The 72,089-nt window shown below is 39.2% G+C and overlaps 2 protein-coding genes across 2 annotated transcripts in view; both read right to left on the bottom strand.

The window, feature by feature from the left end:
* LOC129113671 (transmembrane protein 164) overlaps positions 1-9,717 on the bottom strand; it is a 17,620-nt gene extending 7,903 nt beyond the window's left edge. Inside the window, exons 1-2 of the mRNA XM_054626098.1 lie at positions 8,851-9,717; positions 393-442 (exon numbers count right to left, since the gene is read on the bottom strand). Coding sequence (XP_054482073.1) covers positions 393-442; positions 8,851-9,288 — 488 coding nt within the window. The 5' untranslated portion in view covers positions 9,289-9,717. The remainder of the gene's footprint in view (positions 1-392; positions 443-8,850) is intronic.
* Positions 9,718-28,578: 18,861 nt separating this feature from the next.
* gabra3 (gamma-aminobutyric acid type A receptor subunit alpha3) lies at positions 28,579-70,924 on the bottom strand. The gene is made up of 10 exons (XM_054626427.1): positions 70,731-70,924; positions 62,358-62,479; positions 59,133-59,200; positions 45,270-45,490; positions 40,768-40,850; positions 40,134-40,277; positions 37,707-37,859; positions 35,082-35,287; positions 29,043-29,081; positions 28,579-28,899 (listed from the first exon to the last, which is right to left on the bottom strand). The coding sequence occupies exons 1-10, from the start codon at positions 70,922-70,924 to the stop codon at positions 28,579-28,581; spliced, it is 1,551 nt and encodes a 516-aa protein (XP_054482402.1).
* Positions 70,925-72,089: the final 1,165 nt, after the last annotated feature.

Here is a 72,089-nt window from a genome sequence, read left to right as displayed (position 1 = left end):
TGTGACTCCCACGAGCTAATGCGACACAAAGTGACCCTGCTTGTATTTATTTCTGAGCAAATCCAACTTTGTGTTCCCACTGGCAAAAACACAGTCATGCTCCTGAATAATTAACTACCCAGACTGAGCTGTTGTGGAGAACATATCCATTACTATAAAACACCACAAGTCATTACAATCAACGGCCATAAAATCCGGGTGTAATCCGAGTCTGTCTGCCAAATATTTATTTTATATTCAGTAGACAAAGGTTCCTCCTATGTTAGGCTGACATGGAGGGTGGATGACTGAGTCGTGGCCCTTTTATAATGAGAACTGAACAAATCTACACTGTTTGTTTTAACTGAGTATAACATCAGACACAGGCATGAGCTAGGGGTAAATGTACTCACCTAAATACAACCATTGCTGTTTTACATGGCGGGCAGGCCAGCAGGAAGATCTGTAGAGGAAATAACAGAGAGAGAGAGATGAGAAACCAGATTATCACATTAAACTCAGTCATTGTGGAACAGCTTGAATGCTTCAAGCGCTTCAAGCGTTCAGTGCTGTAAGTAAAGAAAGTGAACAAATTGCTTTAACAAGTTTTTATTAATATAATAAGAGCAGAAGCCTTGAACAGAGCAGCCCGCTGGCAACTGCAGAGCGCTTCTTGCTTCCAATGAGAAAAAACAAAAAGCAGCCATTCAGATCGGGACCCAGGAAGCTGGTCAAACAGTTATGGCAGATTTGAAAGCATTAAAATAACTGGCAGGTGTTGGTGAATCCCAACTAAACTTTTAGAACACCAGAGTCAAATAAAACAATAACATAAATTATCGAACCGATCGAGGCAGCTGTAAACCAGCAACTCCCGTGTTCTGAGAGGTGAAAGAACTATTTTTGTCAAATGAGTCTTGTGGCTTTGAAGAGAGAATAGATAACGACTTAAGTTCACCCTGGAAAGGGCTGTCTGACAACAAGGTAAAGCGGTGAGAATATAAGAAATATTTCACACAATTGAACTGATTTCTGCCTTTCTCTTACGTGGATTATATATGTTTTGCTTCTGGTACTTCTGTCTGTTTCTTTGAACTGGGAACATCATTGGAACATCAAGTACCTCATACGCCCACTTCTAACAACGCAAACAATTATTTTAATATATTTGATTGCCTGATTTCAATCAGGGCTGTCGATTGAAACAGTCTACAACTCATTGCTTGTGGAAATGGGAGGAGGAAAATAATCAATTTCTGTTAGAGAAAAGCATGACCATGGACGTGTATAAATCCTGGACTGTTTTCTGTTCTGATGCTGCTGCGGTCCACAGCTTTGAATCCGCCCACTCCACCAAGTTCCTGTTGATAATTATGTCTGATACCCGGAAAGGACTAATGCATTTTGGTCAGGCTTTTATAACTTTATGATTATGACTGTTACAGATTCAAAACCTTGAACTTATGAGTTCGGGTTAAATTTACTGCAGAATCACAAATGATTTAACAGAACGCCAACAAACAGATTCACAGCCCCACCTGAAGGCCTCTGATATTATAAACATCTGAGAACAAAGGAGAAGCCAGTTTAAAATGGGTTTTCTAATTCCTTCATTTCCCCTTTTGAAAGCATTCATATCAACAAGTTGGCTTTCTAATCAAATGAGAATACAGATTTCAATGTGGATTGTCTAACAGTTATAAATCTCATCTATGCTCAGTGACTGTGCTGTTGGGGCCTGGAGGATACTGCAAACATGGATTGCTTTGAAACACCATCTGACACAAAAAAAAAAAAAAAAAAAAAAAAAAAAAAAAAAAGAGTAGGTCTGCCCGGAAGGCAAAGGCTGGAAACAGAATTACAAGAAAGCAATTTAGTTGAGATCTGTTGTACAACTACCCACTGGCCAGGGGATAATACGTCTCAGTGATTGATCTGCAGCACGCCCATCAACTCATATTAACCTGCACTGTGAACAGAACTGAAGTTTGTTTGCGGACACCATCTGCAAAAAAATAGAAGCTCTCAGCACAAGGCAGGATTAATTAAATGAATAGTCCACCACTTAAAAATACATGTAGAAGTTTTCCATTGATAAAGCATTTTTTCCCCTCTATACATCTTAAATCTTTCTTTCATTTTATCTTGTGATAACTAATTAGTAAGAGTAATAGATGTTCCTTAAATGTTCATATGTCTTTCAGATGAATGAAAGAAGACATTAATATTGCTTTTATGAATAAATATAGTTTGCCAAAGCTGACAAGTATGCATCATGGGTCCTTGCAAATTCCTGAAGAGGACCTTTATTGTCAGCCATCATTGTTGACTGTGTGTGTTTGTGTGTGTGTGTGTGTTTACGCTGCCTGTGGTAAAACTGTAAAAGACGGATCCTTTGTCTCATGTCGAAGCATCAAACCAATTACAAACCGCTCTCTTACATGGAACCCCAAAATGTTCAATATTAAATAAATGTAAAAAATACATTTTAAAATACAAAAATGTGTAAAATATAGAAGTTAACAATTTATGAACAATTTAATTAAAAATCAATTTTGATAATGTTATTTAATTGTTCTTATGGTGTCTCGACCTGGCTCTTCCTGCCGTGACAAAGTGGGAGACCCACCGTTTCAAGTTATATACATAGCGGAACATCTAAAGGCATGTGAAGTGGTGTCAGTGGTGTAGGGGGGTAAACATGTTGTGTGTGTGAGACAGTTGTAAAGTGCATACAATAAACAAAGGTGAACAGAGGAGTAACTAATGCGCCACATAACCAGAGGGGTGACTGCAGGGAGAGAAAGAGAGTGAGAGCGGGGGAGGAACAGAGCCTGAGTTTTAGAAGCTGGGAGCACCAGGAGTTACCAAAAAGGCACTGATGGCTGACCTGACAACCGGCAGTGAGGTGAATTATAAGAACACTGCTGAACAGGAAACAGCCAACTGGATTATCTTTTTTTTATTGCAGTGTAGTAATAGCCTCATTCAAAGATCTGTTTTTATTTTATCAAGGCATTTTTATGGTATGGCCATAAAACTTTTACTTCATATCATTGCTTAGTATTTCATAATTTTCACTTTTTATGACAGCGTGATGTCACAGGCCCCCTGCCTCAAGCTAACGAGCTCAACAACTGCAACTCATTTTAGCACCTGTTAGCATTAGGATAAAATACCTGTATGATATAAACACCCCTTTCGAAAAAGGGATTTTGAAATAGAAATGTCTAATAAGAAATAAATACATATACATTTATAAAAGGAAAGTAAGAATGATGAACATGAACATTTCATATGAATTATTTTATTATCAAAACATTTAAATAATTTCTTTAATACCTAGTTAGTTAGTTGTGATTTTAAAACTCATAATTACTTATTTATTTACTTACTTATCTAATATTGAACACTTCCCACGGCCCAGAAAGTAAATAGATTTTTGCAGATATTTTCGATATATTTAGGCAACATCTAAACATATTTTTTGCGAATGGAAACAGTTGCATGAGAACATTGTTCTTTACAACTCTCAATACTTTACATATACTTTGTATATGACAGCAATACAATGCAGCCAGTGACATTATCTCTACAAGAGTTTCACTGTACACAAGAAAAATGGATGTCATGCAAATTTCTGAGCAAGTTGTTTCTGTCAATAAAGAATCGTCTGTCTGGTGCGTGTTGATCCATAGTTCAACTTTCCAAATAATTCTCATGTCACTGTTGACATACTGCTGTCCCTGAAATCCATAGGCCATTTCAATCTAGAAATAGGATTAATCCCCGTCTGGGATGCTGTCCCAACAATCATAATCTTATTAATAGTCGAGAAGCAATAGTGGTTTACACATATAGTTTAACTACTGAACTGGGCAATGATTTTATTTTATCAAGACTTTACAATATGTGTTGGTACAATGTGGGTGTTTTAGTCCTTTAGAAAGGGACAGCATTTCCTGTTGTGTGCTTTTAGTGTCATCATTGCCAAATGCATTGACTCCAAAAATGGATTAAAATGTTCATGACACTCAAAAATGTTACTCTGTAGGTAATTATATGTAAATTAGGTTTGAGGTCTTGCCATCAGCTCTTAGAAATGCCATCAACAAATGCGAGTTGCTCCAACATTAACTTAATTATTAAAGTAACATTCATTCATTTAATTTAATTTTGCTGCTAGTCTGCACTTTTAATGAGCAATTTAGTCATCAGGCTACTTAGTGTGGACAGGAAGCGGCTTCTCGATGTCTGTGAGGTTTTGAGCAGTATAGGACAATTACAGGGGAAACAAAAAGACATTGCTCAACACACCGGAAAGTTATTGCGGCGGAAGTCATTGGAAACGATTGGATTCAGAGAGCTGGTGTGCCATTTTTGTATTCAGTCTGAAAAGCCAATAACCTCAACAGTGAAGTCAATGTACAGTAAAATATGTCATTTTCATTAGTCATTTACACTGTCTAGATAAATACTTGTTGACTTAAAACATCATTCAATAAAATGCATATATATATATATATATAGAGAGAGAGAGAGATTGCAATAAGAAAAACGAGCTCAAGACGAGTCCCCCTGTACCATTCAGTCTACAGCTCCAATAAACATTGCGGCCCAGATTCTCTCTGCATGCATTATCAAATTTATGAGTCAAACCAGCCTTGGCCGTGTTGTCGCAGCATTAAAGGCAATGGTCGTTTCTCTCAATTAATTTTACAACTGAAATATAAATTTATCTGGCTGGCAGGATGAGGCAAAAAGGCCAGACCAAGAAATCTCACAGAACTTCAGGAAAATATTGAAAGACAACAGATAAAAGACTGGAAGTGAAAATGCGCATATATATATATATATATACACACACACGTCTATTAAAGTGCAAGTATATCACCGTTTAAATTGACCAAAAACTTTTCCTGCAGTGTAGCAGAACTATTTCAAAGTAGAAACACAGCTGTGACTGTATAATGATCTTTTTCAAGCAGTGACGTAAAAAAACAAAACACTGTAAAAAAAGATCAAAGGCCTACTTACAAATTGACAGAACTCATTACTGATAAACCACACTTCCTATATACAATCTGGTAATACAGTAGATAAAGTGCGTTCAGCCTGATCTGAATGAGTCAACAATGTGTTCTGATAGGCATTATCTCTACAGCTGATAAATGAGGCTATATTAAAAGATAATGTTGATACTGTAACTTATATTGATGCTGAGTGTATGTTAGCAGCATGGTACTTCAATTCACAGGCAAGCTCTCCACCTATAGAGCAAAGACGTAGCACAAATTATTTATGTTTATTGCTGCAGTGTGCTAACTAACAGCATTCCTATCTAACCCGTTCTGAGCTGCTGCTGGAATCAAAGAGTTTTTTTCCTGGAGCCTGAAGCAGTATTTATCATCAGCCTACCTGGAATCTATCATGGTTTATATGATCAGTCACACCGGAGTCCTGGCAATGTCTACAAGGGAAAAAAGTTCACTTGATGAGGGGGCCCTGTGTCTGGTTTAAAGGAAACTCTCAGCTGAGCGGAGAATCCTGTAGGAGGTGGCGAGTCTCCCCATAGACACTACACAGAAACTCAATTCCCTACTCTATCTTCCAAGAACATCCACGGTGTTGGAGTGCATGTTTACAGTAATGGCAGATTCAAACATTCAAGATGGCAGAATGAATCATGGTTATTATTATATTGGCAGTGGCCTTTGTAGCGTCTTAAATCTGATTCCTGACATGTGAAGATCACATTTATGTTTCCTAACTGGAGTCCTGACATTACTGTTACGCCACTTACATGTTACACCAGCTTTTTGTTGTATTGTAACTAAAAACATGCGTATAAATATCCTGTGTTAGCATTCTGTTGTACAACTCTAGAACTCCACCAGAGAAGTCTGTCCCTATAATAAAACAATAAAATGTCACTTATTGAGCTACATCCGAAATCTTATCAACTGCAGAGCAAGTCCAAAATATCTTGGCAGTGCGATATCACCTATCAGGATAAACTTAAAAAGAAAGACTGTATATTTTTGTAATAACTAAACCCATATAAAGCAATGTCTCGTATCTGCTACTTTGATTTGTTTGTAGATATAGCCCCAGTCATATCCAGTCCAAAGTCTGTCGACGTGGCAACGTGACTGCTCTTGTTACACGTGGAGGAAAACATAACAGACATCCATGTTGTCAGATGTGAGGCATCCACTCATCACTTACTAGACACTGAACTCTTCAACCCGAAGTGACGACACTCTCTCTCTCTCTCTCATCTTGTGCTGAGAGATGCTGGCTCACCTGGTGTGTTTTTAAAAAATATTTGTGTGATCTCAAATGGCAACTGACACAGCGACTCCACGCATGAGAAAGCATAATCTGGGCAGCAGTGTTGATTAAAAAGGTGCGAGACTCCTTCCCATTCAATATTTACATTTTTAGTACAAGTATACTGTGTTGAGCATTAATATTGACAGAGACACCACTGAATATGTAGAATTGAGCCGATGCTAATGAAGCGTTCAATCAAACAGACTGCTGTGTAACGACTCTGCAGGGCGAGCAACCTGCTGCAGAGAAGCAACACGGAAGTGGTTATTTTCGGGTATATAAGATAAGATAATCCTTTATTAGTCCCGCAGCGGGGAAATTTGCAGGCTTACAACAGCGTAGAGTAAAGTGCACACAAGAGACATAGTAGAAGAAGACAAGCTAAAAAATAAAAAATGAAAAATAAAAATAAAATAAAACGAGTATTATAAATAATCAATAAAAAAAAAAAACAGTAGAAAAAACAACAATAACTGAAATATTATATTTACAGACAGAGAAAAAAAAACAACAACTATTTTAACTATTTTTAACTTTTATTGCAAAGTGTAATGTGTAATGTATTGCACAGGTTTTTATTGTCATGTTATTATTGTCATGTGGTCATGTGGTCTGCTGGGAGCAGAGTTGGTTGTGCAGCCTGACAGCAGCAGGAAGGAAGGAGCTGCGGTACCTCTCCTTCACACACCGGGGGTGAAGCAGCCGGTGGCTGAAGGAGCTGCACAGAGCTGCCAGGGCGTCCTGCATGGGGTGAGAGGTGTTGTTCATCAGGGATGACAGCTTGGCCATCACCCTCCTGTCTCCCACCACCTCCACCGTATCCAATGGACACTTTCGGGGGGAGTAAATCCTTGATTACTCAAGGACTTTGGTAACTTCAGATGCAGCAACACTCGATTCAGCACATCTCCCCGGGCAACATGGGAACTTTACAAGAGCCTGTATTTTTCAGACTGTAAAATGTACTCTTAACTCTAGACTTCTCACTAGCATTGCTTTTATGCACTTTTGCTGGATTAACAAGCTAAAAGGAGACATGGAAAAAAGTCTGACTGAGGATCTTTGAACTCTTTATGAGATGTTTTGATTTTAGGGATTAAAAATGTATCACACCCGTATACTGTTAATCTGTAATGCAGACCTGGCGGGTGGAATCGGATTATAAAATGAGTCAATAAAAGCACACGTATCCAGTCAAACAAAGTAGCATCCTGGAAACAAACAATCAACTAAATAATTCAACAAATGTGAAATCCCTGTCAAGCCCTCTGTGAGAAATCATCTGCACTAACAGTGTCAAGCCACACAAACACCACCATCAATAAAGCAAGAATGCATTCTACACTTCATGTTCCACCTATTTTTCTGAAACTAGAAAGTCTATCTCCAGCTAGCTCCTGGTCCTATTCCCTCACAAATAAACTCCAAGAGGCAATCCCTGCAGAGCCATCCTGTTGATGGAAACACTTCCTCCTTTCTGTTATCCTGTTTCAAAAGTAAAAACAGAAACGTTACAAGAAAATGGCAACTTCCACCTCCGTTCAGTGCACCACATCCTTTTTTTCTCTTTTTTTTTTTAAACTGTTTTGTTTCTTTTCTTTTTATTTCCTCTTCGGATCACACTCAACTGGCAACGTGCATGAGGAATACCCGACGTGGAATGGATTATCTTAACCTTGGTCCCCATACGCAAAGGCCATTTAGCTACCATCGGTCAATTCTTCATCACAGCAAGTTATTCATCAATGTCCACCGGCTATCACACTACCCCAATGCAATGTAAAATAATCAGGAAGACACATCACTATTACTCTTGCTCTCCATTACTCATGTGTATGACAACAACTAAGCATTAAAAGACACAGTTGGCAATCATGTATTATGTTATGAAGGTCAACCAACCAGGAGGCAGAGGATAAACATGCGGTTTCTGTATATTCTCACGACAGCAGTCAGTACAGAGCTATCTTTGTATCTATCAAACCCAGCTGGCTTCCTGTGCAAGTTACACGTGAAGCCCGGCCACAAACAATCATATGGGTTCAAATCAGATGACGCCTGGCTCTTGTTGCATACCTCAAGGGCTCAACTCGAGACAACAGGTCTTGTTTAGTGGGGGAAACTTTTGTCTTTGTCTCCCCCACTTTATTGGGATTATTACTCATTTACACCCCGTGTGAACGCTGCAAAAAGTTTAAACACACATCAGATTGCCAGTTAAAAACAAAACCAGTTTGTCTGTTACTTTTTTTTTTGTTTCAAGTTATCTAAGGTTCCAATTAAAAGCATGTTGATAGGCGTCTTAAGGAAGCAACCAGTGTTTCACTATACTGTAGATGGGTGAGGTCAGCCACAGAACATAGTGCCAAAATCAAATAACATATTGCAACATAAATCATAAATCTCTGTTTGGAAGGCAAGGAGATAAATAGTTACGTTACTTTCACGTTAGCAGCCCATCCTGAGAGTGCACACACACACACACACACACTCATACATACACGTAGTCTTTGCAAACACACAGCTCATCCTTACCTGAACCATTGTCATAACATGGCAGGGGTTCAGCAGATAGATCACAGTCTTGGTGGCGAATTTGAACCCGACTTCAACTCCAAAAGTCATGCATAGGGCGACCAGCAACAGGTTCTTGACCAGACTATCCTCCTTTGCCCTCGAACAGTCTTTGCCCACCACTTTGAGCTCTTTGGAGAGGTTTATTTTCTTGAGCGCCACGCATATCTCCACCAGGGACACGAGCACGATGACCAGACTCTCGCTCACGCGCTGCTGGGGCGCGAGGAAGGCGGCGCACTCGGGGCCCCCGTTGCCCTCGAACTTCGGGTCCACCCCGCCGTAGATCCAGTCCAGCAGGCTGTAAATGTTATATCTGGACATATTCCTCTTCTCGTGTTGGAAAAGATACGAACAAGATGGAATAAAAGACGTCACACCGACTTCTTGGCGAAACATGAACTGCAAGATGTCCCTTTCGTAGCGTGTCTCGTGGTGGAGAGGCAGACATGTATCCACCGCCTCGGCGCGTTTGATGCTAGCTATCTCCCCGAACTACCTCCTCATCCACGGAACAGAGGAGGAACTTCGGCTAGCAGCAGGAGGCAGGGCTCTGGTCAAAACTACCCGTATCTGCTGCTGCTGCTGCTGCTGCTGGTGGTACCGTTACGGGCTCCGGCTGGTTTCGCGTACCTCACACAGTTGCTAGCTTGCGCTGACACTCAGTTTGGCATAGGCATCATGTGGAACAAGCAACCATGATCAAGTGGTGCAGCGGCTTGCCGGAGGTTGAGTTAGCGTTTGTTAGCAACAGCACGGACACCGGAGAGGCGCTAGCTTAGCTACCAAGCCTACCTTGCTGAACTAACGGGGAGTTTATTTTGCCCCGAGTTTAGCCTCTCAGGCTAAAAGCACGTTCCATTGTAAAGTGTTGCTCGATGATTTATATGGCAAAAATATTCGCTGAATGCATACTGCTGTCATCACATGCACGCATTACAATAGAGATAGTGATGTTAACTGTACAATTAGGGAATTCAATTGAATAAAACATTCTTAAACTTGATTATTAACACAATATTAGTAATATTCACAGCTGGTATTTACAACGTCCACTGATTTTCAAATGCACCTTTATGATAGTAGACTTTTTTCTATTTTACTTCAGGGCTAAACCTAACCAACACGTGTACTTTGCCTGAGAGTCAACTTTGAGGGCAATAAAAAACTTCTCACAACCACCGAGGACTCCCAACACACGTGATGCTTGGGGTGGTGTGTTCATGAAACATCCGGTAACTCCTAATACGCTTGCAACTGAGAAGTAAATTGCCGGTGAATGCAGACATGGTAATGTTTCTACTCTAAACCTCCATTGCCTCATCAGCATAACGGCTCCTCACCCATCTGAGTATTACTTTAATTTCGAGCACGTTTGGGTAATGAGAAACTGTATAAAATGAATTATTTGTTAATGGGTTTCCTTCACCAGGGGGAAATCTATGATACAGACAGTAATTCAGTTCCATTTTATGCATGAAAGACGATCATCATTCCTCCCTGCATTTATAAAGTTAACTAATGTGAGCCAGTTACTCTTATTTCAGGGCAATATTTATGACCAGATGTTGCCACTACATAGTAAGGACACAATTAAACTTCCACGCATTTACACATGACATGACACAGTCTACACTAACAGTAAGCTCTCATAGCATTCCAATAGGTTTAAGTGTGGTAATTCAGACCAACTGTATACATTTTTTTTTATTGATTTGGTATCTCATTACCTCCCAGCCTGTTGGTCAATGATTCAAGGATCCATTAAGGTCAGACTTTGATAGTGACCTCTAAATCTTTTTGAGCTGTTACTTTTAATTATGGAAAGTATACGGTAGCTGAATTACACAATACAATTCTCCGTTTTTAAAAAGTTTTAATTGGCTCCACCACTGATAAAGTTTGACCGTCTTAATCAGTTAGTTTAACCCCTGCCCAGTTTATCTAGAAAACCAATTGAAAGGATTGGCATGACATTTTCTGTGCAAGATGACATTTATTCTCCCAAGAGCAGGAAACCTTTTAAATTTACCATCCCTTTTGCCTTTCTCCAAGCACTGCCACTTTTAAATCCATGTATCCACTGAAACATTAGCCATAAATACTTTCCCCCTTGTACAATCCATTGTTCCAAATGGAAAAAAAAAAGATTGATTTTTGTGAACTTTAAGTCACAAGCAGGACAAACTTGTTTGTAAAACCTTAACAGTTAATGACTGGCCCTGATTTTGTCAGAAAAAATAATCCATACCCACTATCACTTCATGGCAAGGTGTCTCACAAAATGAGTGCTTCTTAATATGCAGTAGGTTATAAAAGGAATGGTAACTGTGAATCATAAATGCTGGGGGAAGCAACCATCGCCATGGCTATCCATTGATGCGTAGCACTGTTGTTGAGTCTTTTGAAATTCCCTTACAAATGCACAACACCAAATAATAACTACAGTGGGGCAAAAAAGTATTTAGTCAGCCACCAATTGTGCAGGTTCTCCCACTTAAAAAGATGAGAGGCCTGTAATTTTCATCATAGGTATACCTAAACTATGAGAGACAAAATGAGAAAAAAAAAATCCTGAAAATCACATTGTCTGATTTTTAAAGAATATATTTGCAAATTATGGTGGAAAATAAGTATTTGGTCAATAACAAAAGTTCATCTCAATACTTTGTTATATACCCTTTGTTGGCAATGACAGAGGTCGGCCCTGGCGGCGTAGTGTGTTACTGATGGTAGCCTTTGTTACTTTGGTCCCAGCTCTCTGCAGGTCATTCACTAGGTCCCCCCGTGTGGTTCTGGGATTTTTGTTCACCGTTCTTGTGATCATTTTGGCCCCACGGGGTGAGATCTTGCGTGGAGCCCCAGATCGAGGGAGATTATCAGTGGTCTTGTATGTCTTCCATTTTCTAATAATTGCTCCCACAGTTGATTTCTTCACACCAAGCTGCTTACCTATTGCAGATTCAGTCTTCCCAGCCTGGTGCAGGTCTACAATTTTGTTTCTGGTGTCTTTGACAGCTCTTTGGTCTTGGCCATAGTGGAGTTTGGAGTGTGACTGTTTGAGGTTGTGGACAGGTGTCTTTTATACTGATAACAAGTTCAAACAGGTGCCATTAATACAGGTAACGAGTGGAGGACAGAGGAGCCTCTTAAAGAAGAAGTTACAGGTCTGTGAGAGCCAGAAATCTTGCTTGTTTGTAGGTGACCAAATACTTATTTTACCGAGGAATTTACCAATTAATTCATTAAAAATCCTACAATGTGATTTCCTGGATCCCCCCATTCTGTCTCTCATAGTTGAAGTGTACCTATGATGAAAATTACAGGCGTCTCTCATCTTTTTAAGTGGGAGAACTTGCACAATTGGTGGCTGACTAAATACTTTTTTGCCCCACTGTAACTGTAATCACATAATTTGTATCCTCCTAACTAAGGACAAACATGATCAAGGGCCACATTAATAGGAAGGTTGTATGATTTGGATAACGATGGGATCCAAATATATCCTTTTTACCACTTCATTAAGGAACAGCTAAGTCTGATTGAAGTGAAATACAAAATACATACTTGAAAGTGCACAGAGAACTAATTTGTAAGCTGGTTTCCTCCATGCTCATTTGGCATTGTGTTTCCATCATAGTAGGGGGTAGTGACGTATTTTCCACACTAATTGGTTTGGGATTTGCCTCAATGTGGCGAATACTTTTCACAAACAAGCCAGAGGAGATAGAGTGGAATAAATGAGGGTGCGGGGAATGAACTGACATGGAGAAAAGAGGAGAGTGAGAAAATCTTGGAGAGGCATCTAATGTCTCCCACAGTGCCTGCTTTGGTTGGCCGATGCTCGTTTTTTTTAAATAACCACACGCTGACATAGTTCCATTAGTGTGAGGCTGTGTGTGTGTGAGTAGCACTCAGAGTAGCGCAAGGCCTCTCTGAAAGCAGGTCCAGCAAATGACTCCGTGTTGAAATGTTGTAATTGTGGCCAAAAGTGCTTTACTATGCACAGGAAGGGAATACATGGCATTCTGGTTTGGTTGTTCTGGGGGTGTGATGTTGAAACTGAGCCTGAATGTGTAATGACTTCCTGGTCTTGAATATAATATAAATAAGATGAGTGTTATATCAAAAGAATATTTCTAAAGAACATAATTCAGTGATAAATGCACAAAGAGAAACCACAAGTAGGAAAACAGGTGAGTTATATACAGGTCATTCCTCTTATGCAGCAACATTTCTATCCCCATGAATAAATCATCAAATCCATCCATGCCATCAAATATTTCTAACAAATGACTTAAATTATAGATTAAGGTCTTCTTTATCACATCAAAACAGAATAATGCACATCAGAAATTCTTCTTTTTCTTTTACTTTACTTGACCTTTTCTTTTTGCTACATTAGCTAAGTTCTAGTATAGGATAAAAAAACAGTCCACCCATAAGGATCATTATTTGAGTGCCTGAAATTGGCAAACATGTTTTCCTAACAGATAAACTTGTCACTATTCTTTTATAATGCAAAAGAAAATACCATACATATGATAAAAACAGGCATGAGAGAGAATGAAATTACAGAACCATGAAGACATCCAGTAGACTTCAATACAAGCAGTCGTATTTATGTGAGGGAAAAGATCCCATTCGTCTATGACAAATTGTTGGAATCTTATCTCTTCAAAGTTCATGTGACTCATGTTACCGTTGGTTTCTATTTAAGACACAGATGGACATGTGCCACCAAAGATCAAGGTGCCTTGACTTGATCTGACCAATAAAGTTCCGTTTCTTAAGGCTCATATTTGTAGAAAGGGGATATTAAAGGTGTGAGAAAGGAACCTCAGGCCTCCTTTTAGGAGTTTTAGTGCCCGCAGTCATTTGATAAGGAAACTGTTTCATCAGCAGACTTTTTCCCATGACTTTGATGACCAGAGAAATAAAATGGACTCCATTTCAACATTCTTGAAAGGGTAATACACTGTGTTCACTCAGTCCCATAAGGAATGATACTGACTCAGTTTATAATCCAATGGGGGCTATAAAGTCCAGGCCTCGCTTCAGGATGTGGAGATGAGCAGAGAGAAGGCTAAAGATCAACTGGCTTCCCAGCACTTGATCCTGAGGGATAAAGAGCGAGTCGGTCTCCTGGCTCAAGATGCAGAACTCCTCAAGAAATAAACTGTCAGATCGGAGCAATTTAGTGAAATCAAGACCCTTTAGGTCTTGTGGAAAAAGTCCAATTAGTGGTAGATTGAGGAGACTGAGGAAGAGCAGCTGAACAGGGAGGGAAAACAGCAGCACAGCCTCAGTTACACAATATATTTTTCAACCTTCTTATTATACTGTGTTTGTTCAGGGCTATTCAGTTTGTCAGGAAACAGAGAAAGCAGAAGATCACTGCATATGGAGAAATAAGAATGCAGTATTTCTTAAGAACAGCTCTTGCCACCTAAAAGCTGTCATTTTTAGCATTTCCCTTTTTTCTCCTGTGAGGGATACATCATTTTGTTAGGGTAACCCATGTGTCAGAAACATTTGATGGGATTTCCTGATTTTGCTACAGCATGCACCTGCAGTAGAGCCTTAAGTTAATGTTTTTTTTTTTTTTTTTTTTTGGCTAGTTTGGTGCTTTGTTATAATAATTTGATTTATTTTGCAATTTTAACCAAGACAATTTGGCCTTAAAAAGAGCAAGTTTTTATACTGCATGTCGGTTTTTAAGTGCCGAGCAAACCCAAAAGCATCAGGATTCAAAGCTGGTTTGACACACCAGCTCTCCATACTGCACAAATGATGAGCCAAGGTGTTGTCACAACTGAATCAATCCCTCATTTAAATATAAAATGGATTATGTCTGATGCAAAAACACTCTAAGAGAGATGCACAAAATCTTGTATCACACTTGCCAATGCTGCCTGTTATGTCTGTGCTGTGCTGTTCTGTAAGCTAATGACCCGGACTTGGGATGAAACAGAACACCAAATAAACAATCTTTGCTAAATTATTATTTTTTTAGAGTTTGAATCGTACTGAAATGCAATTTAAACCTATTTTTCTCAAAAGCACAAGGCTTTTTTGCTGTCTTTTTAGCGTCACCAGGGGGCGATATTACCATTTTCCCTTCCTAGGTGGATTTCAGCATTTACCACTTGAGGCTTTTTGGATGATATTTGCAGAAGCAGCCATACATTGTAAATCTGAACCTTTTAAAATACAGTCCAATTATAGATGTGATATGGTTCTAGCTCTTCAGCGGCTTAATGTGCACTCATATTAATGATTGCAAACAGCTTTTTATTGTAATAGAATCATTTTTGCAATTGCAAATACTAAAGAGTTAGTAGCCAAATCAACAATGGGCAGCTGCCGAACCACATTTGGAACTCCTATTATACATGAATCAATGCAAGTCATTATAGTTCAACACGAATGTTCATGCTGATTTGGTTTGTTTTTTCTCTTTTTACATTATGCTGTGTATTGCCTTGCCTTGTCTGGGTTGTTAAGTTATATAGTTTTGTTTATTAAAAATTGATTAAATAATTTTACTGTGTGGACTGCATGAAGATTAGAACTGCTACAGAAGAAGCTATCTGGGCTCCAAATGAAAAAAAACCAAATAAATAACTAAACAACTGTTTGATGCATCAGATTTGTATCTGTGTATATTCACATTCAGCATTCACATATCACATTAGATTAAATAAAAAAATCATAAGTGTATGAGATAAACAATAAATACCAAGTAACAAACTCTATTTTGCAAACACAGGTGGAAAAAAAACTACAACAGACAAACAGAGCTGTTTTGATAAAAAAAAAAAGCAGATGTGGGCAGCTGAGCCTGAGGACATGGCATCTGAATGGACAACAAATAAAGTATTTTGTGGGTCTAGAAGGTTTATGTTTGTCAGAATAGTGCGAAAAATCAATGGACTCCTGAGGGGGCGGCTGTGCTCTGATAGGCCTACTCCTCCCTTCACCACAGAGCAGGAATCAGTCAAGGATATTAATCTAAACATCAGTCATGCATGGGGAACACCCCACAAGGAGAATAAGCTTGCTCATCCATGCATCTCCTTGGGGAGGTATAAGGGGGGTGGGGGGCTTTGATGAGGGGAGTTGAATGGGTAAGTATGTCAGGGTATCATCTCAGGAAATGTGATGTGGGCTGACTTTAGGCACACAGACAATAAAAAAGCCAAACTGAAGAGGTTGGCACCATCCAAACTGGAATTCACGCGCAGCTGCACTGGACTGATTATAATCCGTAAAATGCATTAAACAAATGCATCCGACAGATCTGAGAACGCCACAGTCCATACCAGCAAAGACCAAACACAAAGTCTCCTGTGTGGGGAAAAGAGGAACGCTTTAGAGTTATATGTTAATGTAATTCATCTCAGTGCAATCTAATCCTCCAGCCGTTCCAATAAGCCACACAAGTAGCGGCCGGAAATATTAAAATTCAAGACCAGTTACTTTTCTTATTACCTACAATATGCTGCCTTTCATTTTCTCTCATCACCTTTTAAGAAAATGTCTCCTCTGCCCCCACTGTTTCAACTGCTCGTACTGGATTATCTTGCCAAGGACGAGTACAGATGTGGAGTTGTTCCTCCATGAGGGCACCGCATGCTGACTGCAGGGCATCTGAGCTTTCCACTTCTCAGCTAGTCTAATGTACCACGGCTTTCCACGGCTACAGAAACACTCCAGCATAGTTAATCTTAACTTGCTAATCAATGGCATAACCTAAGCTTAAAATCATGAGTGGAATTTTAAATCAAACACCACAGGAGTAACAGTCGAGCTGAGGAGAGGCCTGAATATTGAGCCCAGTGACACTTAAGTCAATAGATTTGTTGAGAAAATGTTGTTACGTCCATCCTGTATTTCAGAAATGCAGAACTCACTGTATACTGGTATTTGCTACTTATGTCCATGTACCTGTTCTTCTTGTTCAAGCACCAATATGTGTGTATCCAGTGTATCCTCCTCACTGAAGGCAAGTAAGTAAGTACAAACATTTCACCATGTAAAGTTTTCATCGGGTCATTACATATTTATTTCTAAACCCATTTGTTAAATCCTGAAGCCGTTGGGGTCTTTGCTTGTCCCAGCAGCAGAGTGCAGCTCCACAACTGAAAGAGATGAATAGCCCTCATCCTAATGTTAAGACCAGGCAGTCTGCTGCGGTATGCTTGAGAAATCAATAAAGATTATGAGGCATTCTCTTCCCAGGCAGAAAAAATGACAAACCATCAAACACACTATTTTGCGAGAAAACAACCAGAGCAATAGTTTCTTTCACAAAGATTATATTAGAAGTTTTCCTTTAAGCTAAGTGTACAGTGAAAGGAGAAATGGAAATTACATGTGACATAAAAATCCCAGCTCAGATTCAAATCCTGGACAACCTGACACGATCTTCAAAAACTGCTATATTTCTTAAGGAAACTTAAGTACTTGGCACAGGTAAAAATTCTTGTGTAAAGTTATTTTACAGAGGAGAAAGAAAGCATCCAGGCTACAAACATAACAAACTGGCATGTGCACGGCCCAGCACAGGAGGGCTCTACAGCGGGTGATTAGAACCCCTCGGAACCATTGGTACCCATCATTGGTACCATTGGTACCCATCTACCAAGCACCAGTGATGTTAGTGACAAGAGGCACCTGCAAAGAGCTTAAAGAATGTTAAAAGACAATACCCACCCCGAAGCAAATACATTGATCTCAATTAAATAATTGCTGTATTTAGCGGTAACAAGGCCCAACTATTTCAGGTTTAATCCTTATAGCCCCAAACCAACGTGTTGGAGCCATTAAAGATACAGTCAGTAGATTATTTAGTAAGATCTAGCAGTAGCTGTAGGAACAGCATTAGCTAATGCGTATCCTCAACAGTTTACAATTTCTCCACAAGGTCAGCATAAAAAATTACTTTTTCAGGTTTTTGAGTATTGGACATTATTACTCACCTCCTAAGCCACTAGAGGGCACTTCACACTAATAGTTTGCGCTAGTACTGCGTAAGTCTATAAGGGACTTTGATTGATTTGATTAATATTCATTCCAGAATTTTTTTTATTTATTTTGTAGAATGAGAGTACTCGGAAATACGAAACAAATGGGGACAATTCAAGCACTATTTTTTTTAACCATTAAACAAAACAAGCAACCCAATTAACAACAGAGTCACAAAAGCTTCCGACAAGCCCCTTCAGGCAGAGTATCTGTCTGCAGAGCTCCAGTACCTGAACAAATCGCTGAAATGTAGCATACACCTGGGGCCAGCGGCATCATGTTCAGTGAAAACCGCCAAGCCGAGGTTCAGTGAACAAGGTGTCGTCAAAGTAGAAGGGCCCTAGAGGGAGAAAAAATCAGAGTAAACAAATGCAGGATAGGGGTGGCTGTGGCGTAGTGGAGAGCAAGGTAGTTCTCCGATCAGAGGATCAGTGGTTCGATACCCGTCGAATGTGTCCTTGGGCAAGATACTTAACCCCAAGTTGCTGCCGAAGTCTTGCCATCGGTGTGGACTGGATGATGAATGTTAGTTAGAGTCTGATGGTGGCACCTTGCATGGTAGCCTGTCATCAGTGTGTGAATGGGTGAATGATATGTAATATACTATTGATTGTAAGTCGCTTTGGATAAAAGCGTCTGCTAAATGACTGTAATGTAATGTAATGTAGTCCAGTTTTACCTCACACATTAGTGGGACAGCACTTCCATGTAAAGGGACATTATAAATCACAATGACTTTTACTTCTATTATACTGACCTGATGATAATAACTGTATTATAACTGGACTGTACATTTTACATGGTACAAAGTATGTTCATTTGCAGGATCATTTTCTGTTGAAAGTTTTAGTACCTTCTCTACTGGTATCATTTCTATGTTAATTACTTTTAGTACAATTAATTACCTCATAATAACATGGTATACAATCGTCTCTGATGTGTTAGTTAAGTTTCATACAGACCATATCGTTGGGGAAGCAGTACTACTGGAAGCACTACAAGGGACACTATAATCTAAAAGACCTATATTTTAATCTCTGGATAAGTAAAAGGTTACCTCACTTGTCCAAATGACAAAGGGCCAAAAGAATAATGTCAAGTCATGCTGTGCGTTATGCTCACACTGGACCTATAAAGACTAAATTGTTGAAAAAGATCCTGTACAAAGGTGACTACATTTGTATTCTGATGGAACAATTTGAAAAAAATCCACCTGAATGCTTGAAGCCGAGCAGCAGAAAGAAGCAGGCTGTAGTGACAGTTGGAGTTGGCACTGAGGAGAAACTGCTCCAAAGGCTTCAAGATGGCGTGGCAGTGCAATTGCTCACTACGATTATATATAATAATACGATTGCCAAAGACATCAGTGAGAGGAAAGGTCAGGCTTTTAGAAGTTGAAAGATGTTGAAGGATAGATTGAAAATGATTGACTCATTAAATGTCATTCCATATGGACGCGATACCTGTGGTGTCCCTTATTCACACCTCCACTTGCATTTCTAAAGTATCTACAAAATGCCTGACTACCTTGCACTTTATAAACTGAAATAAATTATCCTTTTACCTCCCAGAGAGATTAGTTCTTTCAGAAATAAGTAATTTAAAAAAGTTTCCGTTTTATATGTACAATATCAAGGAGTAACATAACACATTTTTAGACATCCTTTAATATGCTTCTGGCCATATTTGAGGATGGTTGTTGCAGTGGTGTGCCGTTGAATGAGGGGTCATATTAGTCCAATTAGACTTTGAAAGATTGTTAAAATTTGCCTTTGTGGTAGACAAATCATGATCCTTTCCAAAAGTAAACTTAGAAATGCCACAACGTATAAATACTCAATTATAATTTAGATTCGGGGGACTCAAAATTTGATTCAAGTAAAACGTTTCACTGTTCATCAGCTGTTCTCCCAAGTTAAATAAATACTAAACTTGTTGTCTTAAAAAAAATGATTGCAACCACCACCACAATAGACCTCAGCTACTCGACTCTCAGATACATTTAATAGAGTAAAAAGGAAAATATTTCCCACTGAAATATAATACATGTATATATATGAAATATACAATGTAAATATTCATGTAAAGTACAAGATGTGAATAAAAATGGAATGATGGTAGTAGTCCATTAGTTATGGCTTACTGGGTCTTTAATGTAACTCGGGGGTTTGGCTGCACTCCTAGCCGGACTGCAGAAATTCTTCATCATGCTGTTATCTGTCACCTGTTGGCCCTCAAGCACAAACTTCAAGATAGAGTTTTCCCGCCTGCCGCATGGGACCACACTTCTTTACAAAAAACTGTCTTCAGTCTTCTTCACAGTTGCCAGGACAACTGCGTCACCTAAACAAGCTAGTTAAGCTAAGTTTTTGATGCATATGCTAGCAAAGGTTGCATATGGTGAGCCGTGTCCTTGCCCTTCTCTGTCTGTTTATGTGCTTGGCAAGATGTCTGCTGAGGCTGCAGCCAGGTTTATTTGGTTGTCTGCTCTTCTTATCACAAAGATGCTAGTGGTCACTTTCTTGGCATCTGCTAACTTTTCATTTTTGCCTCTACTACTGCTATCTGTGTTGTATTTACATTGTTTTTTATGTTTTAGTCATTGTGAGTGAAGTTCTAGTAGTGACTTTTTACTTTGAGTGTTATGTGGCCGCTGCATTATAATGCTTTCATGCTGTTTATATACAAAAAATTGTTGAGTTATGAGTTCATGTAGGCATTTTGACCCCAATATGACTCAAATGTCAAAAATATTATGAGCTGAATTTTTTATTGTGGCTGTTTTATTCCCCCCAAGCTTGTTGTTGTTGTTTTGGGGGACTTTGCTTTTGGCTCACTAGGGAGAGTCTCTAGTAGAGGGTAATATTGTGAGCATTTTGGCTTTCAGGATGTAAATGTGACTGTTGTCTTGCGCACTTAACATTCCCTCAAAATATTGGCTTTATAGAAACCTCTTTTGTGACACACAAGGTAGGCCGTCACACTAACACTTTCTACGCAGACTTCATATTCAGCTCAGCATTGGATAAATATTGCAGCTCAAAGTAATGGGTCACAATTAAGTGCTTAGCTTTTTTTTTTTTAATGCTGCTGCTACACTCAGCTGCACTTATTGCCAACTTAAACTCACATCCAAATACTTAGGGTCATCTGCTGCTTAACGGTGCTGCATAACATTATAAGTAGAGATTGTCGGCCTCAAGTCATGCATTTTTTTTGAGTTTAATATGCTTTGGTTGAAAAGAATTTGCTGCACAGATGACATCTTGTCTGTTGCTGCGTATCAGCTGGATTGCTGGGTTGAGAATTTTCCGTCTCAGTTCATTTCATAGTTTATTCTCTGCAATGTTTGGAGCTGCTTTGTTGGGTCTTGGCCACATGGCAGTTGGTGTCCTCACTTAGTGGATTTTACATAATCTGGCGTCGGGTTGTTTTATATGATTGTGGTGGGGATTTATTCTTGTCACTCCCTTATTTCTGCCGTGTGACACCAAATGCTGATCTTTGTGCGTTCTTGCTTGCAGGAAGTGACAAGGCCAGGGCTTGCACATAAAAAAATCAACCTCATGCGGTCTGCATTCATATAAATCTGTTCCTTCGTGAGTCGGCCGACTGAAACGTTCAGATTGTTTCTGCACCTTTGAACTACATCAAGTAGTCAGCTGGCTGCAGCGTAATGTTGTCACCCCCTCTGTGCAGAGATGCAAGTCTGCGAGATTGAAGACTCCCCCGAGTGACTTTCAGTCGACCAGACAATTGCTGGGGATGTCTTTGGGCCGCAGCATTCTCTGTAATGTCTTTCATTAACTGAAACCTGTCGTGTATTTCACCAAACACCAACAGACATGTGAAAGCTCTTCATCTTTATTCACTGTAAAGAACAGCAATTCCTGGACAAAAGGATGGAAACTGTTTGTCAGCAGCCCGGCACATAAAACCTCGGTAATAAAAAGGTGGACACTTTTAGGAAGACGGTTAACAAAGGTTGAAAGCAGAGGGGAATTATACTTTATGTCCAAGGCAATTGTGCCTCATCACCCTCACAAGTCAGTGGAGATTAGATAACTTCCTTCTCATCCTGGTTTCCCCTTCCTTTATCCACAACACTGACTTCATGTCACAGAGATAAGCACATTATCCCCAATTTGAATTTTAAGCGTTGCATGTTTGGCATACCAGAATAACTGAGGTCATCAGTTTGTTCAGTTTTTACAAATTATACACATTTGCATTATACTTTTGTCATGCATGAATGATATAACTCTTAACTTGGCATTTTTGTGGAAGTGAGAGCAGCTGTCATGTGATGTCAGGTTGCTGCTGTTGTCAAGCAACATGTTTGTACATTTATGTTCATTATACCTGTGAGTTTAATGATTGATTGTTTCGGCCAGTCTTTCATTTAACGCAGACTATATTTTGCTAAAACTTCATTATTTTGTTTGTGACAATACCTCTCATATTATTATTTATTCCTAGTTATGTGTATGTTTCTGGTTATGAATATGCTTAATTTACCATCTGCTACCAATGGCACAATAATGCTAAGATTTGTATTGAAGATTTCTCACTCTATCCTGCATTTTATGCAAATGGAGCTATTATCTGAGGAGAGTTTGGCCATCGCCTTCATTAAAAATGGATGTCTGCAGGTCTGAAGTTTATTGTGATAAAATTCAAATGTGTCTACTGTTTCTATGTTTGAGATTAGCAGATGAGCACTACAGTGATTCAGCTCACGAACACAAAGCACTGGTCACTGAGTTGTTATGAACAACAGCCACTTTAATGTATAATGGATTGTTTGATTTATCATAGGAAGCATAAGCAAGCAAACAACCTTCTATGTCCATGTGGGGGGCTTCAGAGAGCTCATTTTCCCCGGCGTGCTGAGAAAAATTAGGTGCTTCAGCTTTAAACGTAATACCGTTCCCTGTTCATTTAGTGTAAGGCACCGACAGGGCAGTGAGGATTGGACCGGAGCCAGACAGCAACATTAACCTTCAAAGTCTGTAGACAGCTGCACAGCCTTTATTTATTGTAAATACTCAGCAATGTGTACACTGAAAAAACTGTGCTTTGTTCATTGCTCTGTACAGAACCAAGAAGATTTCATTTAGAACTAAATTATATCTTTGTCTATTTCATTGTAGTTTGTAGATCTGGTTAGGAAAATAATATTGTGGATATTATTGATGCATTTAAAAACCAAAGCTTGGTGGTCATTGTTGGTGTTTTTTTTTCTAGGAGAAGGGCTTTGAGGATTTGCAGTTTTTACTTTATAGTGCTAAATAATATATGAAGTCGAATGGGTCAATTGTTGCAGCACCTTCTGGCCAAAATTCACCAGTGCAGCCTTAAAACATGTTTATTTATTACTCAGTATTCCAGCTTTTTATTGTGTCCCTACCAGCAGTTTTCATAGGAAAACTCTAATTTGCTAAAAACTGACAATTCAAATATATTTTGAGGCAAACATTTAAGTCGCCATTTCAGAAAACGATTTGGATAATGAATAAAGGGCAGGAATCAAATATTAGTTACTGTAATACAGAGGCACAACATTAGTTATATGGTGTGCTTCTGTTAATGTGTGCTGTGCTTTGATTTGAGTGAACGCAACATTTTTTCTTTCCCTGTAGGATATCCTCACCCTGCACTGCTTGATTTCTATCACACATCTAACACATCACAGTGTAAACACCACACACAAAAACGACTCGCATGCCACAAAGAATCAGACCGGAACAGTGTTCAAAAGAGCATCAGATGAGTCCAGCGCGTCCACCAAGAAGGGTCTTACAACTCCAAAGACAAAATACAACGTCCTTTTAATCCCCCATTGCCATTTGCTACATGTCATACAGTAAGAACATGAACGAAAGAGGGCAACATACAGAGTCCAGTCACTGAGCATATAGAGAGCAACTTCCCGACAAAAACACAAAGTCCACTATGTTCCCGGAGCTGTCTTTGTGGAGGAAGTCTTTGATCTCTCAATGCGTAGGGACATGCAGTGAAATTGCTGGAGAGAGAACACAGTGTGTACAACTCTGCTTGCAGACAGCTGCTAATTCACAGTTAGATTTGAAAAGTGCACACAAGGTACGGATCTTGTAAGTAGCTCGATGAATATTATCTCTACTGTACGGCTCAAAATACCATAACACGTGGTGTTACAGAGCTCAAAGTAAGACAGCGGTACCTATCAGATGTAAAAATAAATGACGTGACATATCAATATTCACAAAAAAACTATTGGAATTGATTTCACAATATCTACAAATTCACAAATTGGTAGCACTATTCTGAGCAATTAGAATTGTTGCCATTTAGTTTATAATAGCTTTTTTAGTTAATCTATTTGTCTACGGCTTTCTACCCATCGAGAGATTTGCATCCATGTAGAGGTTATGTCGTATAAAACATAATATTTAATGCTGTACTGAATAGATAGATTCATATAGTAATATACTGTTAATATACTGTATCTTATAGGATGACATGTTTTTGCTGAAGTGAACTCTGGCCCCGTGAGGAAAGGATTTATCACATGAATAACAAAAATCATGAACCAAACCTAAATGGCAACACAGTAGAGCCCTGTTTATCAAAACCCCTCAGATACGATGTTAAAAATAATTCCTGAAATACCATAAACACTTGACTTATAATGCTAGTAGTACATGCATACTTTTTGAAGTACTTGCTTTTATTCATTAGTTGATCTGTGATCTACTTATTTTTGTACCACGCCATGTTTTGTTTGCTATGGCCGTCCAGTTATCAGTCTGAGCAGTTTGGATGCTGCAAAGGGCAGAGGTTGTGGTTTTGAAAGTGTTTTTTTTTCCCTTTTTGATGCCCACGGACACACAATATGTGCATAAAAAACGTAACCCTGCATATTGTGCCAAGCTAAAAATATTTTTTTGACAAATCAGGACATGTCAAACTGGTTGTCTTAAGCAGAGGCTCAGTATATAAAGTATAAGATGAATATGAAGTATAGATAACATTCAAGGGTAACAACACACACAAAGTGGACCAAACTCTGAATGGGTCTCCTGGTAAACCATTTATATTAATTTCTCAGTGTGAAAATACAGCAGGAAAATATTGACGAAATTCACTTCTTCTGGAAGACGTACCCCCTTTTTAGACAGGATTTTGATAATTTTTATGTGGCACATTGCTATCCTGTCAAGAATATAAATATAATGTAGATTTCATGAGTTACCCACAAAAATCCTTTTCACAGTGTGGATGTTATAAAATTGGATTCCTCTACACTGCTAAGTTCCAACACACATGGACCATGTGAGTGTGTCTTTGGTCCCCACATTACACGACATAATGATCATGTCAACTGGCTGCATGGGGATATTTAGGACTGAGAAGACTGTCACTCAGAGGATGGCTGGCTTTGAGGCTCACAAAGGCAGATTAAATACTCGGTGGCTGCTTCTTCTCATAACTGCTTACAGTACCTTGATCACATTACTCAGATAATCATACATAAACATCTGATCCGGAATTAGCCAGCCGGCTTTAAACATCCTCAACAGATGCATATCAGTTTGTTTGAGACAAAATGATAAAAATAAAGTCTCAAACAGAGACCTGGCTCCTCACGGTAATCCCCACAGCCGCAGTGCATCAATTCATTAAATATATTTGGTTCTAAAAGCCATACCATGTCAGCTCCATGATGTCTTATTATCGTGAAGTATTCAAAATTGCTATAAAAACAGGGACACGTTCACCTGTATTGTCATTATGAATGTATTAGGACTCAGTGGAACTATTAAAATTCATGAGCTCCTCACAAAACTCATCCAGAGTATATAGTGTCATCATTTATCATGTCAGTCTAGTCATAGTTTGAGTTTGTGTACATGTGTTGTTTTGAATATGAAAATGATTTACCAGGAGACATTCATGTTGTTCCATTTGTGTTGCGGGACTTTTGTCATGTGTTTTGATTGGATGTAATGGTTTAAAGATCCTCTACAGTGTTTAAGTAACTACAATGTCAAATATTTAAAATCACTGCAAGAGTGGAGATGAAGAGACTGACACAACCCTAACATAATTTAATCATTATGAATTGAATAAGAAATATAAGATCATAATCTGATCTGTTATTCAGTTTTTGAGGAATAATGCAAAACAAAACAGAATGATTATCCTTCATTTTGTTATGTCTAAGCTGAACTGGCAGTTACTTGTTTGAAATGTGGCATTTATGCGTTTTCAAAGGTGGGAACTAAATAAAGAATTGTGAACATGCATCTCTATGCTCGTATGCAAACTGTATTCCCTTTTCCTCACTTTTTTATTTTGATGTTTGTAACTGAGACGGGTTAAACTGACAATCTGTGTGCTACCAAATGAGGATAAAAACACTTCCAGAACTCTTTGCCAGCAGTAAATTATTAGCATCACATCAATATGCGCAAATAATTGGAGTTTTAAGTGTTTATGCAGATGTTGCTGCGGTTACGAGTATGTAAATGATGACTAACTGGGATGAAGCACAGAAGCACTGATACTAAGCCCTATTTCAGTGTGACAAACACCATTATTGGAGGTTGCAGACATACACGTGTACAGATTGTCATGCATTAACTTATGACTTATACATTGTACATGGTTTGTGTTATTAACACACCTTTTTAAAAGAGGCCACAACACAGTTCACTCATTCTCCTACGCTAACTGTACTGCTGAAGGTACGGTCTGAATCCACTGGATGTAGCTAGTGGTCATCTAAGAGTCTATAATTAAGACAATGCAAAAGTGCAGCCGGCAAAAAAGCAACAGAAATTGCTTTAGAATCATATAACATCTGTATAAACACGTATCAAGTTCAACACAAAACTAAAATACAGATGTCACTTAAGAAACAGAAAACTGAAGTTGGAGACAGTAGACACAGCTGGAGACAACTTTGATTTACAATATTGAAATAAAAAAAGAAATCAATTTGATTATTAGTTTGCTCTTCAGTGTGATTACAACAATTACACTTAGTTTATTATTTTACTTTATTATTTTGTTTCGCAGCATAATCTCCAGTGATGATAGTGTCTCCGAAATTAGTTTAGAAATACTGCATGACTGTGACGTATTGGCCTTGGTTGTCTACTTCAAAACACAAAAACAGTACAGCATATGTAGACAATCAAATCAACACCAATATACTTTACATAATCAAGTATAAAAGGGCAAGAGTACAACATGAATCAAAATCTTGCTTTATGACAAGGCAGAGGAATCAAAATGGAGCCAACAAACACTGATGCAGAGAAAACAAAGAAATTAAAGGCAATAGGGTGCCTGCCCACAATAGACTTAAAGAAAGAGTGTCTGGTATGATTCAATGTATAAAACATCTAATGTTATTTGCATTTCCATGGAAAACGTATAATAAACGATTCAGAATTCGACTTCAGTCTGAGGTAATGGTGGTAGTTTGTTATGACCGCTTGGCTCATGGAGACGCCGCACCACGAACCAAAACATAAATGCACATGATAATTGTTCTGGACTACGCTTGATCCTTTTAATCTCTTTGCTTCATCTTTTCACAGGCAGAGGTCTGTTAACCTTCCACACTAATGGGCAATTTTACACTCGGTGCCCATGCCCATGGGCCGTGGGGTGCAGTGCATGGAGCCTGTGGACACCAGTATATGTTTGCATGTAATATACACACAGACCACTGTGCACATAAGTGGTGCGAATGCAAATGTGGGCGTGTCAAAGCCGTTTTTTCTTTTATCATGTGTGTATTCACCAAGGCACATAGCTTCTCTGTCATTGAGCATACTCAGCCAGTTAAAACAATAAGAGCCACTGGACTAGAAAATGTACAGGCAGCCCCACAGGAACGCGATAGCAATTCCAGATGATACTGCATTGGGCCTGTTGAGATTCAGCGTGAGCTGAAGGCCAGACACTGACGATTATTAATGATGTTCCTATGGAACTATACAGGCTGCCCCCGGCTAGCGGAGCACGGAAAAGCGACCGACGAATGGCTCTTTCGGCGTTTTCTAATGCATCGCTGTGTGTCTGTGTCTGCGTGCGTGCATGCATGTTGTTAACTTGATGGATGTGTCAAAACCTCATCATTGGTAGTGACCTACAATGAAAAACTTCAAACGCATGCTCGCTCTAACTTATTATAAGCAAAGCGCAAACATGTCAAAACATAGTGAAAACACAATTTGACTACTCTACAAAAACGGCAAGCAATCAAGATACAGCAAAGGGACACTTGCCTACTCACAACAGGGAATAGGGCCAGAGCTAAGTGGGGAGGGGAGAAAAAAGAAATTCTACACAAACACAGTCTGAGATGAGAATGTGCTCCCTCTAAGGTCCACGACTATATGTGAATCTACTGTATGTTAAAGTTTGCCTTCCATCTATACAGACGTGCAACATATCAAACTCTTAAGAAAAAACAGACAGACGAAACACACACACACACACACACACACACACACACACACACACACACACACACACACACACACACACACACACACACACACACACACACACACACACACACACACACAATAAGATGTAATGGACTTGGCCTCCTGCAAACCTGTCTACCTCCAGATCAAGCCTAGCATTTGGTCAGATTCAGTTTAAGTTGTTTGCCTTCATGATAGCGGGCTTCCTGTTGACATACGTGGCCCAGTAGCCTAAGTTGAAGATGAAGAACAGAACTGGGAAAATGATGCGCGAGATCTTGTCCACTTTGCTGACACGGTTGTAGGATTTCTTGGCCTCCGTGTATGGGTCATCCATTTTATGGAGGTACTGGTGTTTGGCCGCCGCTGCAGTGGCACTCTTGGAAATGGTTGTTAAACCTTGGTCTTTAGCCACGTTGATGGCGTAGGTGGTTCCAACAATGTTGAAGGTGTTGTTTGCCTTTTTGGACAAAGTCGCCGATTCTCTTCTCTGAAAAGGAAGAAGGCAGTAAAGGTAAAGGTTGTCAGGGGCGTAGCACCAGACTGAACAATACTTCCATTTGAACTCATAAAGAGGAAATAGAAGCAACACCACGAGACACGACACACACAAGAACAAAACAAAAGCCTAACCATATCGTTAATCCTGGCCATGTTAGCCTGAAACGGTTCCTGAAAAGAAAAGTAGAAAAGAAAAAAAGTTTACCAATTATATTAAAATTACCCAACTTACATACTCTATTCATCAGTATCTAGCTGGAAGTACTTTTGAACATGTTACACTATTAATATTGTCAATTAAAATCTGCATCATACAAATCTGGATTGCAGAAAAAAAAGGTTGTGATAAAAATTCCCGACCAAATGATCAGGTAGGTAAAATTAAGTTGAGCGTGGAAATAGGAACAATAATAGAGTGCTGCAGGAATGAGTCCTAAAACCTGGCAATGAGTCAGCATTTATTCCACTTCCGGTTCCTTCGCCTCAAAGTCAATGGGTTTTTTAAATGGGTTTTGGTCAGATGACTGGGATAAGGTCTGTGGTTAACACAAGCTTAAGATATTTTAACGTTTTGTTCTATGACACAAAAAAAGTTACCAAATTACCCCTCTTGTGAATTTTGAAGCTTTTACGTGTCTTTAAAAATGGTTGCGAACAAGTGGCTAAATGAGACTACAAAAAGTCAACACATCAACTGTCCATCTTTAGACTAGTGGTGGTGACAGGAAGTTATGTGACTGTGATGCAGTTCGTTTATAGCCTAATGTTGGCTTACTTCTGATTAAAAAATCCTAAAAGTTGTGTTCATTTGTGAATATTATCTTGGTGAACAAAACAAGTATCATAAACGTTTGTTTGCCACGGAGCAATTGTTTTTTGCAATAATCCAAAATCCAAGTGAAAACTCCCATTGGCTTTTTGTCAAAGGATCCATTGAGATGCCAACTTCCCAGTTGGCCTACAAAATATGTCATCCCTGCAGCACTCTATTTTGCATCACTCCAGAACTAGGCTGGACTGGCGTCTGATACTGCTAACAGTAGCAATAGCAGCACAGAGCAGGATTGAAAAAAAAAAACTGTGCCTGATCTCTTTTCTGACAAACTGTATGAATTAGAGCAGCCAGGCCTCTTCAGGCAAACCGCCTGATACAAACAAACACGACAAAGGCTGTGTGTGATAAAGCTGGCTGGAGAAGCTGCTTTCTTCCTACTGCTAGAGAGAAATCATTAGACCATCTTTCATATTGAAAATCGCATAGGGAGACAGAACTTGATTTGCTAAATTGGTACACTCAGATGGCCCAACTATCATCACCAGAGGATCCTGTCAGCCTAAAAGAGTACAGTGCAGTGCACACGGTGAATGTGAGAGAACAAGTAGGGCGCCGAGATTGATCGACGGACACTGTTTTAGTTTCCTGTCTGGCATTCAGTGTGGGAGCATGGAATGGTAATTGTCTTCACACCATTTGTCCTCACTGTGGCCACTTTTAAGATCTACAGCAACACCAAAGCACTGTATGTCATGTAACAGTGTTTCACTTTCAATGCTCCCTGTTTCCACTTTCACTTTGAGCCTAGCTTTAATTCTTGCTCTACTTTTTCGGCTTCATTTAATTTCCCTTCCCTTTCCTTTGACTCCATCTCTTAAATTTGCATAACTATTGTCCCCCCCCTTTCATGCTGCACCTCTCTCCGCACACAGCTCATCACCAAATGTTTTGTTTGGTCTTTATCCTCAATATCCACACACCCTCAAAAATAGAGGCAGAAAAATGGCTGTCGAGTGTCTCAACTAGACCACTTGCTCACTATGATGCGAAACAAGCTGTGGAATAATATTAGCAGTAAACATCACTATAATGTTAAGCTTCAGACTGTCTGTCAGAGGTGATGGAGGCAGCAGGATTGAGAAAAACACATTCAGTATGATCTGTGTTTCCTCCTCAAGTGAGCAGGAGAAGGTCGATCCTTCAAGCGCCACTGCAATAACAGCAAGTCTGGTAGAGAACCTAACAAAGCTGGCAGACCGTTGATTGCATTAAGCAGAGAAATGGTAAGACGCTGCCTGTAGGGGTCTATCTGAAGTCAATTAGTACAGAGAGAAAGAGTCCCTCTAATGACCCCTGGGTAACCAGATGCTCTCCGAGGGTTATAGATTCCTCAACACTCAACACCTCCATGAGCCTCCTATATCACAGCCATGGCTTACATCAGCAGGAAAAGCGACTGGCTACTATTTCGTGTTCTATGACCTTAATCAAAGCCCCCTAAACCCTTCAGTTCTTGGCAGAAGGGATGCTCTTTGCACAGAAACCTGACAAACGAGCCGAGCAAAGTGATTTTCTGCCGCTATTTAGCTGAGCTGTCCTCTGCAGTAATTTATATGGTCTAATTATTGGGCAAACCACATGTGGCATTGGGCTCGTGTGTGTGTGTGTGTGTGTGTGTGTGTGTGTGTGTGTGTGTGTGTGTTATGAACCTAATGTGACACAGCACATAATTTACCTCCGGCCAAAGATTCTTGCGTACTATTCAAAGTCATTTGGCTAGCTTCAAGCACAAATACCCCCCCACCCCCTGAATACAATGCATCTATTGACCTTGTCTTTGTTACTTCTGAAAATTGTTGCATCAGAACTTCTTCATGAGTGTGGGTATCCTGGGGGCTAATTGTGCCTCCCTGTGTCCTGCTGTTTGGAGCTCAGTGTGTGTGCGTGTGTGCATGTGTGCGTGTAACTGAACCTTGTGACAGTCTGTCCCTGTCTAAGATTGGAGATGAGGTGTTGGCATATTTGATAGCCTCAAGTAAGTGAGCATGCGGGTGTATGAACAGAAACTCTATGTTTTAGGGAGCCACAATGTCTCTGTTTGTGTCCTGGTGCGTATTTTTTCAGTAGCATATGAGCTGCCAACGAACTACCAGATTATTGTAAATCTGGTGGTTGCCTGAGCTTGATCTCATCATTGACGGTTGTGTGTTACAGGTTACCTAAATCTCTGCATCCAGTGTTCATGTTTGGGTTTGGTGGTCATATATGACCACCTCATGTTGCTATTTTACGAAGGTTATTCCTAGTCATAGCACTCAGAGGAAGCTTGCAAAGATGCAAATAATCATGCATAACAACACCTCTAGCTCAAACAGAAATGGTGTGGCAATAAAAAAGGCAATAACAAGAGACCTCCATAAATGGCAGCTCAGTTAGTTTTTTCTTCCACCTGAGCACACTGGATTTCCATTCATAACTACATAAAAGTTTGGTTAAACTTAGCTGTACTAACTTCCTTATTGTTCAGAAAAATGAACTGCCGTGTCAAGCTGAAATGTGAGTGCCAGGAATGATGGCAGGCTGTGCCTCCAATTTTCTATTGTTGAAATGTCTGCAGTCGTTTGTGCTGCAGGTGTGAGGCATACTGTACACGTCTAACAGCAGTGCTGTGACGCCCACTGCACAATGAGCCGGTGCTCCTGCTTCTTGCAGATGAAACCAGCAAATAATATCTAACACAGTAGAGTCCAATCATGTGTCATGGTGCGCCGAGAATATGCAGACTTTCAATCCAACCAAACTCCCCACCGGCTAATTTCCGTAATAAGCACACCTTCAGCCGGCGAGGGCAGCGCTAATTGGGTAGCCAGCTTGTCAAACAGAACGTTGGGCCATAAAAGAGAAAGAAAATGGCATAGAAATTCCATAACCAGCCAAATAGATTAGTGCTCATTGACTCTGCAGCTCACCATTTCAGTCCTAAAAAAAGAAGGAGCCTGAGGGCGATGAAGTCATCGTTTGGTTCCGGTTAGGGTGATGACTGGGGACGGTATTCTTTTCAAAAAGACTTACTGAGCTAAAACTTTTCTCCTGAAAAAAACACTCCAGCCTTATAGGTTCTCCTCGTATAGGTCCATTTTTTTTAATGTAAATATGTCATAAAGGGAAAAAGCACGTGTAGTCTGATCCCTTTTCTTTTGCTTTCCAGTAGCTCATTCTAGCAGGGAGGGTGATGGGAGTGCCACGTCTCCCTCTGTGACCCCATTCTTTTTTATCTATCATGACAACTGCATGCTCAGCACAGCCCCCGAGAACGCAGCCCAGGCTGTCGCCATTAAGACGAGGCATCAAAAGAGAAAAAAAAAAAAAAAAAAAAAAAAAGAAAAAGGAAAAAACCCTCCACTCTGCTGCAATGTAACTCTGCAAATGATCCTCACCGACTGAAAAGTTCCATGGCAGCAATATGCATTTCTGCCAATCACTCAGAGGACCAAATGTCAACCTATAAAAAACACTAGAGAGGCTGTACTGATTGTGTCAAACAGTTTGTACATTAGTTGTAGAAAATAGAATTGTGGCAATGTCTGTCGCAGTAGAAGAAATTGTGTGTCTGTGGCTGTTAGAAGAATTCCCGCAGCTTTTACCAAGGCACTATTTACCATATAGTACATATTTCACAATGTTTCTAATTTGATTTTTATGTTATTCACAAGCATAACAACAAACCCAGAAGGCTATCATATTAATGTAGTTTTACTTCTTTTGTACATTGCCTCTGTTCATATGTGCCGATCCATTTAGAGTATGAAATGCCTCAGGAATAAATCCATTATAATTAGTTTAGCTGTACAGTATTAGTTATTCACCTTACCATGCTTATGCTGTCTGTACAGTTTTTTTAATATAGTTTTAATACTGTTTTTGTGCTGCCATCATGGCCAGGTTTCTGCTAAAAAGTGGTCTAAAGCTCAATGAGACATTTCATCTGGCTTAAAAAAAAAGTAGTAATGAAGTTGTACATTTTCTTGCGCTTCAGTTTCTAACATTATATATCTTGGTGTTTGCCAGCTCTCTTGTTGTTAGTAATGAGTGTGACTTTATAAACCCCATTGTTAGAACAAATTGTTGACAAAATTAAAATGTTATGCTAATCTTTGGCATCTTCTCACCACCATGCAAGGATCTTTCTAAGGTAACTGACCTCAAAAAACATCTGGGCAAACCATTTGTTATTATTTAAGAGATGTAAATAAAGGCTATTTTTGACAGAATGAAAACATGTTTTTTAGTTTACTTCTCAGCACTGTCAATCAAACCAGAGTAGGCTGCCAACACCTGATTCTGTCAATCATGCGGTCCGTACCAAAATGGGAAAATAATTTATTTGTTCCTTTCATTACTGGAGCAAATGAGCCTCTTTGAAGCTTTAGGCTAAGGAGAATTTCATACATTCAGCACAGGACCAAATGCTTAACTTTTGCTCATTGCTTCTCAGTACCCGCTATGATACTATCTCATGCCTCTAATATATTTCATTTGATGTGATCACTTATAAAACATCATAGAAATAATATTTGAATTCAAGCCCTGAGGTTATCATGTTGGACTTATAAGGCTTTATTTATGTGACTTTGTCATAGCCTCAGAGAAAAGCATCTTGTTTGGACGCCTGCAAAACCCGCCCTTAAATTAAACAAAGCACAAAAAACTCACCGTCACTCACCGTCCTCATAAATGACACACAAACAGCCCAGACGATTGACAAATTAAAAATCCGTAAACCGTGATTTATTAGATTTCATGAATAAAAGTGTCAGCCTCAGGTGATTCATTTTAGATGATGCACACTCACTCCTTAATCAGATTGTCTACAACGCTCAGACTAAAATGGGGCCATCTTTTGTGAGGGAAATGAGCTTACACTGACTTTAGGAGGAGACATATGCTGCCGTTGTAAATCAGGGCCAGTGTCTTTGGGAGTTTACTTCTGTTTCTGCTCCCACAGTTCCGCCCCACTGTCCCTGTTCCATTTGGCTGTTAATGAATAAATAAAAGCTCTCTTTATAGAGTACTTCGGGCTGCTTTAAGGAGGGAACTTTCTATCACTGTTTTCAAAGTGCAGTTTGCTCACGTCGCTCCTCGTGGAGTAAATGAGGACTTAGTGAGCAAGTTGAAGCATTGTTAACAACGTGAACAAATCAAAAGACGCGGAAAAATTGCAATCATCTGCAGAAAAATGGCAAACATAAACTCCTTTTTTATGAAAAATAGTTCATGTTTTTCCGATGACGCGATTGTGATTATTAATGTTGGTTCAGCGCAAAAGTGTGGTCGTGTCTTATCAATTATTAAAAAAAAAAAAATGAAAAGTATATATATAAATAAGAATCACTCACCCTTATCTCCATGCCCTCTTTTTTCCCATCCCATGCCCAGCTGCGTTTGGTGAAGTAGTTGACTGTGGCAAACTCAATCAAGGCAGAGAAGACAAAGGCATAGCACACAGCCATGAACCAGTCCATGGCAGTGGCATAGGCCACCTTAGGGAGGGAGTTTCTAGCACTGATGCTCAGGGTGGTCATGGTTAGGACAGTGGTGACCCCTGAGGATAAAATGAAAACATCAGCAAACAAATCCTTTTTTTCTTTTTTTTGCACAACACTTAAAAGGAAAGCTTAGTTTTTTTTACAACCTGGGTTTTTTTTTGATGTTTTAGAAACCAGGAAGCCATGTCGATGTAAGACAAACTTTAGACAGGGTTGAATTGTCTAATTTAGCTTAATCATTTAAATTACTTTTTTGGGCTTAACAGGTAAAGGTATACATACATTATAAAAAGGTGGTCCACTGCACTGCAGAGCTTCAACTTTTCATAATCTGCGTGAATTCAGTAGAGATAACTGCCGCTAACAAAATCCAACAAACCCATACATTTTAAGTAAGCTGGTTCAAAATAGAAGGAATTAAGTTCTGTTTTTAGAAGGCTACATATCCACAAAAAACAAAAATTGACGAATATACATCCATTAAAATTTATGTCAATAAGACCCAAGTTGGAAAAAATACTAAATTTCCTTTGCCTTATAACTCGAACCTAGATAGACATGCTATTGTCCCGCATATATTTATTGAAAGAGCCCTCAGGTGAACAGCTGTGCAAAGGTCTGCTACGATGAACAACATATGTTAAAGTGAAAATGGACTACATCTACACATTTTCTTTCACGTCCTGGCCTTTACATTCAGTGCTTTGACATTCAGTGCTGCAGGGGATGAAATGTGGGTCGGACAATGGTCGCCCATCCAACCACATAAAAGCAATCACTTCATCTGTTCCAGCCTATCTCATCTGATGGAAAGAAAGATACACAGTAGGCTCTAAAAATGAATATTGTGTTGCAGAACAGGAGGGTCATTCAATTTCAGTGAGTCATGGGCGAGAATTTAAAATTGGTGACAAAAAGATTGATGGATAACTACTATTCACTTTCTTCAAGGACAGAGATTGATTTGTCTGCTACTGTATTTTGCACGACTTTGAATTTTTCAACATTTTTAATATAGTCTTAAAAAAAGATTGCTGATAAAGTTGCTGTTGGACATGTTGATATTTTTCTGGTAAAATATATGAAGGTAAAACACCTGTATAAATCAGTCCTTGAATCTCTGAAACTCATAACTAGATGATACAACACAACACAGCAAAGAACAGATCCTTCTTTGAGCTGGACGATGCTACTGTGTGAACAAGAAAAACATATGTGAACACTGCAGGGAACTGTGTCTCTCACGGATAATGTTTCAATCATTCCACTGAGAAAATGATACCTACAGCTTCTCCAAAACTCCTTGTGTGACTGAGGTTATTTTCAAGGTTCAACAAACGCTTTTTTTGTCGGCATATGTGTGTGGAGAACTGAAGGACCTTTGGTTACTCAGAAAATCACATGGGGATAGGTAGGCAGCTGTTATAGTCTTCTATTTCCTCGCTAACATGATGAAGATGGCCCCTTGATTTGCATACTATTCAACATCTACATTGTACAGCGTCAAATGTGCTACCTCATGCTATTGTGTGCTTCAGTTCCAAATACAAAATGCAAATGTTTCAACAAGTACAGGTTAAGGGGAGCAGTTCCATAGAGTATGCAGCACAACAACAATAATTGAAATGAGGGCAAATTACATCAATCATTGGGTGATCTAAGCAGATGTTTTCATTATAAATGGTGCTGCATGGACAGATTGAAAATAATAATCACAGTACAAAGGGACGTGTCACAAAGGCAGCTCACTTCTTTTTGAATAATAACATATTAACATGTTATTTTCACAATGTATAGTACTTGTGTGAACATTTGGTTAAATGTTTCAGTGTCTTCTTTATTAGCAGTGACACTGTTTTCTAAATGTTAAGGATCTTATCCCTTGCCATTTCCTTCAAGCCTTATTTTGTTCCACTACTGCAAACCTGTGATCTGACTCTTATTAGGAGTCAATGGTAACTTTGGTGGGATTACATCTGTTTTTTAAAAACCGATGTGTCTGGTTCTTTCTATATTACAAAGAACTCAGTGATTAATACCACTCCAGGCTGCCATGGATATAGTTGACAAAGCAGCCCAGCGTCCTCTTCAAGAGATGCAACACACATCGTCTATCACCTGCCTCACTTGATACATTCCAACTCTGCTTCGACTCATCTTTGATTAATTAGAGTTGGCAGTTAGAGAGGCTGGAGAGAGTAAATACTGTGATAAAAGATTTGGAAAAAATCTAAAACTAAAAACTACTCCTTCACGTCCAGCTCTGTTTGTACGCCGTTATGTTAATTTGAACTTTTCAAGGGGAACCTTTTTGAAGCCCTTCAATCATTTTTGCAGTTTGCTGAATCAAATGCAGCTCTGCACATTTGTTTTGTCTTACCTCATCATTTAAAAGTACCACCAAATGATATAACCTGTCCAATCAATCATTTAGTTCATGTTTTAGTCATATCATAAACACAAGATGGCACTCACCAAATACAGTGCGAGCAGGAACCGATTCTCTGTTTAGCCAGAAGGAGACCTGAGACAGTATGACAGTCATGATGCACGGGAGGTAGGTTTGAATCACAAAATAGCCAATTTTCCTTTTCAAATGGAAATATGTTGTCATCACTACATATTCTCCTGAGGGAGAGGAGAGAAACATAGAGAGAGACGGAGAGAGAGACAGAGGGTTGTCATTATTAATACAGATATGCCCAGTTGGGAGATACATAAGGTGAAATATTCAAACTAAGATTTATTAAGGTTGGAACATTTGCATCATCAAAGCAGCTCATATAATTGTCTTCAGCCTCAGAGAGGATCCAGTGAACCATAGAAATGATATAGAAAATGCTGCTACAGAGGAATCCAAGAGCTTGCGATGTACACTTTGTATAAAAAAAAGTCACATGACTGACTTCGCTTCAGTTTGAACAAGGATCCAAACAGACAAGCACAAAAGGTGGATTTTGGAAGGGTGGAAAAAGGAATGAAATGACAGACGACATCACTGATTTGAACGTTTTTGGTTCAGATTTGATGGTTCACTTGTCCTCTCTGTGAAAGGAGTTAGAGGTCGTGGAAAAGCAGCGCTTGCGCTATTTGCATACTATAAAAGGACAATGTCATGTCAAGGAAAACCTTGAGATGAAGTGTATGGGAGGTCTGAAAAATAAGCCTATATAAAATACTGCTGCCCAAATGTGTTGTTACACATATTGATTTACATTGAGCAAAAATCTTCCGCCCCTTACTTGAATTCTGATTATGCAGCCATTTTAAAGGAATACTCCACCAAAAATCTAAGCTGTAAAGATGCCTCTAAAACATTTGTTACTCGATCCTTCAGGGTGGTCTGCTGGAGCAGTGTCCAATGTTCTCAAAATTTCAGTGGAGTACTGCTTTAAATACATATGTACATTTCCCCCACAGTTCTCTTTGCTGTCGATGTGAAGATCATCAGCCTACGTCATTCTAACCCTTGATATTTAACATTTCCCACAGCTCCGATTTTGTCACTGACGGCAGCAAACGTTCCCTAAAGCACCAGCTCTCGTTGCCATGTCTGTAATCTGTGTTGCAAAGATATGAGAAAAAACATTGTTCCCTGCGGTGTCCTTACTGAGCAGACTCTAACCAGACCCGACCTGGCTCAAATCCTCCCATTCCCTCGGCTCGCTGTAGTCCATTAGGTTTAAAGCTTAAAGAAATTACATCTACAAGCTAAACACGTTTATGAAAGGAAACGTTTTGAGTCCATCTTGAATTTTTGTTGCTCCTCCGCAGTATTCTTGACTTAAGGTTAAACCACCAAACGGCACTACAATTGAGATGGGCTCAAAGAAAGTGTCCTCTGTTGAGTAACACAAGTGCTGTTATCTCTACAGCTTTCAGCATACTTTTTGCTTCCCTAGGAAGACTGGCTGAGAGCCATCCAACAAAGAGGTTCCATGATGGTTTAGACTCCAAACACAACATCTCTGGGACTCAATAGCTCACCTCTTGAGAGCTGCGTGAGCAAACCGCTTCACTGCAGAGGTTAAATCTCTCAAAATGGAAAGCCAGTGTAACTCAGTTGCACTCTGTCGGTAATTATCAACCGACCCTCTGAAGCAACCTTTCTAAAGCTTTGCAGTAATCAGTACTTCAGGAGTTCCTCCAAGTCCTCTTGCACTGTTCCCTAAAGCTGGAGGTTGATGTTGAAAATGTTGTATTGATGTTTGCCTGTTTGATCAAAATCTATCGAAATAGAGTGGCAACTAACATTTTCTTATTTCTTTCTCAAATGAATGTTATCAAAAGCACGGGCTGGCAGATTTTCCTTTTTTAATTCTTTGCTTGCTGATGTTTACTTTGGGCTGTAGCCTAAAACAAAGTGGAAATAAGACTTTCACCTCTGGCAAACCTCATATTATCTTTGTAAATATGCTGAATTGTTTCCCGAAAACGGAGTCATTTTCTCGACGGACCCAAATAATGCGAGCTGAATCCAAAATGACAGAAACTGGAGAAAAGTGCAGACTTTTACTTTATGAGAACAAACAAGAGTGCCAGTATATGTCAATAGAAAGGAGGGAAGGCTATTTCATTTATATACATAAATTATGCAGAAAAAGCAATACGAGTTTATGTTTTAAAGGAAGGGGTTTCATCACATGACACACTCATTTCTGTTTCACTGCTTGGAGTTTTTTTTCCCATCAATATAGAAATAGGTGCGTCCGCAAAAGCTGTCAAAATAATGTGAAATGTTGCTCGGTTGTCCAGCCTTTTTACACTTAAGGCATAAAAGCTTAATGAGGTGTGTTGTTTGGTTTAAGACGAAACCTTCTGCCCGTTCAAACAAACCAAATTGGATTAAATTTAACAAACACTGTATACTGCTCTCTGAGCTGAAGATGCCATATAGAGTACCTGTGCTGGAACTGATGGTTTCTTTGCCAATAACATGTCCCAGTAAGTCATACTGGTTCAGCCTGGAGCCATCCTCTGCCACGGCAACAGATCTTTCATCTCCTTGGGTCCACAGGTAGATCACCTCGTTATTGGTGTAAGCGTCTGGGCAACAGAGAGAACAGTAATTGGCACAAAATAGCTGCAAAACTAATGATGCCCCAGCTGTATTTAGTGCTACTAATTAGCAAATGGTAGCATGTGAACACGCTACACTAAAATGGTGAGCATGGTAAACACTACCTGCTAAATATCAGTAGTACAAGTAGAAGTACACCTAACCTAGTCAGCAGCATGGCTGTAGACTCTTGGGTAAGAACTGATCAAGGGAATTTATCAAGGAAACTCTCACTTCAAGACAGCGGTTGACTATTTTTTTTTATGTTGCTAAAAGAAACACTTCTCATGAAAGTATCCCAAAGTCTTATATTCCTAGTGGTGAGTGCAGTTTGAATCCTCTGAAGTTTTTCCAGGAAAGGAAAGGTGCCTGCAGAGAACAATCACCACTTTTCCTTTTTTACCCCCCTTTGTTTCTGCAGTGCGAGTCTCTATCCTATTAAAGTCTGTTTTGTTGTGACCAAGTGGACTGACTTACAACTTCCGAATTTCAGAGGACAGGCGTGTGCATCCATCGGGAAATCCTCAAGGTGCATGGGGCACTCAGCATGAATGGTCAACCTGAGGGGGAGAGACAATACTCCACCGGTCAGGCTGCAGTATGGTTGAGGCTGCCGTTACAAACACATCATGACATATGTCACCAGAAACAATTTTTTAATAGAACAAAACTCTATAGGCAGACATGATATGAATGTCCCCTGAAATTTTCTGGGGCCCCTAAAAAAAAGAAAATCAATGTATCTCTTGTATTTTACATGTCACAGTAACTGATTTAATACCAGGGTACTAAAGTCATTTTAAAGCCACATTTTGTCTTATGTTTTAAAGATAAGATAAGATGAGCATTTATTCCTTCTCAAAAGCAGGTGCTGCAGCAGCACAAGGTCAGAAATAAGTACAGATAGATAAAACTGTAACTCAATTGAATATTCAATTGTATAACAATACAAGTAAAAATAGAAACTACACCAGAGTAGTTAAACTCAAGATTACGAGGCAGGCAGTAAACGTAGTACACAGTGAAGTGACTGTAGTGGTACCTTTTAGTTACCACAAAATGAAGATAATGTATTGTAGTCTGTATTATGATACCATATCATACCAGCCTACACCAGAATAATTTATATATGAATATGTTAATTAGTGTTTATCTGTATCAATATAGCACATAATGAAATAAAATATTAACAAACTGACATATTATGGTATCATACTACAGTATAATATTGTATGGGATATAGAATACAATTTCAGATGGCGTGTAGTAACATAGTATGTATAACAAAAATAGTATAGTACATCAATATAGCTATAGAATAGAATAATATATTATTAAATTATAATAAATATAGATATTTGGTGTGCAGTATTTGTGTGTTGTAAAAGCTGGAGGAAGAACAGAAATTGCACACTCTCCACCCTCCCGTAGACACCAGTGGTAATGAGAGCTCAGCTGACTGACAACAAAGAACAAAAATCTCCACAGAGCACCAGAGTTTATTTAATTTTTGTCAGATGGCCGAGCCACACAACACGCTCTGGAAGTAAATAGAGAAACGGTGCATATTATCTCACTCATACATGTTTAATCAACATGGGGATTACATTTGCTGAGCTCAAACATAACAGCATCCCACAAAGCCATCCTGCAGTGGACTGAGGTACTTTTAGTTTATTGCAGCCCTAGTCTTAAAACTAGCAACATCACAGACTACTTTTTCAGACAAAGTTACTGTTTCCAATTAGCTCCTTGTGTTGCACTTGCAACAACCCCATGACCTTTTTTACACCCTCTTGGCTGCTCTATGGTGCTGCCTCATTACTGATAAGTGGCTCAGTAACTTCCCAAATTGACGCTTTACAGCATAAATCAAACTGGAGAAACGCACCGCTGCATATCGTACAGCACTTAAAATCAGCAACTAAATGATGAAATTCATCTCATACATCTGTTGTACTGACGTTTTGATATAAACAAAGACAAAATAAATACAAGAAACGGATAACAAAATTTGAATTACTTTCATCAAAGACAGCAAAGCAGGCTGTCTTTGTGCAATTACAAAACCTTATCTGAAGTATAAAGGGAACACGACTTGGAAGTCTACAGACATGCTTGCGGATTGCGAGGCATTACTTGGGCTCATCAGTGGTTTCAGTTAAACTCTCACCGCACAATGCCGACATGCTCACAGTGGCACCGTTTAGCAGGTATAATGTTGACCATGTTCACCATCTTGCCTTGCTAGGATTAGCTAATTGGCTCTAAACACATAGTATAACAGAGACTGATGGGAATTTCGTTTTACAGGTATTTGGTCGACACTGGACTATTGGAAAAATTTAAATTCTAAACTAATGGGGATTTGATAAATTACGTGATCATTGGTTCACTACAATTCATTATTAGGGGGAAAAGAATGGCAATCCATTTAAGAGTTGTTTAGATAATTCTGTCAGGACCAAAGTGGCGGACCAACCCACAATGCCATCACTATAGCAACTTCAATAACATGGTTTAAAAGTTAGATTGACGGTAAAATAGTACCGACAGTTTAATAACTTTTCAATGGAACATATGTTCTAAATCGAAACAATATTTATTGAGTCTCTGCTTTAAGGCAGCATTGCACCAACTGTACTTGTACAGTTGTATTCGTTTTTGCTGGTTCATGAGCTGTTTAGTCCAATTTAGGGATTTAATAATAGATGAATTTTAGCAAATAGTTTTAACCAAAAATATACACCTCTGCCTTTGAGGAGTACATTTTAAACATTGCATAAATTAATATTCTCTATCCGCGGACCAGAATTGCATAGGTAACCAGTTTGAGGTGAACTGAGAGTGAGTGATAAATGCTCTTACACAAAAACAAGACTGCAGCAGCACTGGCAGACAATACCAGCTCCTTCAATGCAAAAATAGTGACGCAATCCTTCAGAGTGGAGGCCTCCACAGCATTGTCATTTCAGATGCTGCAGACGTGCTGATTCAATGGAATCAGTGGTTGTTTTTGTAAATCAACACAAAGAACTATGGTGATGCACTTTTGACTAAACTTGCTTTAAAAATAGATGGATTTATATTCTTAAACCTAATACCTGTGAAGGGTGCTCAGGCAAATTTAAGTTATCAGTCTCTCTTTTGAAATGTTACCCAGTGCCTCTAACAACAAAGTCAAATTTTGACTAAAACCCGTTCACATTATCAGGCAATGTTCCATTATGACGGCAAGGAAGTCCTTGAATTGAACACTTACAAAATTCTTTCAAGTACTTATTAGAGAAAAGCATTTCATCTTAGCCTTGGGATTTCTTATATTTTTCAAGGTGTCAGTTGAAATGGAAAAAGTAAAAAGGATACTCTGTGTCTTTTTAATACAACAAATAAACCACAGGGTCTGAATAAATCCAATTGCAAATGGAACACAAAAGATTGCTGCTCCAGAACTGAAGTTTTGATTGGTGGCTTGAAATTGAATAGAAACGTAGCCTTAAACTGGATATGTGATGGCCAATAAGCTGGTTACAAAACACACCTTTTGCTTTAGTGTCACAGAGGTTTATCATACTTCATCTTAACAAACATGTACTTGGTTATGTAAACACAACAGTCCTTGTAGTACTCCATCCATGGCCTTGGCAGAACTGCCACCACATCACAAATCTATTCATTTGGGACTAAAGAATTATCTTTTTTTCATTATTTTATTCACACTATAGAAAATCAATATCGACCTTGAGGCTGAGCATCAAAAAAGTATTTGATATGTAATTTCTAGTGAAAAGGCTGATTGAAAGAGTTAATGATTAGATGGGTTAAAAACCAATGAATTATTTCTCCAGTGTTGCAGATAGTGTTACTCGCTGACTGTGAGTGTCTTTCTAACTGATGCTACTTACAGTGTGTTTTAGGCACTCTTCGATCTGATCTTTAATGGTGATTACTCACTGAGTTGTCTGTATCGGAAACATATGTGGCTGCAAATCGGTTATCTGACACTCAGTTAGATGAAATGATCAAAAATGATCCAGAGAGCTGCAGCAAAAAGCTCCCACAACTTCATTTTTAATCCCTGGATTTTCCATGTGGTTTTAAGTGAAATGCGTTTACATCTATTAGATGAATTGCTTCATCTTGGTATTGGAAGCATTCTGGTTTCTGTTTGTAGTCTTAGTAGTTTTGACCAACCACGTTTGGAGCTCATCATGGCTTTTTATGAACCTTGGTAATTGGCTACGTGTGAAACAAATCCTGTCTTAAGTCCAACTGCTTTGTGGAGAAGGAAGTCTTGGCCGAGATATCGTGATATCGGCTGGCTACACAGGAACCCCAGAAACTCTGGCTGGTGTCCCAAGAGGATAAATGAGCTCTAAGGTGGACGTGCTATTCTCCTCTTAAGTGACAAGCTGCTCCTCCAGTTTTACTCATTTTTTAAATTTTTTATCTTTTGAATCTTTCTTTTAACTGATTGTCTGATAACATCATTGGTTAATTAAAACATTTAAATTATTAATTATTAATATCTCTACCCCCAGCAGGTAAACATTTTGATACGTCCAATACTTTGGTTCATGACCACTTAACTGCAAAACTAATAGCATTCCCACTAAAGGTTGAGTTTTACAAACCATCCAACCTACCTATTTTACACAGCTGGTAAATTCACTGCACAGAGAATTGATGTAGTGTCTACTTGTTTAGCAGGTTTACGTGAACTCACATTAGGAAAATGTATAAAGTCACTACAATCTATCAGCATTGTCGGGGGTACATGGACATAGGCGGTACCTGGCCCATGCTAAACATCAGCATTTTGGCATTATTACTAGGTGCAAGTCAGTGTGCTAACTGTAGCATTTAAAGCATTACTGTGATTATGTAGATCCTCACAGAGCCACTGGCATGGCTGTAGACTCTTTGTCTTCTTATATTTCTTTTGTCAAAAGTGGCGGTAAATTCAAAAAGTGGCTCACCTCATCGTGTAGAGAAGTGTGCCGTTGTCAACTAGTCGTAGCAGTTTGTTAGGAGTCGTCATGTTATGGGCCACCGATTTCTTTCCATTGTGGAAAAATGTATCAGGAGTCCAGATCTTACTGGCCAAGAGGTTGTTGAGTGGTAGAACTTGCATGGGCCCGTCAAACTTCAGCCTCTCGTCCCTCCAACTCTGACGGAAGAAGACGTCGATGGTGTACTCCTGAGGGGAGGAGAGGGCAAAAGATTAGTCGGCAGGATAACGGTTAAGAGATGGGACATGGGATTTGTTACATAGAGGTCATATTAAACCCTTGACCATTAAATAGATTTTTTTTATGACAGACATTTTGACTTGTCAAAACAGGAGAAGCAAATGTGAATTAATATTGTTAATGATGGCTGCATTCCATTTAGGTGAGCCAGTTCAAGTGCTCTGGTATTGTGCAGGCTCAGTCTGACTTACTGGGACCCTTAATGGACATATTTTGGGTCATTGTGATCAATATTGAAGCAATGTCAGTTAAGAAACAAAGAAAAGCTAACACGCTCATTATTAGCCTGAAGAGAAATCAATCTTATTCCAAAGAAGAAGAAAGTCCAAGTATTTTTTTCTGACATGATTGATTTGATGGAACAAATAATATATATTTTTTGATGGAATCATCATTTCACAGCTGTTTGTGAAAGTGCTTTAGTCAGTCATTGTTTTTAATAATATACAGGTGTGTGCCAGGCTTTACCATCTTTAAACAACAAATGGCTTCAAAAGACACAAACTGGCAAGCACATGTATCCTCTATCCAACAGGATGCATGTGCACACACAAATATACATGTTTCATCGTTACTGTAGTATAAATAGTGCTTTTTAAAGTCTTGTAGTCCTGCATCAAGTTATGACTACTATGTTAACAATGTAGTGTTTACCTTTTAGGACCGAGACACAAATTATCCTCATCTAGAAACCTTGTTATACATATTTTTCACGTTTTATTAATATGCAACTAAATCTTTCTGTGTTTCCCCCAACACACAGACAACAACAAAAAAAATGACTGCAGGAAGTAGCCCCTCCAAAGGAATTTATTTCACATCGTTCATTCAATAGGACTTGGTGTCCTAGCAACAGACTTCCCTCATCAGTTGCATACAGTGGCTGTGCAGACTGAACGCAGCTGTCTTAACAGAGTGAGATGGAAATAAGCTGCATCTCACACAACAGTACACATTACTGGTGATCAATAAAAGCACGCCGTATGTGTTTCTCTCTCATTTGCTCTGGGCTTTTGCTCAGACTGTGAAAAAGGGGGCTTGTGTACTGCAACCGCTCACCAGTGAGCTGTAACCGGCTTCTCCTCCCTGAGTGAAAAAACTGATAAAGTCATTTCTCAGTGGCTTTAACAACAGGAAGCCATCATCCTCAGCAGGGGAGGCGTACGGCTTCCACTCAACACATCAACAGGGCTCCTCTAAACAGCGCAGGGTGGAAGTCTCTTAATTGATGTGATTGACCTCCTGGCGGCCGGCGTACAGTGCCATAAAACAATTACGCTGCATCTGTCCTCACAACAGTGCTTTTAATAAAGCCCACAGAAAGCATCATAAATGCAAGATTGAGACAAACACATGATTCTCCCAACAACTATCTCTCCCCCACCAACCCATTGAGTAATGTTCCTCATTTGGTTATTCTCTGTTCAGTTATGTCCACGGTGTCTACACACACTACACATCTAATAACAAAACAGTCATGGAAAGAGTGCTAGAATATTATATTCAAAAAAATAATTACTTTAAATAGATTTTACCCAAGTAAATGGTTTACTTGTGCTATATGATGATTCTTGATACAACTATTAAATTAAAGAAACACCTTCATACTACAAAATGATGTGCATTAACATGTCAACTTATAAAAAAGTAGTGGAACGACATCACACCTTAAACTCAACTAAATTTAAACATTACACAATAAATAGACGAAAGAGCTATGGACACCGTGGCTACTTGAGGCTAGTTATAAATATTATATTCCATTTCTGCCAATAAATCCTCCACACTGTTCTTTTAAGTTTGGGTAAAATGAATGATTTAAACAGCAGAAACCGTTTTTTTCCCTCGGGTGCCAGTAGATAATTACATTTACTCTGTTACTAAGTTTAAAAAGTGATTTATCTTCTTTCCCACCAATTACTCCACATTGAGTTTGGTCATGAATTAAATGCCCAGTGCAGACAACAAAGGACTCTCCAGGTCACAAGAAAGACTGATGAAAACACACACAGGCACTAGGACGCACACTATATGGTGATTTATTGTTCTTTGTCCTGTGTGTCTTCGACCAAAACTTTCTGGCAACGCTACATGGAAGTTTGCTCTATCCTGGCACAGAAAGAGCCTCTAACCATTTAAACCTATATTACCACTGTTAAACTCTTGTATGCACTTAAATATTCTCCCCTTTTCATTATGAGATCCAACAACAATGCCAAACCTCATCCCAATCAGTGTAAAACATCCAGTGATGAATAAACAGACAGTAGCGGGCTTGGCTCGGCTGGGCGAAGCCATCATTTGTTTGTTTCCTTTGGACAGGAATCTCCTGTTACCACAGTGAATTAATTCGAAGATTGAAAGACAGGAATGAGGAAAAGCATAGTCAAGCTCCACACTCGGCCAAATGGCACAATCAGTTCAAATGCCAGCTGGTGTTCCTCCAGGGACTGAGTGATTGATTTCTCCTTGACAGAGGAGACAGAGTGGAGCCTCTACCCAACAGTAGTTTTCAAATGTCTTCTTTTATAGGAAGAAGGATCATGAATGGATTTACTGTAGCAAGCAACTTTAATTTAAATGGCATTTATGGCACCTGTTACAAATAGATTTAATGAATATAGAATCACCCACATAAAATACAGATCCCCTTTTTATGCCTGTGTGTATGTATATATATATATATATATATATATATATATATAGAGAGAGAGAGGCAGGCAGCTGATTTCAGCTAAGAAGCTCTGATTAACCAAGTGTATACGTCCTGCTCAGCACCAAATGGCAGACAGACAACCTTAGCTACTAGCTGGTGAACATAGTGTATGGCAACTAAAGAGCCAAATATTTTTTCTTTTTAGAAAACCTGAATGTGGGACTTAAATTCATCAGGTGAACATAAACACTACATTTAATGGAGTCACTTAAGTTGCTGCATATAAACAACATATATCAAATTCTTTAATTTTTCTGCCTCTTGCAGTGTCAATAAATTTAAAGGAATCAGGTAAAACTATCCCCCTGTTTATTGCATGATTCATAATGATGTAGAAATTACTGTCATTGTCCTATGTGCCATATCTATAGAAGTATTTTCAAGTCAAGGTCAATTACTGAACACTCAGTAAATACTGCAGAACTGTCACAGCGGTGCTGAAAAGAACGCACAATCGGATAAAAATAGGGATTAGGAAACGAGAGAAAGAACAAGCTCGTCACGCACACACAAACATATCTCCTTTGCTCTCATGTGAGCGTTAAGAGGAGCGGTGGAGACGGTGAGAGAGAATGAAAGGAAATGAGGAAAATGATAGGAGAGGCTGATAAGGTGGCAGTTAAGGTAGGATGTACACTAGACTGAGCTAAATGAGTCTAGACGTTAAAAAAATGACTGTCTGGTTCTCTGATAATGGCAGGAAGGTTGTGTCTAATATCTGATAGAATATTAATGCAGCCTTTTATCTCCAATTAATAGGTTCATTAAATTCTAAACATCTAGATATTACGTCATTATGTTTTAGTTTTAATTTGGTTTTACTCAATATATCTGAATATTTTAGTCCAGGACTTGTTTTGGTCACATGATCTCTTGTGGTTTTACGGCAGATGTGCAAGCTTTTTATTTGACTTTTATTGAATTATCTGCTAAATAGAGCTACATAACTGGCATTTTTAATGCTACATCCCTTTCCTTTTTCAAATATGAAAACCAAACACAATTAATGTCATATGCTGGAGACACTGACCAGGACCAGTTGCTGAGTCCTGGACAGTAACTTATTGCCCAATGTTCCTACTTGATGTACACATTTTGTTTATCCACATCAGCTGACTGCTCTGACAAGTTTGATGTAGTGCCCCTGACAAGATATACCGTGCTAGAGAGCCTTTTCCCCAATGTATTGTGCATAAATGTTGCCTGTGATATATGTTACAATGTCTTGTTTTCGACAGTAAACAGCAGACCAGAGTTACCACTCTGATTAGCAGGTGTGGTGATGATGCAGACGGCTTCATGGCAGTGTATCCATGCGACTTGGCTCTTCTGAACTTCTCAGTCAAAGACTTGATTAATGTCTAGTCTAATTACTGGTCCTTCTTGCTCTCGGGTTGTCAATTATTCTCTCCTGCCTCGCTTCTTGTGTGCTGTTCACCTTTTTCCCTGCTGGGAGTGTAACCTGTGCAAGACTTTTCAATGAGCTGTGAATCCCATACCAACTCCAATTATCTTCACTGTTCATCAGCCTCTTCTGCTCTGAGGCATAAACACGCTTTAGCACTTTCGTTGGACCAAACTAAGATTTTGGTCTGTGAATATAATCAGCCTGGAATCAGAGAGTGGTAAACACAAGAAGGATATGTTGCAGTGAACAAAACAACTGTTTTCAAAACAGAAACATGATGTATTTTTAAAGTCTGAGATACATTATTAAATGATGGTTAAGTGGCTCCCATTTAACAAGGAAATGAGAGTGGGGAAAAAAAACATGTTGGTCAACATGTAGAAGAACAATGTGCAAACCCATCTCCTCATAATTTTTTTTAAATGTAATTGCAGTGTTTATTTTCTCCACTGGCAACGTCCACTAAGTGCTAGGCTGTTGTACCACAGTAAAGTCATAGCTAGGTGATCGGTGTGGATACTGGGCTTACAAATACTCCAGACTTTGATACCAGACACCGATGTTTCAGCCACATTTTTCAGTTGTCACGGACGCGTTGCTATTTTGATCAAATCAGCTGTTTATGCGGCCCGTGTCACTTCTCGGTTCGGCTCTACTTAGTCTATTTTTATTTTTTTGACGTACACAGCTAGAGTAGTTCTGTGTTCGGCTGTGAATACTGCCATATCATGGTTGAACTACACTCAATATTGTGTCACTGTTGACTTTTTTAATATTTAGCAAAGACTGTGTCAGCTTTAGGGCTGACAGCATGGGTTTATCATTAGACAATGAGAAGTTTTATTCAAACAAGATGGCTGTTTCATCAAAAATGTTTGAATGGAAAACAAGAAGAAAAAAGTAAAATATAGAGCTGTAAATGGTGGAGGATACGATCAATATGGACACTCTGTTCTGCAGCAAAGTTCCACAGCACAGTCAACACTGTTTAGCCAACAATTGTTACTACTCCAATAATGTAAATAGAAGCTCACTATAGTTTCCAACACCTCTTTTAAGAGCAACAATGTTGGGAATTGGATTTAGTGCTTTCAATTAGGGCTTAAAATTGTGCTAGATCCGCACGGTGCCATCTTTAAGTAGCCTAAATATAACCTCAAACGGTTTCTTTGGTTGCCATTATTGAGAAAACAAATTAAATACAAATATGTTCATTAAAATGTTTCCTCACTATGTTGGAAAAGAAAAAAACATCTGGGCAGCATAACATTTTTGTTGTGGTTTAACAAAATGAAAATAGCAGTGAAATTGAAAATGTTGGCCCACAAACACTAACCCTAACCCTAACCCACAAACACAAAACTGGTTAAAATGAACAGATATGTACACGTGCACATGTAAAAGGTGCTTGTATATTTTGAAGATGCATTTCATATAGAGGTCGTGCCACTGTAAAAAACAATGTTACACATCTGACTGATGAAGTCAGATGAAACAATGATTAAAATAACTAAGAAGTAATAATTGGTATATTGAATAAAAGCAATTGAATATTATGACCTATTTTTACTACAACACATCACAGAATCCTATGAAGATTTTCATGATTATTCACGTGTCCTACTAGTCAAACAACACATATTTCACATCACCAGGCTGCCAACAATGAAGAATGTCCCATCCTACACAGTTTGCTCCATTCTTATTGTCGTCACAGATATGATTGCAGTTGGGTAATCTTCTCGACGCTCAGAAAATGAACACGTTGAAACTAGGGCAAGTACAATGGGCTGCTCTTAATCCCAAAGAAAAAATCACTTCCTGCCATTTGTTTGTAATATGATTGCACTGTTATGAAGTCTTCTGTTTCTTGTGGCTCCTTTTTTCACATTAAATTTAAGGGCGTTAACAGACCGTGCTTGCTCTGCTTTCAAGTTGTTCTCGCCCTGTACATGAATCATATTGTGATGCTAGGGAACATGATGAGATGAATGGTGAGTGAAGATCTATTTTAGTTTTTTTTCTGAAAGGTGCTGAGAATCAATAAGACAACTTTATATTCTTGTGAAAAGGGGCTTAATTGGGTTAGCAAATCTTTGAACAAGGTCAACATGATTGATGCAGAATACAGAAATTCACTTACAAATGTTAGAAACACAAAGCTCCATCTGTTCTGTTCAAAAGACATTGAACTGCTCAGGCATTCTGGAGTTTGAGTTTCCTGAATTATAAGCACAGCATGGCAGTATGCTGAAAATCTCATGTATTTGACAGAAATGTTTCGTTCCCAGAGATTTTGAAACCATGGTGAGATGTGGCCATCACTGACATCTTTGTCAAAGTAAGCTTCAGCTCAGTACCTGTGACAGCCTCAATCGCTTCCCATTTCATCAGAGTCGACCTGTCAAATCCCAACATGAAACGGGTAAATGTGCCGTGACACTGCATACATGGGAATGAGATGGGCGGGGGGTTGACACACAGAAAAAAATACAGAGGAAAGATTAGCAAGAGTAAGTGAGAGAGGGGAGGCTTGAGGTAGAGAAACACATCCACCTACTTACCAGAGATCAGCATCAAGATTGTAACCTACATTCCGGGTCTTGGTGTGACACGCTGCAGAAATCAGACACAAATCTGAACATCGTTCCCCGTTATCGGCCTAATACTCGAGTTTCACTCCGATTATGCAGTTAGCTTCCCTCCTGTTGCGATAGTGGGACACTGAAGGCAGATGCGGCGTATTGGGGTCCAAGTGAAAGCTGAACGAGTAGCCCGCAGGGTGAGCGAGAAGCAGACATTTCTGGGACACTTGATGTAACAGAGATGGGTAATTGGACCACTGGAATTTCACGACTTAAAGTATGAGATGCCTAGGGTATAGAGTGTGCTCTGTCTAGCAGCATCTTAGTTTTATAAGTTTCTCCAAGGGTTTATTCTTCACAATTTTGTCATGCTAGCGGCGTAACCCCAAGAGATGGCAATGGCATCCGGTCAGTCCATCCCTTTGGTCCAGACTGAAAGATCAACGTGGATGGATGGATCGCTAAGAATTCAGAGGATGAATCCTAATAACTTTGGTGATCCCCTGACTCCTCATTTAACACCACTGCAGCAGGTCAGAATTTTCACAAATCCAGTGAAATATCTGTAAATCTACTATGGTATTGCATACAATTTTTCACACGTTCATGGTCCCCAGACAATGTATCATACAGATTGTGCTGATTAAGACAGATAGATTAATTTGTGTACAGGAAGCTGCAGCAACATGGCTTTTCATCTCCCAATCAGCGGTGAGGTAATGTGCCGTTACAGTCAGACAGCTCTGTGTAGCCCTTTACGTCTAGCCGTCTGTTGTCAGAGTAACAGCGGGTGATCTGGACATTTGATTATCTATTTGGGCTTTTGTTTTTTCTTGTGCATAACAGGAATTACGGTCTGGCTGAAGCGGGCTCATGAAGGAGAAGTGTAACGGGACTCAATAACATCAAGCATGTTCGTAAAGCCTGCGTTTCCCATTTCAGAGTAGGGTCTCATATCCGCGGCTGTAAATGTACCAGTCTACGTGGGGATTGCTTAAGCCTGGTTTTAATCAGTAGGGAATATGTGCCTAGGGAGAGTTTGTAGTGTGTGCTGCTCCTGGTTTTCCTGGTGAGCTAGTTAAGCTCAAACGTGTACAATGTTTTTCTTCCGTGGTCGGAGTGTCCGACATCCGTTGCCTGTTACGTCATGTGGGTTGCCTGTTTGAGTGCAGTGGCTCCATCAAGAACATTATATTTCACACGATTTAAGCTGTATTTATTTTACAAATGCAATTGTTTGATTTCAACGAATTGTTCGGTTTGTCATACGCACCGAACGGAAAGCCTCGTACCAAACGGTTTGATACATGTGTATTGTTACATCCCAAGTATGCTAGCATGGTAGCATTGTAATTGTGAACATGTAAGCATGCTGACGTAGTAGCACTTTGAGCTAAGTGCTAAGTACAGCCTGACAACTGCTAGCGTGGCTTTAAGATATTAGTCCTGTTGGTAATTTATCCATATATCCTCCTCATTGAACACCACTAAAGCCGGTCAGAATTTTCACAAATCCAGTGAAATATCTGTACATCTACCAAATGTACTGAACAATGTTTGCACACGTTCATGGGCCCCAGACGATGTATCATACTGATTGTTCTGATACCTTGACTTAAGTGTCTCAACAACTAATTGATGGAATTCATTTACTAATTGAAATGTTGACCTGATAATGGCACAGTATGAATAATCAGGGGAAAAGCAAAGATCCGTACCATAGCATGGTGGCATTGTCATTGTGAACATGTTAATATGCTGACGTTAGGTAGAAAAGCACTTTGAGCTAAGTGCTAAGTACAGCCTCTGAACTGCTAGCATGGCTGTAGGATCATAGTCCTGTTGGTAACTTATCAATAATCCATTCTATGAAGCTTTTCTCCAAAGCCATCATTATTATATTACATATCATTGACCCATTCACACACTGATGACAGAGCTACCATGCAAGGTTAATAAAGAACTTAAACATTATTCAAGAAGATGTTTTATTCAAGGTCGCTTGCATTTAATGTGTAGAATCAACCAAACTATTTAGGTCCATTCAATCTCAAACACTAGCCATGAATATATTGCTTTTTGTCTTTTAACAGCTTCAAGGTTATTAATTAATAACCTGTTATTTACTTTCATTTCCACATTGAAATAGAAGCTGATGTTTTTACCTTTTTTAAGTGTGTATAATCACAGTAAGTCAAGCAGCGGGGGTGAGTCTGGGTTCACTTGTATTGCATCAAAAGCACTGGTGTCATTTATGGAGTGGTATATTAGTTCATTGTGAGGAGCCACTTTCAATTTGAAGCTTGATAAACAGTTAACAAGGTTTATCAAATGACTCATTAAAGGAATCTGGAGGGAAACCACTAATGCAGTAACAACATGACAACAAGAAGTAGACAAAGATTTACTTTGCTTGTCCTTGGCAGCAAACAGCTGACTTCCCTGACTTTATTTTAATGACTAGATAGCTGCCCTAAATTAATCTGCGAAACTCGAATTGTCTCCAATACAAAACTCTACTTTGGTGAACACATCAAGGAAAGATCTTAAAAAGCTTTCCCTCCAACTCTGAAATACCTCCAGGATTAGTCATTTCCTCTCCTTTAACTGACCTAGAAAACTGGTCCATGCTTTTGTTTCCCCAGAACCGTTTACTGCAATGCTCAATACTCCGGAGCTGTCCTGCTCCACACTCAAATAACAAATTGGACTCATTCTCAACTCAGTAGCCTGGAAACTCATGAACCAGAAAACCCGATCACACGACCCTGACCTACTGTAGATTCGCCTTCATTGGCTCTAAATGCCAGAACTCTGTGTTTTCAAAGCCCAAATCTCCTCTTTAAAAATCACGAAAAACAACTCCCCTTTCAGTACATCACACATTGTACCTGATCTGTAAACCTGGTGCAGCTCTCTGCTCACTGATGCAACAGTACTTGTTATTCTCCAAACTCAAAAGACAAACCAAGCCACCCACTCACTCCCAGAGGGGGCCCTGCCTTTTGCAAATGGGCGCACATTTCAGCAAATCAGACCGCTCATTATTGAAGTCCACAGTCAAGACCGACTTATTTAGTGCAGCCAACTATCCACATTTGCTCACTGTACTGTGTAATCGTGGGTCTTGTCCTCTGATTCCCTCTCCATGCTTAGAGGGCCAAAGAGCTCCTAGAGCTTTTTATTCCTGTGGATATCATGCAACCCCAATGTGAAGGTAGAATTAAGAAGATGCAGTAGGAGGACATTTTTCCTGAATACAAAGTGCAGAAACACATTTTCTCATTACAATGTTGAAATAAAATGATCATCGAACCAAAATGCCCCAAAACTCATTGACAGAATAACATGTTAAAGTATCTGGCTAGACCTTAACGGTGTTCCCACAACAATGTAAACATAGAAAATATGAAGAAAAAAAAGAAATTTGCTTTATACACCACATATATCACAAATGTAAACATATGTAATCTACATTACAATGTATTTATACAGACTTGCAACGTGTAGTACAAGATGGTACTAAGTCGTCTGTTTTGTAGTGTGATGATTCCTGAGGGCTGATTAGCCTGAAATTTTTTCGAGGCTAGAGTGTGGAAAATCTTGAAAGGCAATGCTTGAAGTCTTTATGCAGTGTTCATGTGCAGACAGAGACAGATTACCCAGCGTAGCCGGGGGGCAGAGCCTTGCCTGGGTAATGATCAGTGAAATCCTGACATCATCTTAAACTGCAGAAGCAATGCAGAAGTTTAAGAAATTGGATATGTTGATGCTTCGTTTCCACATCTCTTGAAACCCTGGCAGCTACAGGCACATTGATCACGAGACAAAAGCATAAGTGTGTATGTACTACAGGTATTTTTGCCTTTGACAGCAGACAGAAAGCACCTGCTGTGACCTCACTAACAAAAACATTACCACAAGTGGGTTGCCATGTCCTGTGCAGCCATCATGTGTGCCACTGACTGTCCTCTGTGCCGTTGATTCATGATGTTGCCAAGTGGAGAATGAGAAGAGAATAAAAAATTGGGGCTAGAATTGAGCCCTGAGAGACCCCAAGGGTGATATCTGCTGGAAAAGATAAAGCACTGTCTTCTCACAAAGCAATTTCAACACACTATGATCAGCATCTTCTAAATGTCAGAAATAGTCTATTTTGAATGGACTGTGGCACAGTTTTAAAGAAGGGGGGAATATCTTTTTTAATTAGTAATGTGTTAAGACTAAAGAATAAAGCCTGTTCCTGGCAATTATAAATTGTATTAATAGTAATTGTTTACTCATGCTAAATCACTGCCAAAAGAACACACTTTTATATTCTAATCTTAAATAATATCAATAAATATCAGCTATTTTGTAACTCCAAATAGCCTGACTGCCATTGAATCTATCACGAGACAATGTAAGAAGCCATTCTGTGTCATTTCCTAAAAATTCTGTGTTTGTTTTGTAGTTGCAACTCTTTGTGGATCTGCATCTGTTTTTAGTCATTTTGCATTTCTTTGTAGAAGTTTGATGTCCAAAAAAAACTGTTAACATGTCACTTCATACAGAGTTTCCCTGGACCCGCTAGGCCCGTTCAGTAATCTAAACAGCCAAGCTCATGCAACACTGATGGATAAATCCAAGTATTTTCCTCAAGATAAACTATATTAATGACTAAATATGAATGATTCCTTAAAAAGAAACTGCAATTTTGCAATTTTATAATATATGCCTCTAAGGGGAAAAGAGTTCACAACAGTGTTGGATAATTATTGTGTTAAAAGTAGTTTAAGAAACGTTTCTGCCAAAGTCTGCAAAATGAGTTTTGTGCTAAATTTAAACCTCATCATCGTTCTTTGTACGTGTCCCTGATTCCAATGTACAGTGTAGATAAGTATACAGTAAATCAAGTATAAGCCACATCATATTTTTTATTCACAAAAGATTTTTAAAAAGAAGAAATAGGACTAGCAATAAGCAAAATTAGATATTTCAAATATTCCTATTCAGCCAGAACCGTAAACAGACAAAGCTACGTGTGCGTTGGTGTGTTTACTGGTGTGTGTGCATAGTCATCTGTTTAGGAGACAATGGCAAAGGGAATCAAGTAGTTTTACTCTGGGGTTTTGTTCTGTTACTGTTATAAAATATGTATTCCTTCATGTAACACATTCATTATCAAGCTAAAGTAACAGCGAAGTATCAAAATGACTCAGAATATAAGGTGACTAAAAATGTCAACCATAAAAGTAAATCCATCCTGAAGAACTCATCAGAAATAAAGGGCATTTTACTGAATCATTGTAGCCTTTAAATCATCGCGTAATGAGCCATTAAACATGAAATGGACTCAATATAACGTAACAAACAAAGCATTTTTCCAGAGAAGATTACGTGTAGAGATTTGTTACAAAACCCCCCTGGTGAGCCCACAAAAACTCAACTCAAAGTTCTACAGAACCATTAATCTTGCTACGTCACACAGGCTGTCGAGCCAGCTCAGTGCTGAGCCGGAGAATCAACCCGGTGCTCAAGGCGGTCAATTAGAGCTGCATGATCAAATATGTCAAATGCTGCATAAGGTCCCAAGACAAAGCATGAACCATCTCCGGCATCTGCTGTTTAAAGGAGGTCATCCGGGGTCCAAAATGGAATAATCCAGAATCGTGCCGTTTAAAAAAGAGAGTACTTTGACTACAGACAACATTGGTAGTCGTAATACAATGCCATAATATAAATATAATCTTTTCCTGCTGGTGAAAACTGCACTGTTGATTCTGTCTTTAATAGCTGAGGAGTGAAATTAAGATTGTAAGGCCTAATGGCTTATACCTGCAAGACAATCAGTTGCAAATCACTTTTGTAATGATTTTTGTAATGTCATTACCCTTTTATATTAAGTAAACAATATTGCTATATGAGATTTTTTATTATTGCACAGCTCAATAGGCGATAGTAACAGCATTCCAGAGTCGACATTTGTCAGTACCTAAAGGGACAGTTATCTTCAATAGCTAGGGTCATGATTTCTGACACATTGAGTTTTTTCAAACATATTTTTTGGTGCTAATATAGTCCCATATAGTCCCATTAGATTGGAGAGAAGGCAGATATCTCTACGACTGATATCTCCAAAACTAGGCAACTCACGCCAAAACAATCTAGATTGATTTAAAAAGCACTATAGGCAAGAGGGAAATACCTGTGTTTGATTTTGGGGTGAACTGTCCCTCATAAACAAGAGTTTTTCGAGGGGTAATCATAAGTGTTGCTCGCATGACAGCAGAGTTAATGTGCCAGTACAGTAGATAACTAACTATAACCAGCAATGCTAATATAAGGATGTTTGTGCATGTAGCAGCAACTTCAAGTTGACAGGTACAACGTGTAAAGCAGAAGGCTACTTCCTTTGAGTACAACAGGAATATTGGTTTAAAAACAGCTTTAGTCTGTCAGAGTTTGACTAAAGAGAGAGTGAAAAGCAAGCAAGAATTGATTCATTTACTAAATGAATTTAAGTACATTTAGTTTTCAACAATAGCTCAGGGGCAAAAGATCAAGTTCATTTAAAATTTGTTTCTGTTCTGTTGCTTTTTATTAGCTAGACCCAAAAGACCAAATTATTTACCCCTGAAATTTTAACTTCAACGTTGCTGTTCTATAATTTCATACTTTTTTTCGTTAACAAAGCTAGGAATAGCAAAAAACATGAGAGAAGCCAGTTGAAATTAAATTAAATTATTCTGCAGAGAAGTTTCACACTCTGCACAATCCAAAATGACAAATGCGCTCCAAGTTCTTCTGTCACAGTAAAGTGAACAGTGATAACCTGCTTAGATGTGATGACTCGTTGGGATTATTTAGGAGTTAGGAAGAAGTAGAAACATGAAACTCACCATGTCTGTATCCGACACCGGCCCAAAACTTGTCACATAGATGTTTGTCCTCACTTCTGTCACACTCTCTGAGGAAAGACACAACAAGGACCAAAAAACCAGAACATTACAGTGAAGTCTGTGTACAAAAAGCTTTGCTGCAGCTCCATCTCTGTTAAGCTGATTGTTTGTGTACATGAGAGTGAAGTCTGCTGGTTGGCATTTAACTAAGCCGCTCCAACCACAAATTCTACTGTAATCAAGGGTTAGAGGAACACTTCAAACTCAGGAAAAACAAGATTTATGTACAAACAGTGAAGATTTCGTGCCCCTGTTCGACGGCTTAATATTTGGATTCTTGCCGTCTTTGTTCATCATTTTGTCAAAATCGTGTCAACTTCGCTGTGCCACAGATTGCAGGTTTCAGAACATAAAGCTTGACAAATAGTATGTGACATTCCCCAAATCCATTGCTAGACAGCATTGGTAATAGTGCTCTCAAGTATTTGGCCCAGAAGGGTTTCTTCAACATCAATTTAGGGGCAAAATGTTGCTGTGAGCAACTTCTTAGATGCTTTTGAAAGGCTTTCAGTTGAGTTAAACTACCATTTGTTTGGCTTAACCTAGTTTTGTCCACTACAGCAGAAAATCTGCTCTGGGCCAGGCCCAAGTCTCTGTCTTTGGAGAAAAGACATCCCTTTTGACCCCAAAAACATTTAACGGTCCCTTAGGGACCACTGGCTCAGGAATAATATGCAGCAGTCAGCGTTAAGGATGCAGCTCTGTGTTCGTTTTCTTTATACAAATAAAGATGTGCTATTACACAATTCTATACACATATTATAATCACATTAGGCTTGTTGTAGTCTATTGTAGAATGCATCTGGCATGACGGTTACAAGCTTTGTCTGCTCTGTATGTTCCTAGAGGGCCACTGTAGTTCTTTAATCATAATCACATGTATCGTTGCATGTTATGTTGCATTACAAGCTCCATTGCTGCTTTTATTCCGTCAAAACAATAATTAATGAATCACTCTTGATACTGCACGATGTTCCAATTGATCATAATATAGTAAATTAGCCAGGACTTTATGAATCATGTGCATGAGCTGTGAAATAATTGTTTCCAAATACTTCACAAATTATTTGAATACAGCAATAAGTGGGGCATGATACGATAGTCGTGACGGATCTAAATTTGCCCTCTTCAGTGTGGGCTGAATCAGCTCCTCTGGGCCAAATGTGTGAAGTGGACTTTTGGGCCATTGCTGAGACAAATAGCTGCTCCCAGTGGTGCAACAACCAGAGAGTGATGGGGCCTTTATCCAAAAGTGAATAGATCCTCGGCTCTAACTGTTTCCCAGATCTAACTGACCACCCACAGGTGAAGTCTCCAATCCTCTGGCAAAGGGCCCCCTTGAGAGAGGGAATTCAGTTTCACATTAATCATTCCTTGTGACACAAATAGCTCGCGCAAATGCATGATTATCACAACACCCAGTCAGCAGTTTGCATGGCGGGGGAACAGAAAGAGTTGCCCTGTTTCTGTTTACAACAAAGCACCAGAGCATAGGGCAGAGCTAATAGATGGTGCTGAAAATGAAATTAAATGGATTTTGTCCCGTTTCTGTCCGGTCCGTTTTGTCTGAGATGGTCCAGGAGGAGGAAGATTGGTAGCTTTGTTCATGTACGCATTGAAGCTGTTGACTTTGACTGAGTGTTCTGGCCATACTGAAGAGGAGACCCAACTGGTGTGTCTGTTTGCAGGTAGATGGTTTAATTATTTAAGACCTAAATCTGAACTCAGAGCTCTTTCAATCGTAAATATATTTTGACAAATGAGATGAGAGAAGATCTTTCTGCACACAAAATGACAGATTCCATGCTGCTCTACCATTCCAGAGAATAGCACATACCATATCAACTAGATTTACACTAGAATATTCCATAGTGTTGCGTACTGCTTGCATTTTACAGTCTCCCAGTTTGTTTGTATCTTAAGTAAGGGAGACAGAAGTTATCTGCAGTGCACTTGTTTCCTAAAAACAAAAGGCAATACTTATATTCTATATATAGACATAAGATGATAATTCATATTTTTGATGAATAAAAGAACCATAAAGAAGAAATCATTTAAATGTGGCCGTTTAATAAATAAAACAAATAGGTCTACAATATAAGCCTTCATATAAATGAAATTAAATGTATCCTATAGTGCATGCACCTACATGCATTCAATACATACAAAGAACACGGCTAAGCGTATGTTCATCTTTTAAAGCAATGATGTTCTACTGGCCTATGAACAAAGTGGAATATATTTTAACCAATCGTAAATGTTTTAGTTCTAGTTGTTCCATTCCTTTGGCTCATGCTGTTCTAGTGGTTGTTCTTGTGTTTCCTCTGGCCTACAATAGCCTCTCGAGCCTGGTGGAAAAGCCTGTTATGTTCCACTGCACCACACAGGTCTGTACATTCAGTCTCTGCACTACAAAAGGAAACCATCCTGGATGTAAGCCCTAAGTGGCGCAGGCCTCTCACTCTCCATGCCCTTGGATATGTGAACCCCGGCACTGAGGCAGAGTATGACATTAACGGTTCGCTCCTGGTTCCTTTCTCCGGTTGCTGTCGTGGAGACCAGGTCGTCAAGCCTGGTGGGTCTGCAGCCTGATAGCCACGCTCATGGCTTCAGCAGCAAGCAGCAGAGCAGAAACGACCATTCCAGCTGGCTGGCTGAGAAATGGCAAAGCCTGCTTGAGCATGTGGCCGTTATGCAGCACCTTGGGGTGCAAATGTTTGGATGAAATGGCATCAATTAGAGGGATTTCGACTGACATGTGCTTATTTGCCATTTGGGCATTAGAGAACCAAGACTTCCACCCAAGGGAAAGCAGATTTTCTGCACTGAGCGACCTGAGTCTGATCCTGGTGTTGGTGTACAACTTTTTTGCTTTAACACTAAATTGAGCCTTGTTAGGAATTATACTGTATATTCTATCTTTTAAATCAAATAGAGGAATACGTAATGACCTGTTTGGTCAACAAAATGCAGTCCGTATAGATTATACTGCTGAGATTTGTACATAAAAACATAAATATCCTATGTGTTTTATATTGTTAATTGCAGCGTGTAAACTTTTAGTGACTGATGGACAATTTCATGTACCCCATATGCTTTTCCCAAGAGGTAAAACAGAGACACAGTTATCAATCTGTGATCAATCAAACATGTAGTTTTACTCACCTCCCAGCCCAGGACGTAGTCTGTTGTCATATCCATCCAACAGCCTGTCTAGAATTCGGGTGAAAATGGTGATATTGTCTCTACTATCATCAGGCAACGGCTCTCTGTGTCCAACTACTGCCCTGCAGGAAGGAATGGAGACAGAAAGGTCGGGTCAAAAGATGGAAATCATATAAAATGTAATAAAAACTTAATATAAAACGTGAGATTTTACTGCACTCAAGCACTGAGACAGGCATACATTCAGTGTCCAGTGGTGCGAAAGTCTGCTATTTGTTTGTATCAGCCATTTCAAAGTCGATTTTTACAGTAGACTTACAGGTTTAAATGTTTTGATTCACCACTATACAAAGATATCTCAATGATGTATTAATAACCACATTATATATACCAACTTTCGATAATTCTAATGATATGAGAATGAATTGTTGTACATTTTGAACATGATCAGAAGTGATTTTTTTTTTTTTTTTTTTTTTTGGGGGGGGGATTTAAACACATTTTGAAAAAAATTTGATGTTCAATATAATCCAATACTGTAAATATGATCTGTCTCTGTTCAGAAACTAAGTCTACACTCACCTGCCTGTTTTAATATTTATCTCACAGTAAGAATATCATGCTGCTGATCAGCCTCAGGCTTCAATCAATATTTGGATAATAAAGTCTGGTTGTGTTTGTTTCTGTTGTTTTCGTCTTTACAGGCTGGAACCTCCATATTTACAAAAAAACTGTAAATTTATGGTAATAAATTCTTTCCCAAGAAGGAAATACTCTGCAGCATTTTGTTAGAGGATTCATCATATGCTATCAGCCACTTGTTATTAATTTGCATGGCCCCCCCAATCCCCTGCAGAACAATATTGTGGTGAGATGAAAAGGCCACTATACTGTAGGTGGAACACTGATGAGTTAATGAGTAGCGTCTTTTAATTAAACTTAAATCCCCTGAGGAGCTGACCTATAATATCCAAATAAACCCCATCAACAAGCATTCTTGTTGCTGATGCACTATCACCAACACAGCATTGTGCTTCTCGGTAAAGACGGAGCTTTAAGGATTTTAGTTCTTGAAGAGTAACTCGAGTTGTCACTGAATGTTGCTTAAAGGAAAGCCCGGTACTCTCAACGGCAGATCTGTCTTTGCTAGGCCTCTGAGAAGGGCTTTCTGAAACTTAATCTGTCCTATAATAACAACCTCGACATAAGAGTCCATCTGAGCTACAACTACATTAAAACACTAACTGGGTGAAGGTCACTACTTAAAGTGTGTGCGATTGCACTTATTACCATTTTAGGTTGTTTGCTGTTCAGAGCACTCAAGAATGTCATTTTGAATGTCTTAACATCATTTTGCGGCATTTGGGAAAATTAGCCTATCTAAGTGGCTATTACATGGGCATACGTGGACAATAAATAATTAATTAAGCATCAAGGCTCCCTCATGTTAAATGGACTTGCATTTCTATTCTATTTCTCGTCTTCAGACCATACAAAGCGCTTTAACACTACATGTTGAGTATGTGATCACCAAGCCGATTCTCTGATTGAAGGACGACCTGCTCTACTCGTATCAAATTACCCACATTTTAAAATTTATTTTTGGTTCACCAGTTAGTTATAATCCTCAACAGAAATTTGCTGTAGTATTAATCCCCACTTGTTGTTACCACTGAAAATGTTGCCAATTCATCCAGGACTGAAATCTTAATAACTACAACATTAAGAAGAAAGTACTAATGATTAGCCAGATGATGTCAGATATCTGAGGCTCCATATCTCCACTGAGACTAAGCTTTTTAACACTGAGCTCACGATTTGCCCCTCATTGACTGGGGCACAGTTTGATGTATTTGTTTGTCAAGAGTATAATTAATTTCTACCAAAAGGGTTAAAATATGACAGTATAACAGTGTGATTATAAAAATTTAAAAGAAATATACATGTCTGGCTTTTCATTCACAAATCTTATCAAAAAGGGACAGGCATGCATGCTTGAGGCAGCTCAGATACCGAAATACACCAAATATAAAAAGCTTCAGAAACAGCTGGGATGATTTAAAATGCAATAAGTAACTTCTCACTCAACAAGAATCACATATGAAGACAGCATCAGTGGAGACTGAGAAATGAATGAGAAACCTTTAGTCCCTGTGAAACCACTCAAACTGTGTGTGTTCCACACTCAAATATCCACTACAGGAAAACCAAAGTACTTGTGTGGTGTGGAGTATCTGTGTGCTTTACTGAAGCACACACTCTATCTCTGTGACTCACACACATGCTAACGTCTTCCAGTATGAGCCAGCTGTTCAAATTCCCCCATGAGGGCAAAGCAATGGCACATTCCCTCTGAATTTGATATCATTTTTAAATACAGAGTTTATAATCATGCCAGCCGCCTGTTTTACTTCCTCAGTCCTCTTCATTATTTCTCACTATCTTATGCCTAATAAGGAAAGAAAGGACACAATAGTCATTATATTCCTCAACTATTCACACATAAAGAAGAACATCTAAGAAAACAAACTCTGTGTCAGCGATTGACATTGTTGAATGTTTGCCTGAATTTTGCCTGAAGGACAACAAATTGCAAAAGGAGCACAGACGGTAAAGGTGCTGTAGGTGTAAACACTGGAGATGTAAAGGCCCACTTACACTAGTGTGTATCTACTCTCATTTCAGTGTGATGCTAAATTTGACATCCTGCATACATAAAATATTCATATTAGTCATGGGTTTAGAAAATTGATACATTTAATTTTTTTGAACTGCCTTGCTGTCTAATAGCAATACTGTATTCAGTGTGGTGGCTGTGAAATTGAAGTTCTATCATTAAAAGTGAATAATGAGTATTTAAACATGAGATGTCTGATATATCTTCACCAATGCTGTGTGAGGCAAGCCTGGAAATGTATTTATTTGTTTTATTAGCAACAAAATTGTAAGAAATGATTCACTACAAAACTACACATGTGGTTGTAAAGAGGTATAGCAAGGTGACCTTTACTGTCTGTTGTCAACCGGTTAAGGTGGGAAATCTAACACTTTATGATTCTTATAGGCACTTTTTCACAGCAGACATTTAAGCTCAGATGAGGGAATTTCTGAAAAACTGCAGTATGAATGATGGATGTTGAAAAATTGAAACTAAACTGGTTTGCTGGCTAAAAAGGTTGATTAATATCAAACATGTATGAAAGACGTGGAATATGTTAAGGTTTAAGGTTCGTTAAAACACTGAATAGCTGGCCTTAGAAGTGGAATGATGTCCATTATGTATTTGAGATGTATAGGAAAAATATGTGTCTCTCTCTCTCTCTCTCTCTCTCTCTCTCTCTCTCGGTCTCTGCCTCTCTCGGTCTCTCTCTCTGTGGGTGTGCATCAAACTGAGCTAATTAGCTAATCTCAATCAGCTGTGTGTCTCCTGCCGCAATCAAAGGTGGGTGAACTGCTAAGTGACTTCTGGGTCAGACAGTTAATTTAATAGAAATTCAGCTGAGGTGCACCTCTCAAACCCTTGCTTCTTGGTCAAAGATGCGGATCGGATTGACAGAATATTATCATCATGACAGAAAGAAAAGACACTGCCGATCACCATCATGTGGATTTTGTGTCCGTCAAAAATGTGAGAATGTGAGCAGGATATAGATCTAGAGCGGTCTGCTTTCCTCGAGAAATTTCTTGCATCTATTGCATCTTACATTTTATGGCCTAGTGTCTAGTCTAGTGTGGCGAGACGTTGGCTACCAGTGGCAATTTTAACATGTTTCCCTGATTACACTCCGATTGGAAATGAAAGATTATTTTCTGCTTAGTATTTATCAAACTTTTGAACGAAATAGGAAGTTTAGTCAGTATCCAAAGCTATTGTACCGTAGGTGATCTGCTTCTAAGCAACATCTTCTATCCGACCTTTGAAGCTCAAACTAATCCACGGTCAGTTAATCAAGCTTTCACAGATGTCACTATAGCTTTTTTATCTGTACATACAGTGTTGCAGAAACTGACCAATTCATGCTTTTCAATTTGTGACAACAAAAATCCCTGCCACATCCAACAACACCTTAGACTGAATAGTGCAGTGAATAGTGCACAGTGTAAACTCAAGGCAGGGTGGACTCAAAGACAACAAATTTGGATTTTCTTTGTTATGGTGATAATTCAAATCACCCTAAGACTATTGTGATTGGTTTTATGGAATTAAAACAAGCTAGAGAATTTTCCCCTTTTCCCAAGAATGATAATATGTGGAGCGAGACCTTTTTTTCAGTGCTGTCTCAGCGTTGTGGAGATAATGGCATACGTTTCCTCCTCGGGATTCTGCGTCAGCTCATGGCATCATTGGATGGGACAAATACCAAATCAAAGATATAATATTTTGTGGAGCGTATGGAAAGTTAAACATTATACTGTGAGTGCAACAGACTTGGCTTTACTGGAAGTTTATTCTCTCAGAAGAAGAGACACTGCATTGAAATGTTACCCTGCAAATATAGTTTCTTAATTGGCCTTGTTCTGTAGAAGTCATCTCTTTAATTATTGCTTAGTCCCACTCGGCAACGGATTTTGCAACGTTCTTCAGCTCGTTCTTTTTTCTCTTTCAAAGTTGAGACAGAAAATATTTTAGTGATTGCAACATAGAAAACTTGTGCAAATATGCAACAATATACAACAAGTTTACAGGGTCCAAAAAACATAATATATACTATCTACAAAATATTTCAATGTATACCTTTCAATGCTTTCATGTCATTAGTGTCCACTTTAACTGTTATTAATTATTGATGCTGTTGATTAAAGGTTCTCTATACGATATTCAGGGCATTGATAAAGCATCAAACAACTCTTTGCTATGTTCAGAAAAGTAGGATTAATTTCTACTTGAGCTGAAAATTAAGTCACTCTCCCTCTGTGTGCGTTGTAATTCGAGCTTCTCTGTGCTTTGTTCACACAGCTGGGACCGACTATGAATGCATGATAGTGCATAATGTTAGTGCATGTGAGCGTGCTCCACTGGTCAGCTATTGTCGTCACAGAACCTTGATACCCAACCTCTGGTTCCTCCTTGGAATAACACTCTGTTGTTGTGCTCTTGCTGTTGTTTGCGCTGTTAGCGTTGTTAGCATCGTTGGCTGTGAGTGGCAGGCTCAGCCTTCGCCATGTGGGGGTAAAATATATGCTCTGAATTTCATATTGAGCATCTTAAAGTTCATGGATGTTGCAGAATATAAAGTAGTCAGTTTCTACTGAGGAGGTGAGAGAGAGAAGGGGGCAAAGACTTTGTAGGTATGTGAGAACGGATGTGTGTGTGCCAAGAAGTCTGAGTTAGTGAATCGGGCATTAACTGAGTGAATGGACTGGATCTGATCCAAGGTAAGGGCACTGAACCAGTCTGACAGGTGAAGGATTGCAGGCTTGGCCAGGGAGGAGATTTAGTAGTGGTCTCCCTGGGCACAGTGGTGCCTGCTGCCAGCCAGGAGACGGGTGGAGGGGGTGTGGAGTAAGTGGGGAAGCTGGAGCCAAGTGAGCAGTAACGAGAGCTGTTTTTCGATGGGCAGTGTGAGGTGAAGGTGCTTCGTGAGCTGACAGTCATGGCAAATAGATTAGTGAGGAGCAGTAATCCTTCAAGAGCCAGCTAAAGTCTGCAAATCTGTGCTCCATTCATTGACCCATTTGACTTGTTTCATGAGGCCAGTTATTTTATCCCCCTGCCTCTGGATGTTGATTATCCAGATCGTCCCCACCAATGCAATGGCTCCAGATGGAGCAGCATGAAATCTTATTGCCTCAAGTGAAGTTTGAAAAAGAGAAGAATTTGGGGGTGTAGAGTTGATAAAGTGAACTCAGCAGACCTCTGCATTCGGCTCCTCATCTCTGCTTCAGACCAGCAGCTCCAGGCTACCAGCATAAAGCACCAGAATCTCCAACCCAACTGCTGGCGACCAAGTTTCGTTTTGGGTAATACAGGCGTTCCAATCCCCACAAACATTTGGCTGCTGCTCATGTGTCTTGAATTCGAAGTGGGCACCTCCCAATGCCTCAGCATCCTCCCCCAACTACCTCATCTCTCTCTTAAGTGTCTTTATAAGAATCCTGATATCCATCCACCGCTAACGTGCCCAGACGAAGCACTCGCTGAACTGTCTTGCTACTTAGAGCCGGGGGCGACCGAAATCGAATGGAGGGGATTAGCGAGGCAGCTCGGAGCTTTGTGGAGAAGGTATATTGGAAGCTGATGACTTTTCTTCACTGTGGTTTACGGGGGCACTGGTTTATTTATTATATGTGGCAACCAACATTTAATTCCATCTTCCTGTCATCTAAATCCCACAATGGGAAGGGAAAGGCACAGGGGAGGAGACTTCTAATTAGCACATTCTTGATTAATAAATAGAAAATTCCAAGGTTGAATTCATGCATGTGTTAACCTTTACAACATAACTAATCTTCCTCACCAGGTCCACCCACTCATTTTCTCTCCTAGTCTACCAACAATATATTGATAATGTTATGCAGCGGCACATTATGCAGCATATTGTCTCTTAGCAATGGATGTCTTGTAACATTCAAAGCCTTTACAATATGATTGATTTTTCTTTGTTTGCGTCTTTCTTCTGTTTCCCACTTGGCTGTTTTGTGCAGATAATATGCACAGGGGGGAATCTGAAGGGGAGATGTGATGGTTGCTAATATACAGTAGATTTGGCTGACTCCAGGGACAACTGTCACATCTCCATTTGTTCATTGGGCAGCCTTTCTCTTGTTACTTCCTTAATCTTTACATCCTCGAACGTTTTAAAGAGGGGCTGCCTTACAAACTTATTTTAGAATTTGAGGAAACTGGAGCTTGTATAATGTAATATGATATAGATAAACAGAGTGTTATCAAACATCTTTTAACTACAGAGGACTATGATTTCTTTAAAGAATGTAAAGATACTAGTAGTGTGGCTCTAGGTACGGCAATGTTGGTCTTTCCACTATTTTGGGCCAAATTTTGGATTGAAATATCTGCTGCTGGACAGATTGCCATGACATTTCCTCATGACATGAGATTTACAAGTAGTCATGTTCCCATCAAGATGAATTGTAATCAGTTTGTTGATTCGTTGATTAATGACAAAATGCCTGCCAAATGAATAACATTCCCATCAGCCTCAATGATAGCCTCAAATGATAGCATGCTAACATGCCAAACTAAGATGGGGAGCATAGTGAAATAAATAACTGCTTCGGTTCCTTATAGATACTGGGTTCTTTTTGATTATATTGTGAGACAAAAAGACAATTAAGGAAATAATCAACATTGCTTTATTATTATTGTATGTTTACAAATGGTCTTTCTAGGAGTTCCAAAATTTAAAAAATACATTTCCAGTTAATTAATTTGCTTAGTGATTAACTCTCATTTATTAACTTCTTCTTATTAGCAAACTCCATATGGCACAGCTAACGTTACCTGCAGTGGACGAGGATGTGGACACCTGCTTGCCAGACAGTTGAAAACTCTGCATTTCTGCAGATTTATGTTGTACTTGTTCGCCAAATGTTTTGATACATTTCTGGTATTTCCTCTCCTACTTGTAGGGGTTTTATTACATTTGTGAATATGAGTTATCAGCATATACTCGAGTAAAATGTAGCTACAATTTTGATATTTTTGTCCTTTTTTACCATGATGTGTGTCTCACGCTGTAATGGACAAGCACAGAGAGAGAGAGAGAGGAGGTTTGTCACTCTGTAACATCTAACATACTGATAGAAGAACCGTAACCTCTGGACCTTATCAACACTCAGGGTTTTTACTCATTTAAAACTGATTCCCTGTTTAGAACAGAGTTTTGTAGGGTAGTATTACCAGAATGGTGTACTTACAACGTTCAAAAAGGTAAGGGTGGAATCCTAGACACTTCTCAGCCTCAATGATTGCCATCTTGACTACGATGCAGATGTGGAGGTTCCACCAAACTTGGATATGTTGGCGTAAACATGGGCAACACATGCAAGTTAAAGTAAAATTACGTTAATTTTGAGTCAGTTTTTATACAATTGCCAAGTTAAGCCATCAAGCCAGCAGGTATTTTGGCAAGGGTGACAATCATGGTCAAATGTTGGCGGTACTGCACCACCTGGTTGCAATTTTCCATTAGAAAGAAGAAAAAGCGCTCAAATGTTGCAGTCGTCATTTCTGGTCCTGTAGGTCCATAACCGGAATGTTAGATTTGACACAACAATACCTGTTGATATTCACGCACGTCGCAAGTATGTATATAGTGTACACAGTGTTCTACATGGAAGTGTAATAAAGGAAGTATCCGAATTGAGCCACAGCATTGGTCTTGTTAAATATAAAATTCCCAAGCTGTTTACACAATATCCATTGCCGAGCTGTAGCTGTACAAAGTCCGCCCATCTTTCCCCAGTAACCTCCTCCAGCGTTTCCTGCGGGATGCCCACGAGTTCCCCTGCCAGCTGGGCTGGAGTCCCTGCAGCATGTTCTGGGTTGGCCCCTGGGCCTTTTCCCAGTTGGCCGTGCCTGGCACAGGCTGGCACCTGAGGGACATTTTGAGCAAATGCTCAAAACCACCTCCACTGGACACACTTTGTAATGTGTGTTTGCAATATATGCCAAGTTGGGTTATGTGTCCACTGGGAACATTTCTTTTGACTGCCGACTTCTTTTACAGATTGTATTGACTCGGGAGGACACACTGTTGCAAATTTCAGTCGGTGCCAAAATATTTGCATTGGCTTTCTTGCTCAGAACAGAGGGCTGCTGAAACGATTTGAACTTTGGAAACGGTTTTCAATAGTTGCTCAGCAATAATGGCAGCCACGGCCAGCACTTCCTCCCCAGCATCTGTTTAACACTTCCAGTTAAAGGAAGAGGTGGAGGCCAATGGGGGCCTCCTTGGCCCATTGATCACCGTTAGAAGCCAAAAGTAGGAGAATGTGTTTTAACAGGCCCAATCTGTTCAGACAGTGGAACAAGAGGAAGAAAATAAAATCAATTGGAAAATGTTAATTTCCAGCTGGTACCAACAAATCGTCCCAACACTGCTGTTTCTTTACCCTGTACTTGACGGGGTTGAGAAAAAAAAAAAAAAGATGCTTTCTGTGACTGTTTGCAGAAGTTGGTTCAATAATTCCTTGTAGCACTTTGCAGTCTCAGCTCTGCAGCTGTGCATAGAAGTTTTGTTTACAGTGGCATTTCATGTCATCCACTGAGAAATCACACACATTTAATTATTGCGTTATGACTCAGATGAATCTCAAATGTCAAGCTGTTTTTAAATGCACATTATTATTTCGGTACATATTCTTGTCTTTCAGCAAAACAACACTGTTCTCTCCTTTCTAGAACTATGTTCCTCTTTCCATTCAATACGCATCCATCCCGTCTTTGCCTCCCACACACAGTCTCAATTCCCCTATCCATCGCTGTAAAAGCCTCTGCTTTATTTGATCTCGGATTTTAACAGTTTTAGCCTCTCGTGTTGTCCTTGATCTTTAACTAGCTTGAATACACTGCCATGACAACCAAGGTCAGAGAGGGGGCAGGGAAATGTCTTTCCGGTGTCTGTTCAAGCTGCAAAACGAAAGCTGACCTGTCATCTGAGACACCCAGTACATACAAGTCGAAAAACTGGAGAAATGTTATTTGACAAATAATGAGAGCTAGGTCGGCTGAGTTCAGTATTCCCATCAAAACATAGCAAACAATTATTC

The sequence above is a fragment of the Anoplopoma fimbria genome, chromosome 24 (genome assembly GCF_027596085.1).
Source record: "Anoplopoma fimbria isolate UVic2021 breed Golden Eagle Sablefish chromosome 24, Afim_UVic_2022, whole genome shotgun sequence".
Lineage (NCBI taxonomy): Eukaryota > Metazoa > Chordata > Actinopteri > Perciformes > Anoplopomatidae > Anoplopoma > Anoplopoma fimbria.
The sequence above is the reverse complement of the archived record's forward strand: the minus strand, read 5'-3'. Positions and strand labels throughout refer to the sequence as shown.

Bases quoted from the DNA above. Each gene is read 5' to 3' on its own strand.
- gabra3 (XM_054626427.1), bottom strand. From the start codon at position 70,924: ATGTCCCTCAGGTGCCAGCCTGTGCCAGGCACGGCCAACTGGGAAAAG. The intron at 37,860-40,133 runs GTACTCTATATG...CCTCTCCCTCAG, and splicing joins AACCATCAGTTCCAGCACAG to GAGAATATGTAGTGATGACA. The intron at 35,288-37,706 runs GTGAGTGCCATC...TTTTATCCTCAG, and splicing joins TCCTGCTCGCACTGTATTTG to GGGTCACCACTGTCCTAACC.